This window comes from Amphiprion ocellaris, chromosome 18, assembly GCF_022539595.1.
Source record: "Amphiprion ocellaris isolate individual 3 ecotype Okinawa chromosome 18, ASM2253959v1, whole genome shotgun sequence".
Classification (NCBI taxonomy): Eukaryota; Metazoa; Chordata; class Actinopteri; family Pomacentridae; genus Amphiprion; species Amphiprion ocellaris.
In genome coordinates, this window is record NC_072783.1 from 13,415,367 (window position 1) to 13,487,455 (window position 72,089).

Here is a 72,089-nt window from a genome sequence, read left to right on the forward strand (position 1 = left end):
TCCACCTGCAGAGGGAGTCGGGCACGTTGAGCTGGGACAGCTTGTCCTGGAGCAGAGCAGGGCGGATGGTGTTGAAAGCAGAGCTGAAGTCCACAAACAGGATCCTGGCGTAGGTTCCTGGGGAGTCCAGATGCTGCAGGATGGAGTGGAGGGCCAGGTTGACTGCGTCGTCCACAGACCTGTTGGCTCTGTAGGCGAACTGCAGTGGGTCCAGGAGAGGGGTGGTGATGGTCTTGAGGTGGGACAGGACCAGGCGCTCAAAGGACTTCATGACTACAGAGGTGAGCGCCACAGGTCTGTAGTCGTTGAGTCCTGTGATCCGTGGCTTCTTGGGGACGGGGACAATGGTAGAAGATTTGAAGCAGGCCGGCACGTGGCATGACGCCAGAGAGGTGTTAAAAATGTCCGTGAAGACAGGAGCCAGCTCCTCCGCGCAGTGTCTCAGAGTGGAGGGAGAAACACCATCAGGACCTGGGGCCTTGCGCGGGTTCAGTCTGCTGAATTGTCTGTGCACATCCTGCTTACAGAGGGAAAAGGCATGGGGGGATGTGGGGGGGACTGCCTTTGATGAAGTGACAGTGGCAGCAGTGGAGGTGCTGGGGGGAGGGGAGGTGCTGGGCACAGCTGACGAGGTGTCAAAGCGGGCGTAGTGCTGGGACAGTTTCTGACAAAGGGCTTTGTCGTCCTGTCCTTTAGGAGCCTGAGGCCGGTAGTTGGTGATCTGCCTCAGTCCTCTCCACACAGAAGCAGAGTCATTAGCAGTGAACTGCTGCTGGAGTCTCTCTGAATACACAGTCTTAGCTCTCCTCAGCTCCCTGCTAAAACGGTATTTAGCCTCCTTGTAGCAGTCTCTGTCTCCGCTCCTGAACGCTGCTTCTTTCTCCTTCCTAATCTGTCTGAGTCTGGGTGTGAACCACGGCTTGTCATTGGCATAACTCACCCTGGTGCGCGTTGGCAGAATGCGCTCCTCACAAAAGTGGATGTATGAGGTCACAGTGTCCGTGTACTCGTCCAGATTGACTGTGGCTCCTTTAAACACGTCCCAGTCCGCATGTATCGCACTGAAAGTGTCATCTCAGTGCCACTCCAAAAGTCAGAACCACCCAAATTTGACAGCAACCAGATTAACTTTGGCGATTCACCGGTACCCCAGAATCAGAATCAGAATCAGAATGAGTTTTATTGCCATTGTTCATGAGGTTCACAAACGAGGAATTTGACTCGGTGCAATGCTGCTACATTAAACATTTAACAAATAGTAGAGATAAAAATAAAGATAAAAATAAAGATAAAGATAAAGTAAATACTATAATAAAAGCTAACAGCTACTATAATAAAAACTAACAACTAAGTACACTGTACAACAAAAAAGTGACTAAGTGAATAAAGTGACCAGTAGCAGCAGGTGGTGGGGGCCACCACGTAGTGCAAATATTGTAGTGCAAAAAACAGTGGTAATTGTTGATGAGTCGGTGCTGAGCTGCTGAACATAGGCACGTGTGTGTGAGGTAGAGTCATCTAGTGTTCATCAGTTTGATGGCAGAGGGGAAGAAGCTGTTCATGTAGCGGGAGGTTCTGGTCCGGATGGACCTTAGTCTCCTGCCTGAGGGGAGGGGGGTGAACAGTCTGTGTCCAGGGTGAGAGGGGTCGGCAATGATCCGACCTGCACGCCTCCGGGTCCTCGAGACGTACAGATCCTGCATAGATGGAAGTCTGCAGCCGATCACCTTCTCAGCAGTGCGCACAATGCGCTGCAGTCTGAATCTGTCCCTGATGGTGGCTCCAGCGTACCACACAGTGATGGAGGAGGTGAGGATGGACTCGATGATGGCCGTGTAGAACTGCACCAACATCTTGGTGGGCAGCTTGAGTTTCCTCAGCTGCCGCAGGAAGAACATCCTCTGCTGGGCCTTCTTGAGGAGGGAACTGATGGTCAGCTCCCACTTGAGGTTCCGGGTGATGGTGGTGCCCAGGAAGCGGAAGGAGTCCACGGTGGAGATGGGAGAGTCAGTGAGGGTGAGGGGGGGGTGGTGGGGCTGTGACTTTCCTAAAGTCCACGATCATCTCCACTGTCTTCTGGGCGTTCAGGTCCAGGTTGTTGTGGCTGCACCAGGACACCAGCCGGGCCACCTCCCTCCTGTAGAAGGACTCATCACCGTCTGAGATGAGCCCGATGAGGGTGGTGTCATCTGCGAACTTCAGCAGCTTCACAGACTGGTGGCTGGAGGTGCAGCAGTTGGTGTACAGGGAGAAGAGCAGGGGGGAAAGTACACAGCCCTGGGGGGAACCGATGCTGATGCTCACCGAGTCCGAGACAGTCTTCCCCAGCCGCACGTGTTGCCTACGGTCCGTCAGGAAGTCGATGATCCACCTGCAGAGGGAGTCGGGCACGTTGAGCTGGGACAGCTTGTCCTGGAGCAGAGCAGGGCGGATGGTGTTGAAAGCAGAGCTGAAGTCCACAAACAGGATCCTGGCGTAGGTTCCTGGGGAGTCCAGATGCTGCAGGATGGAGTGGAGGGCCAGGTTGACTGCGTCGTCCACAGACCTGTTGGCTCTGTAGGCGAACTGCAGTGGGTCCAGGAGAGGGGTGGTGATGGTCTTGAGGTGGGACAGGACCAGGCGCTCAAAGGACTTCATGACTACAGAGGTGAGCGCCACAGGTCTGTAGTCGTTGAGTCCTGTGATCCGTGGCTTCTTGGGGACGGGGACAATGGTAGAAGATTTGAAGCAGGCCGGCACGTGGCATGACGCCAGAGAGGTGTTAAAAATGTCCGTGAAGACAGGAGCCAGCTCCTCCGCGCAGTGTCTCAGAGTGGAGGGAGAAACACCATCAGGACCTGGGGCCTTGCGCGGGTTCAGTCTGCTGAATTGTCTGTGCACATCCTGCTTACAGAGGGAAAAGGCATGGGGGGATGTGGGGGGGACTGCCTTTGATGAAGTGACAGTGGCAGCAGTGGAGGTGCTGGGGGGAGGGGAGGTGCTGGGCACAGCTGACGAGGTGTCAAAGCGGGCGTAGTGCTGGGACAGTTTCTGACAAAGGGCTTTGTCGTCCTGTCCTTTAGGAGCCTGAGGCCGGTAGTTGGTGATCTGCCTCAGTCCTCTCCACACAGAAGCAGAGTCATTAGCAGTGAACTGCTGCTGGAGTCTCTCTGAATACACAGTCTTAGCTCTCCTCAGCTCCCTGCTAAAACGGTATTTAGCCTCCTTGTAGCAGTCTCTGTCTCCGCTCCTGAACGCTGCTTCTTTCTCCTTCCTAATCTGTCTGAGTCTGGGTGTGAACCACGGCTTGTCATTGGCATAACTCACCCTGGTGCGCGTTGGCAGAATGCGCTCCTCACAAAAGTGGATGTATGAGGTCACAGTGTCCGTGTACTCGTCCAGATTGACTGTGGCTCCTTTAAACACGTCCCAGTCAGTTGTCTCCAAGCATGTGCGCAGCTCCTCCACAGCCTCACCAGTCCACTTCTTTGCTTTGCTCACAACAGGCTTTGTGAGCTTCAGTCTCTGTGTGTAACCCAAAGAATGGAAGCAACGGCTCAAGCAAAAACTGGCTGAACGCTCCCACGTATTCTCAGTCAATGAATGGGACGTTGGTCTTGCGAAAGATGTTGAGCATACCATCCGTCTCAATGACACAAGACCCTTTCGCCAAAGATCACGCAGACTCGCACCTGCAGATATCGAGGATGTGAGAAAACATCTGCAAGAGTTGCTCTGTGCCGGCATCATTAAAGAGTCCCGCAGTCCCTATGCTTCCCCGATTGTAATAGTTCGAAAGAAAAACGGAACAATACGGATGTGCATCGACTACAGGCTCCTCAACAGCCGGACAGTGCCTGATCAGTACACAACTCCCTGCATTGACGAAGCACTCGATTCATTATCTGGCAGCCAATGGTTCACAGTGCTTGACCTGCGCAGCGGGTACTACCAGATTCCCATGGCAGAGGAAGATAAGGAGAAAACGGCATTCATCTGCCCACTTGGCTTCTTCCAGTTTGAAAGAATACCTCAGGGAATAACTGGAGCACCAGCGACTTTCCAACATTTAATGGAAAAGACCGTTGGAGATATGAACCTCCTCCAAGTCCTGGTCTATTTAGACGATCTAATCGTCTTCGGGAAGTCGCTGGAGGAACACGAAGAGAGGCTCCTAAAGGTCCTGGATCGCCTTGGAGAAGCAGGACTAAAGATCTCTCTGGACAAATGCCAATTCTGTCAGCCGCAGGTGAAGTACCTCGGACATATTGTGTCGGCTCAAGGTGTCTCCCCTGATCCCCAGAAGATTGAGGCAGTTACAACCTGGCCTCAGCCTCATGACCTAAAGTCTCTGAGATCGTTTTTAGGCTTCTGCGGATACTATCGGAGATTCATTGCCAACTACGCCGCAATCGTGAGACCCCTCACTGAACTGACCAAAGGTTATGCTCCAACACAAAAGAGCAGAAAGAAAAGTACAGATCCAAACAAGACATATCTGAAAGATTCAGAGCCCTTTGGAGAGAGATGGGATGATTCATGCACTAAAGCCTTCCAACAGATCATCCACTGTCTAACCCATGCACCAGTGCTAGCTTTCGCAGATCCTACCAAGCCCTACGAACTCCATGTTGATGCTAGCTTCAAAGGACTTGGGGCCGTCCTCTACCAGCCACAAGATGGGGACTTAAGGCCTGTCGCGTTTGCTAGCAGAAAGCTAAGCCAGTCCGAGAAAAGGTATCCCATACATCAACTCGAGTTCCTGTCATTGAAATGGGCAGTGGTAGATCGTTTCCATGACTACCTCTATGGTGCTCGTTTTACAGAACGTACCGACAACAACCCATTGACGTATGTGCTGTCAACTGCAAAGCTCAACGCAGTAGGGCACAGATGGTTAGCTGCTTTGTCGTTGTACGACTTCGATGTTCACTACAGACCAGGCAAGCACAATATTGATGCAGACATCCTCTCCAGAAACTTTGAAGACACTGAATGGGACACTATCCCTGAAGCTGCAGTAAAGTCAATCTGCAAAAGAGTACAAGTCTATGAAACATCAAAGTGTCCTACCAGATGCGTAGACCAAACCGGAGCTTCCCCAGAATGCGTTCCAGACATCTATGCATTTCCACTAAAAATGGAATTACACTCTCTAGAACATGTCTCAAAAGCTGATCTGGTTCAGGCACAGAGAGAGGATCCCGTCATTGGTCCGGCTATCAAAGCTGTCCAACAAAATCGATGGTCAGATACAAGCTCTGAATTATCCCTGATAAAGAGAGAGAAAGACAAACTGACTCTGCGAGGAGATGGCCTGCTCTATCGCATCACCAAACGCCAATCAGGTGATGAACTCACTCAGTTAGTCCTGCCAAAGAAATACCATGGCGTTGTGTTAAAGTCTGTACACAACGACTCAGGGCACCTCGGCATAGAAAGAACACTAGATCTACTCCGAAAAAGGTTCTACTGGCCGAAAATGTCACAAGACACTGAGCAACATATCAAAAACTGTGGTGAGTGCATAACTCGCAAGACTCCTGCCCATAGAGCAGCGCCACTTCACCAGATCTCCAGCAGTGGTCCTATGGATCTCGTATGCATAGATTTTCTCTCGATGGAGACGGATTCCAGAGGCCTGAGCAATGTCTTAGTGGTCACCGATCATTTTACACGCTATGCTCAAGCGTTCCCGACCAAGAACCAGACATCTCAAACAGTGGCCAAGACATTGGTCGACAAGTTCTTCGTTCATTATGGCTTACCTGCTCGTATTCATTCCGACCAGGGACGAGACTGAGAAAGTCGCTTGATCAAAGACTTGCTGAAAATAATGGGGATAAGAAAGTCGCGGACTACCCCTTATCATCCGCAAGGAGACCCACAACCGGAGAGATTCAATCGAACTTTACTTTCCATGTTGGGTACTCTGAGCACAGAAAAGAAACATCATTGGAGTCAACAAGTTCCTTATTTGGTCCACGCCTATAACAGTACAAAATGTGATGCGACAGGCTATTCGCCATATTTTCTGATGTTCGGTCGCGAGGCCAGACTACCCGTGGACCTATGCTTTGAGACTACACCTGACAAAGCTGTGGAGAGTCACTCTCGCTACGTATCTAAGCTCAAAGAAGATCTCCACCAAGCATACAAACTTGCATCTGAGACAGCAGACAAAGTCCATCAAAAGAACAAAATTGCTTATGACAGAAGAGTTGGTTTCCAGTCCTTAGAAGTTGGAGACAGAGTCTTGCTAAAGAACTGGGGCCTCAAAGGAAAGCATAAACTACAAACAAGATGGAGTCCAATACCTTACCAAGTCGTTGGAAAAATGCCAAATCTTCCAGTTTACCAACTGAGAAAAGAAAGTGGGAGTGGTGGTCTTAAAACCATCCACAGAGATCACATTCTTCCTATTGGCCAACATGTAAGATTGCCAATTCCTGAAGAAGACATGAACTGTTCAGTCAGGCAGAAAACAAAAGCTAAGACACCAAAGCAGTCCATTGTTGTTACTGAACCTGAACTGTCACAAGATTCTGATTCATCCTCAGAGTACGAGTGTTATGAGCCCCAAAAACGCTATTACACTCGTGAAACTGTCAGAGAAGAATTGAGAAAGGCTCTTAAATCTCAAGAAGCTCCACAAGAGACTCTTGTCCATTATCAAGAAAATGACAGTGATGAACATGATTCAAACAATGAAAGTGACAATGAGGAATCCCAAATGGAGGATGAAGAGTCTGTTCAAGAAAGTGAAAATGAGACAAACCCAGTTGTGATTACACCAGAAGGGTCAGACCGTGATGAAGAAGATAATGAAGATTCTGCCCCAGAACGAGAGCTGAATCCCAGAGCTTCGCGGTCTGCCACAACCCCAAAACTAAGACAAGCACCTCGTAACAAACTGGCTGACACTCCAAAGCTAAGGTCAAAGAGACAAGTTAAACCAGTAGTTAGGTTAACTTATGATGAGCCGGGAAAAGCTAAAGATCAGCCAATTACTATAATTCATAGAGGTGTTGTAATTACTATTGGCAAAGACTAAAAAATGTGTGTTTAAGGGTCATACTACTTCCCAAGTTCATTTAGTTTTATGGTAGTCTGTTGGGGACACCAGACGTTTAGTGGGAGGAGGGTGTAACCCGGGTAAAAATGTGATAAAACACTTTTAAGTGAAATATTATAAATGGCAAGAAAATCATTTATTTCATAGGTTTAACGTTATTAAAAGTCACAGTTCTTGGTAAAGTGGTTAATAAATATATTTGTAAGGTTTAAAAAACATTATTACAAAGTATTATTTTGTTTATGGTACAGTATCTGTGAAACGTGCATTTTTACGTGATGGTCAGTGAAGGTAACACGAGGCATATGCGCAACAGGAAAAACCCGGACAAATTGAACTCGGCATGCATCAGGGACGGCTGCAGTGTAACGAGCTAACTTTTGCTTTTGGACATTTTCCTTGGAATAAGCGAGCTGTCGTGATTAATGGACGAAGCTGCTTCTGAGACTGATGGAGTAAAGTGGAAGGACATCGTGTAGCTCCAACTCGAAGCTCGAGAACGGTGTCGTGCTGCTTTATTACATGCTAGTTAGCACGGAGAGCGCGGGCTAACACAGCTATGCGCTAAAGAGACTGTGAGCTGCTGTTTCCACCGACTTGGCGGGACCAGGGAGACTTCGCAGAGGATCGTTGCCGACCAGACAGCGAGAAGGAGGACTGATGAAGCCATCGCCATGGTTGATGTGTTGTTCTTGGACCCGGATTTGCCCTTGTTAAGCTAAGTGTGCCTTTTCCTGGACAAAATCGTCGGACACGTTTTCACAAGGTACTGTAATTTTGTTTAGCTCGCTGAGTGAAGCGACCTTTGTGTTTTTGGTCTCCACGCTCCCGAGCATCGACACAGGCCTGCATCGTAGGTAGTGTGCCGGCTTAGGACTAGTTTATAGGACTGGACAGTAATTTCTCTCAGCAATTGTTTGGATTGCCTGGAGTGGGGAATTCATTTTGTGGGGGGATTAATTTACTGTGCCTGTGGTGACATCAAAACTATAAGGTGTTTTTTAATTTATTTTTTCGTCTTTTAATTAAATTTGTTGTTTTTATTATCACTTTACCTTGTGTTTGACATTAATTCTTGCCAATTTGATAGCTGGGGTCAATATTTGTATTATTTTAGTGCCAACTTTAGCCAATCCTAGATCCAATTAATTACAACTAAAATATTAAAGAGTAAATACTACATGTAAAAGAACCCAAAGCCCACTCATTTAATTCAGTGAGTAAATAAGGGCTACATCTATATCCCCCTCTGTGTCCTCCCCTGCCTCTATATCCTCCATGGTGTCCTTTGTAGTACATTTCACAGTTTTGAACATTATCATCTAGCTGTCTTCTTTTTCTGTTCCTTTTTGTTTGTAATGACTGTCTCAGCATGTTTTACCCAATTCATGGCTTGTGTTAGGTTTTGGGTGAGTAAATCTACATTATGTTTAGTCACCCAATCCTTCAGGCCTGGCTGCAAGTTGTTTATAAAAACAGTTCTAAAATGTTAGTGGTAGGGACCATTTTCAACACCATCATCTCAGAGGCCACTATGTCTAAGAAATACGGCTTCAAGGCGTACTCTAAAATCTTCTGCAGGTTCAGCAGTTGCTGTGTTGCCTCCAGCCTCATGCGCACCAGGTTGTTGTGTATTTCGTTTATACACTATTTCGTTATCTTCTGCTCTAGCTGCACAGGCTTCAGCTTTGTTTTTGGTTGCTGCTTTTCTTTTTTGTGCTTCTTCCAGCCATATTTTGGCATATTGAAGCTGTTTTTCATTTTTTTCTTTTTTCTTTTTATGTGTTTGTTGTTTTACAGTTAGTTTTTTAACTAGCTCCATACAGCCCCCCACTATTAATTTGCCATTAAACCCATATTTCTTTTCCCATTCTGACACGTATTGTGTTGAGTCTGGATGTCCATATATTTTGCATCGCCCTCTAAAGGTATTTTCCCTTGATTATTTCCCATTTTGGTTTGGTTTTGTTCAAAAGTATTTTTATTGAGAATTTGTGAAAGACAATGCTTCATTAGTCAGAATTCAGCCCTTGGAAAACAAGCTTCTAGGCCAGCTCTATTAGCTAGTCCGGTTTTCCACTTGGGGTCCTATCCCAGGACTGAAAGTCGTTTTAGAGTTATCACAAAATCCTCCTAAACCTTAATGACTGTTCACACTCAGTGATTTACTTCAACTGTCGATAGCCATACATTTACACCGGTTGGTTTCAGGCTGTCCGCTGCTTCAATCGCTGACCAGTCCTTTCACACTCACAGTTTAACACATTCACACTTTTGTAAGTTTTTAGCATTTCTAGCTTAGGGCTTCACTCCCCTATTTAAGTTTCAGCTTCTCTTAGCTCAGGACTTCACTTTCCTAATCAGCGCTTTTTACACTCACTCTTTGAGTGTCAATGTTTTGTGCAGTACCTGTTGTTCGTTCCTGGTGCTGTTCTCTTTTGTTCGGATGCCGTCAACCTGGAACCCCGCAGAGCCTGAACAGGGTTTAACCGGCCGTCGTGGAATTCAACCACGGAGGTCTTTCGTCCTCGAACCTAGTTCCAGGGGGCTGTGCACAGACTTCGGTCTCCCTCGAACTGCTCCTTAGGGTCCCAGGTGTTCTTGGCATCCAGCTCGAAGGACCAAGTTTCTGTTGGGTTTAAACACGAAAAATACACACGCACAGCACAGGCAGGAAAGACAGTACTCAGAGCTCAGATCTTTTACTTGCGGCAAGGGGAGATAGAGACTGCATGCACCGCTGCTACAGCCTTCCTTCTCCGAAGAGTCTGTATCTCCTCTGCGTCTTATTTAGTTTCAACCACTCATGTAACATAGGGGCGGCATCATGCGTCAGCATAAGATATGTTAACAGAGAAAGTGTCAGAGAACGTGTCACTTGCATTATCTTATCATATTGAACACATTAACCATGTTCTCATGTTTCTACTGATTACAGTTAAAATGTACATGTACTTCTCAACAAGAAGTGCTTACATATGCATAGAGATACCTTTACAGTCATTCAATGATAACCACAATGAACGTAAGTATAATTCTTCTAACACTTACACTGTGGAAAAGGACACGACTTGTAGGGAGCAAAGTGGATGTACTCTGTATTTTTATAGTAACAGAATATTAGCTTAAATATTAATCAGTGCTTTGGAACATTTTAGTCTTCAAAGAAATTTTACAAAAATCAGTAACTTTGATGTTGCCATGGACACAACATGATCACATTATTTGTTTTGTAAAGTAAAGTACGTGTAACACTGGATCCAGTGACAGAGAGGCCGGAGCACAGACTGTAAAAGACTAATGGAGGGAGCTATCATGACATCACATGTCGGTTTCTGGAGGAAGTGAAGTTGCCTCAACATGTTGTTCATCTTAAGCAGCAGATAGAAAGGAGTTCATTACACTAAGCTGACAATCCTCCACAGAACACCGTTACTAAAGGGATGTGTGTTCTCTTAATATATGTCATGGTAGTGTGTGTTAATATTATTGATCTTCGGTTCACGATCAGTGTCAGACTGCTGTTGTTTCTTGAACATTATCATTTATTTTTCTGGTCATGCTTTATTTTTTTTCTGATAAAAACTGAAAATTAATTTGCCATTAATACACTACCAGTCCAAAGTTTGGACACACCTTCCTATTCAATGATTTTTGTTTATTTGTATTATTTTCTACATTATAGATTTATACTGAAGATTAACATTTTTTTTTGTTTACAACATAACTCCATATGTATTCTTTTATAGTTTTGATGTCTTCAGTATCAATCTACAATGTAAAAAATGATGAAATAAAAATCATTGAATGAGAAGGTGTGTCCAAATTTTTGACTGGCAGTGGACTTTCATCATGTGTTTTTCTGACAAAATTATTACCAAAATTGAATATTGCTGTAGACTACGCAGCAGTTTGTCATACATTTTTAGATGAGATAGATCCAATGTGATTTAATGATTCAGTAAAACCAGATTTTAGCTCTTTAGCCATTTCCCTCTGGTTGCTAATTCTATCTACATGTTGTGTTTACCCTTTAACAAACAGTTTGTCCAGATTGTAGAGTGTATAGGAATTATAATTTTATGTAGAAGGTTGTATTCCTCAGGTTTTAGACATTGCTCTTGTTCATGAAGAAAGAGTTTCATATTATAGCATAGAGCTATCAACTGCTTAGTTGACAGGAAAATATCTTTTTCTCTTTAGTCCCTAAAGTAAGATGGAGTATTAGTATCATCGTAGGTTTAAAAAACAACAACAGATAAGGTCATGGGGATAATATTCAGAGAAAAAAATTAAGTGGAATTAAAATTTATGAGAAAAGAAACATGAACATTGCCTAAAATTAGACATCTATAAATTCTAGGGTTAAAGTGACACATTTAAAAAATGAAATAAAACAACAAAAATGATAACAATAAGAATATTTTTTAAAAAAAACCTGGAAATATTGCAATTTTTTTCTTTTGTTTTTTAAAACTCAAAGATTCATATCACTTCTCTTGGCAAAGCTGCTTAAAGCTCATCACAATACACAGCGCCATATTTTGTCTGCAGTGGAATCAAATTATACTTTGCAATCACATTCACCCATAAGTAAAGAATTCTGATTGTAATCACCACGTTACCATAAACATTTGTACTTTGAAGAGATGTTGATGTGAGTTGGATCTTTACAGGAGAGAACAACATGCTGATTTGGATGAGACTCATCTTCTGTTTACTGGTTTCATCTCTACTGTGATGATATAACCTTGCAAACTGGAGAAATGTGGTTGAAAAAACACACAAAGGCTGCACTGTGGCTTGGTGGTTAGCACTGTCGCCTTGCAGCTAAAAGATCCCCGGTTTGCCTCCCGGCCTTCCTGGAATCTTTTTGCATGGAGTTTGCATGTTCTCCCTCTTCCCAAAGTCCATAAACATGCTGAAGCTAATTACTGATTCCAAACTGTCCGTAGGTGTGAATCTGAGTGTGATTATTAGTCTATAGCCCTGCAATAGATTGGCGACCTGTCCAGGGTGTCCCATGTCACCTTAAGTCAGCTGGGATGGACTCCAGATGTAGGAAGCAAATTGCCATCACTGACAGGACCTAGGAACACAAGTTAAAACCTAATCCTTACATGCCTGTTCAGTAGCCTGACCTTCACAAGCTCACTTCTCACTGCATTACATAGACATCACTGTACATAAATTACTAATACAGAGTAGCTGCATGTGAATGTAACGTGAATCTTTTATGCAGGTGGTTATTCATTCACAGCAGCACTGTTTAAGTAGGAAGGTTAAATGTTTTCTCTGGGCTACAGCAACAGTTTTTCTTAGTGGACAGGTAAGCACGTGTAAGTCTGAGCAGACCTTGTTAAAATGGAAACCGACCTCAAGGTAATGTGTTAACATGTTGAACTGCAATAATTCATACGTTTGTTAACAGAATGTTGTTAATTATTGTGGGCGGGGAACACGAGGCTCATGCTGAGAGGAAAGGTGCACTTTCAGAGCAGTAATGTGTGTGTTTTTGAAATGGAATGAATGGGTTAAATTTTTAAATTCCTGTAATTCCATTTTAATCTTCTTATTAAACTGTGGAGTTGAACTGAAACTGTGTTCAAGGATGACCTCCATTCATTCCTTTTCTTCATGTTAATACCTCAAATGAACAATGGGAGAAACTAGTAGCAAGGTCTTGGTGCTTTACAAAGCTTTTGCAGTATATCTGTGAGAGAGTACTATAAACCACCTTTCGTCAAATTTTGACAGGTCCCAATCAGAAGCTGCCACATCACAACCGGAAGTCCCGCATTACCACGCTCCCAACAGATGTTTGTACTGGAAGTTCCCGCCTTCCCCTACTCTAATCTGCCTGGCAACCCAAAATCTGCCTAGCAACCCCCTAAACAGAACCAACCGGAAGTCCCTCCCTCTTTAACTGACAGAAGTTTATCTAAGCAGAACCAGATGTATCCCCCTACCCCTCCCTTTCGTCCTATGACAGAGCTTTTTTTTTTTTTTTTAACAGTCTTTTAGAGAGACGCGGGTAGGTTAAAAAGAGGCCGGGGTCAGTGTGTGCATGCGTGTGTAAACGGCAAGTCAAAGAAAAATAGCAAACCACAAGAAAATGGCGCAGAGAAGCACGGATTGCAGACGGGAGCATGAATCGGACAATGTAGACACCCCAAGGAGGGATAAGGAACCTGTCTTGGTCAGCGAGGTACCGGTGACAATTTTCTATGAAGGATGGGGAGCTCCCAAGAAGCGTGTTCAGTACATGTCTCGGTTTCAGGACCCCCCGAACGCCTCTCTTCATAAGAAATGGAAGTTGAAGAATGGAGGTACCTGGGGATACGATTTCAACTACAGCGGTCATGAGTTATGCTTTTACCAGCTGCAGAAAGGAGAAAGTTACAGTCGTCGGACTCCAAAACCCGCGTTGACGTCGACAGATTGGACTATGCTGAAATTGCTAGGGCGCGGTCATCTGGAGCTAAGACCTATGTCCATCGAAGATGGAACGCCATTGAAGCCCAGAGCGGGACAAATTCTGGTCAGCCTGGTGTGGGAGACAAAAATTCCCCCTCAGGACGATGGTTTTACCGAGCCAGTCGTCAACATACTTTGGTGGAGGAGTTGGATGAATTCGTGCTGCAATATTTCAACACAGAGTGCGGTGTATTTCAGACAATTTTCCGTCTGCCAGTTGAAACCTGGTTTGAAATGGTGAAGGAATATGGAGAAAATATTTCAAGCCTCTTTGAAACTAGCCGGTCCTCTACCGCTATTATGGTGGTGAAAAAAAGACTGGAGTTCTAGACTCCTCCTCCTCCTCCCCCAAAAGAACTCTGTCATCTCACCCGCCTACCTTTGTACTTTAAAGAGAGATGGTTTTTCATGAAGTTGTGTCAGACTTTGAAAAAACCTTAAAACGAAGCATGTCTCTTCCATTGGAAACACCTCCATCCTCACCCTTGTTGTTCATCGAGGAAGAGGAGAATGGCCCTTTTACACCACCCTCCTCGCCTGTAGCCAGACCTACTTTGCCACTACCACCTTTTTCAGCGGAGACATCCCTGGATGAGGCCGGACCTACTTCGCCACTACCACCTTCTTCAGCGGAGACATCCCTGGGTGAGGTCGGACCTACTTCACCCGAGACAGCACCTTCCACGCCTTCTTCCTCAACTACTTTAACCTGTTCCTCCTCGTCTTTGTCTTTCTTTTCTTCGACACCCGATGAGACGGACAGCCAGCTAACAGACCTTCTGATGAATACGGTGAAATCTGTGGAGAGTCATCTGTTGAGCACCGTTCTGAATAAGTGTCGTGAAGAAATCTGTTACAGTTGTCAGGTGAATCATCCGAGTCAGATCAAGCACTAGTGTCTGATGGATATTCCAGACTATTTCTACCTGACTCACTTTGTAGAGTTGAACAAGAGACTTTGGACTGATCGTTGTATTCCCTCTATCCAGAGAGCTTTGGAAAAACGCTCTCTTCCTGTGTCTGACCACAGGGTCTTTGGTCTTTGTGAGACCTTTCTTCATGAACTGAAATTCTCCAAACGCATTGATGATAAAATCACCAAGCTATTCTTCGGACTGACCAGGTTGGTTGGATAAAGACTCTGTGTGATGCTGTGGACTTTTTTGAAAAATAAAGTGTGATGCCTTGTTTTTTTGGGGGTGCAAAAAAAAAAAAACTTATATATAATATTGGTTCTTTCTATTTTTAACAGAAAACAAGAGAAAGACATTTTTTAAAAAATAATAATGGGCAACTACTGTCTAAAGTTTGTAACCTATGTACAAGAACACCTTGTCATATGTCACTTCATTGATGTTTTGGATTGAGTGATTAAAAACAGAACGAGTGGGGAAGCCGCCGTCCACAGAGACTTTGAAACAGTTCAGTTGGAAAAGATTTTGAACCTGGTACAACGTCATGCCGTCCTCACACCTTGGGAACAGATTGTACACGATGCCCTGCAACTTGTCGATAAACACTCAATGTCTTATACATTTGACAAAATTGTTCAAAACATGATTTTTTTTCATGCGAGCCATCTGTTTACACTGTACGCTTTGTTTGTAGATGTTGTAAGCTATCGTGTACAAAACAACTTACCGGTAAACACCTTATTTGAATTGAGAAAGTTGCATTATGTCATCTGCAGTACTCTGTGTGGGGGTTCTGTGTTGAAATCTGCCTTATCTACCATAACTTTTTAACTTTTTATACTATGTAAAATAGTTTTTAGCATGTTTTGTTTGCATAGTTTGTAGTACTTGTTTTCTAAAAATAATAAAGTTTTTGTTTGAATAGTTTTAGCATGTTTTTTAAAATGTTTTACTATTTTGTTGATGATGATTTGTCTGTCAATAAAATTCTAGAGTGAGAAAATAATGAATCTTTATTCTTTTTTTTAAAAAAAGTGTGCATTTCCTGATTCTTTTCCATAAACTTTTAGAGAAACCTGCGAGCAACATGTCTGATAGACGCGTCATGACAAAGCTGTATTATAACCCCTCTCACCCTGCGAGCTTTGGCGGAGTAGAAAGACTCCGCAGAGGTGTTCAGGATGAAACGGGGAAAAAAGTAAACGTAAAAAGACTTAAAGATTTCTTGGCTGAGCAGGACGCCTATACTTTGTATAAACCGGCTAGAATACATTTTCTCAGAAACAGAGTGTTTCCTCTGAATCAATTTCAAGCTGACCTGTGCGACATGCAGGCCCTGGCAAAACAAAATGATGGTTATAATTATCTCTTGATCGTCATAGATGTATTTTCAAAAAAAGCGTACGTTCAAGCTTCAAAGAAAAAAACAGCAGTCGAGGTCGTAGGGGCCTTTGAATCCATTTTGAAAGACACTCAGACCCCTGAAAAGTTACAAACGGATGCCGGTGAAGAATTTTCTAACTATAGTTTTGAGGCCTTAAGACACGGCATAGTACATTTTGCCACCTGTAGTGATCTAAAAGCTTCTGTGGTGGAGAGATTTAATTGTACTCTGAAAACTAGAATGTAGAGGTATTTTATGGATAAAAACACCTGCAGATACTTGGAGGTTTTGCAGGATTTGGTGAAAAGTTACAACAACAGTTATCACAGTAGTATAAAAATGACCCCTATGCAAGTGACTGGTGAAAATACCTCTCAAGTTTTTCAAAACCTGTATGGTTCTTTTCCTCTGTGTTACACAGATGAGTTAAAGATGAATTTTAAACAGGGGGATCTGGTGAGAAAATCCAAACTGCGAGGAGTGTTTGATAAAAAATATGAGCAGAGTTATACCGATGAGGTGTTTATGGTGTCTGAATGCATATCTCATCTGCTGCCTGTGTACAAACTCGAAGATTAGGAGGTACTTTTTATGAAGCAGAGCTGCAAAAAGTAAAGGTGGGCCGAGATAAGCGCTATCAAGTGAAGGAGGTTTTAGACGAGTGAATTCTCAGAGGTGAGAAACAGGTTTTGGTACGCTGGAAAAATTGGCCCGAGAAATTCAACAGCTGGGTGAAGGCCGCCGAGTTAAAAAAATATATAAAAAGCCAGACTCCAAACCATTCATTACTACTACTACTACAAGCATCATCATCATCATAATCATCATGGATCAACTCAGCAATGAAGGCTTTTACATCACCCTACCTTCCAACGCCAGCGCCAACGTGTTTAAAAATAACATGAGTTCCCGTTACCACGTGGACTTGGCTCACCCCCTTGATTTAGAAGGCTCTTGGCAGGTGGCTTTAACGGAGATTTCATACCCCCACATCTGGTTTAACGTTCCTATAGAAACGGGCTACTTTAAGTGGAAACGTAAAGGAGCCGTGAGCGAGATCAGCCGCCAAAAGATAAGGGGAGGCTACTACTCAAGTGTGAATCAATTTATGGCTGAAATGAACGCTTTTCTTAAAAAAATAGGAGCCGATGTTCAGATGGTTTTAGCGCTATTCACAAAAGATTTGAATTTCAAGTGGGAGGACAGTACCATCTGCTTTTTTTTCCTCCTTTGGTTTACATGATGGGAATGAAACCGGGGAATGGTTTCAATTCGACGAGAGGGTGGCGCCTTTTCCGGTGGATATAAAAGCTGGGTTTTATCATCTTTACTGCTATAGTGATGTGGTACGTCATCAGTTGGTAGGTGACGCTTACACTCCTCTCTTGAGAATAGTGGATGTAAAAGGAACTTTCGGCGACGTCGTCACCCAGTATTTTAACCTGGCTACTATCCCGGCCTCCTGTGGTCAAGAACCACATTGAAAACATTCACATAGAAATTAAAACGGATCAAAACACACCCATCAATTTCACCTTTGGCAAGACTGTCGTCACATTGCATTTTAAACCAGCTAAAAAGAGCTTCATCTCGTCTGTGAAAAAATGATGCAAAATAGGTACGATCCTCACCGTTTTGTGAGTTATGAAAATCAAGTAGGAGGTGCTCTCCCCGGTTTCTACGGGTCTCCCGTGATGTGCGGGAGAGACATAGGTTCTATATTTTCAAAATTATTTAGTTTTGTATCGCCTTTGGTGAAAAATGGTTTTGCCTTAGCTAAACCTCACCTGGCTTCAGCCGCCAAAAACACAGCCTCTGATGTGCTAAGCCACGCCATTAATACAGTACGAGGTCGTCATTGAGAGGACGTGCAAGAAGGCTCAGGAGGTATCATGGTTCTGGCCAGAAGAGCGAGGAAGAGGCTCCCGTCACACATTGACCTCCGGGTCAATGTGTGGAAATGAGGTTCAGATTGCCCTTGCCTCACACCACCACCCTGATTGTTTACGCTTGTTACGAATCCATTCTGGAAATCAATTCTAAACAACAAGTGTTGGTTGATTATTACTAAGAAGAAAAGAAAAGAAAAAAAAAGAACAACCATCAACTGGAAAGTCTTACGCCATTTACTGGGAGACTCATTCTGTGGAGTGTGGGCCTCCGATCAACTGCCTTTACTCGGTCGATCCTTTAGACTTCTCGCCTACATGATTGTCAACACACACCCGGGACACAAGCCCGGAGAACACTGGCTAGCCCTCACTCTGATGGGAGGATGACGTTTTTTGATTCATTTGGTTTCCCTCCAGATTTTGTATACTATCCCAAAAACATTTTACAATTTTTAGAGACCCGCGGGGAAACCGTTTTGTACCACAACAGACAGCTACAGCACGTCCTTGTCTATAACCTGCGGTCAACATTGTGTTTATTATTTATGTCATAGGGCCCTCGGATTATCTTTTGAAAATGTTTTATCTTTGTATCAAGAGGATGATCCATTAAAAAATTATGAGACTGTGACTCCTTTTGTGCAGAAATATCATGCACCACGAGGTCCCTCATTTTTCAGTCTGCGATATTGTTCTCAAGCTTGAAGATTACTCACAGAAGATAAAGGCACGTTGAGTTCTCTATTTAAAAAGTCCATCCAGCCCCTGGGTGTTAGGCTCTGCGTCTTTTTGTAAGAGACTGACAAATGTTTGACCAAGTCTATTATGTGAGAGCCTTTCACAGTCTTTCCCTTATAAACAAATTCACCCGTAGGACTCCATCCACCGCGGCTGCTCTTGGCAAATTTCTTCATGATGTAAGCCGCATTTTTACGGTCGCGGGGAGGAAGGCTTTGTAGCACATCACGAGTGGTTTCATCCTCTTTTTCTTTTCCTACATCCTCAGAGTCTTTAGGTAAAGTCAGAGTAATAGAAGGAGCTATCTTGTTCTCCCCTTGTTTGATGAGACTCAGGTACCTTTGCAGCAGAGCGTTGTATTTTTTTATTTTTTCATAGGGGTTTAAACCCGGTTCATTTAAAATATCCCCCATTTTTACATCCAAATCATTTTCTGCAACTCGTTTCATATTGGGTAAGTTGGGGTACGAGGCCGTCTGATTCAGACGGTTCATCTGCTGAGGGGTAAACAAAAACATCTTTTGACTCGTCTTCTGAGTCATCTCTAAATCTTTTTATTTATTAACATTTAATCAGACCTCCTAAAATTTCTCCAAAGACGGGCACGACGGTCGACAATAGAGGTAAAAGGAAACCTCCCGACTGTTTCATCAGAGCCCCTCGTTTGCGTTTCAGACTGGTCTTTTTATCAGCCAACAGTCTAATAATTTTTTTCTGCCGTTTGAGCTTTTTATATTGACTGCTAGACAGAGGTATGTTGCCCTTTAACAAGTTTAAAGAGACCTCACAAAGACTCTGAATAAAATCTGAGGAGCTGTGCTTGAGAATATCCTGTCTTTTGCGCGGCGGTGCGTAACACAATGCCCTCAGTAAAGAAGCGTTTCTTTTTATACGGGCCGACATATTATTTTTCTTTTGAGGCAGATAAACCACAGGCCACTGTTGAGGTAGTACACCCGATCTTAGTCTGTAAGGCTCTGGACAGTTTGGTGTGAGGTCCACAATTAAGTACCCGTGTGGGTCTTTGATAGCGTCGTCAAAACTTTCTAGAAAAAAACTTTTTTGTCCGGGAAATATTTGCTGAGACAATATGTTTATCTGTAATATGTCTCAAGGGTTTTTAAACAACACCAGGTAATTACTGTTCAAACTGATGGTACGACTGTGTTTACCCTGGTGAAAGACATTTTGAGTCAGCAGAATAACACTCATGTTTCTGTGGTGTCTGTATTGTGTAAAAATTCTGACCACCTCAGGATGGTCAGAGGCCCGAAAAATTTCATCGTCCAAAATGATTTTGATCTGGAGGAAACAAATGTTCATCATCAAAAGAATCGGGCAGACCTTCAACAAATTTAATCTTTTTATTTGTTCTCTGCAGTTCAGCGTACATGGAGGAAACAAATGTTCATCATCAAAAGAATCGGGCAGACCTTCAACAAATTTAATCTTTTTATTTGTTCTCTGCAGTTCAGAGTACATGGGTTGAAAAGAAGTATATATCCACACCACATTGTCAGGCACTTTATTCAAAGCATATTCATAATTTTCAAGTAATTTCGTCACAAAGAACGTTTTTCCTGACCCAGATGGGCCACAAATGATACAGGAGAAAGGCATACATAATCTATGATCAAAATGTATTTCCTCTACAAGGTGTGACATTTTTTTCTTTTTTTTAATTTACAAAAATAAATTAAAAAATTCAGTGACCAAAAGGTTCAGTGTGACTGTCAGGCAGCAACTGTGTCTTGTCATACACAACCTGAAACTTTTGTGAAATGAATAGTTTTTTAAGACAAAGCCTTTTTTTATGTCTTGCAATTCCGTGATGCGGTGTGTCAATGACCCCCTCCTCAGAATGCTGCACAAAGCCCTTGACCAAGTCTTTGACACTGTCAAAACTGACTCTTTCAGTGCATTCTTGAATTTGGGTGATACCTTTCACCTTCAACACTACTTTTTTTGGTTTCTGGTTTGATAAGCATAAGTTTTAGAACCCGCAGCTGCAAATTCCTGTATGCAGTCACCCTCTAACTCGTCCGTCAAGTCACCCAGATAGTTACCCAGTTTGAGTCGGCTCTCCCCCTCTCTGGTAACGTAGATCAGGCTGTCTGTGTCATAGTACAAAACCTTGTCCTGCATCTGCTCCAAATACTCGTAGAGTTTTAATCTACCGTACGCTGTGGTAAAAGCGGCGATAAACACGTTGTCTACCTTGTTTGGAGGGGCAATGTATCGACCGCCGTGAGTCCACTGAACCAGAGCCATCCTGTCATTGAGGAAAGAGAAGTAGTTTACATTGTATTTTTCAGAGAACATGTAGCCGAAGAATTCTTCACGCTCTGTGACAAGGGCCGTCTGACACAGATTGTTTCTCTGAGCAAACTTTCCCCAAAAGCTGTTGAGACACAATTTGGAGATTTGTCTTTTAGCGGGATTATGCTGAATTTTGCTCTCGTCCTGCAGAATGCCCTGGTGAGAGTGATACTCCCTGATGTGTCTGTCTCTGCTCTCCTGATCCTTTGCTTCTGGGGGGTACCCTGAAGCCTCCTGTTTTCCCTTCAGAAAAGTGTGCATGTACAGAGTCGTCGCGGTTCTCAAAATGCCACACCTCAGTTACCTTGACCACCCGATAGCCCATCTCCAAAGCAGATTCAGATTCAGATTCACTTTATTGTCATTGCAACAAGTGCAATGAAAGGTAAGGTGCAGGCCATACAGTGCAAAATACAAAATATATATAAAAGCTTTGTAATAATGAAAACAAAAACACAAAATGACAAGATGGATTTAAAATTAAAAAGGCACCGTTAAAACACGGGTTGAGGTATTTACATAAGAGCAGAGAAAAACTGTAGTTCGTATATACAGGATGAATATTGAATATGTTAAATTCAGGGGTGACCCAAACCCCCGTCAAGGCACGGCTCTCGTCGTCGTGGTTACAAGGACTCTGCTGAAAGTTAAGCTCAGTGCAGGTGCGACAGAGTGTGAACACCAGCTTACCAGAGGTTGTTCTGTAGGGCAGAATGGGGAAGAATAATCCTCTGGGAGGGTAGACGACAGCCCTGATTAACCCAAAGTAACTCTGAGGCTCGTTAAAAGCTGTGTGAATTATTTTAGGGTGGCCTAGAGGGTGCGGAAAGCTACAGTTAATATAGGGGTACAAGGATGTCACATCTACATACTGCACAATTTCGTTTGGAGCTGCCGAGTACCTCAACCTCACGGCGCATGTCCTGCGAGAGCCTCTCAGGGGCACCAGAGGTTGAGGAGCTTGGTACTCTTGGAGGAAAGCCCTCACAGCGGGATTTGATTTTTTCATCTCATCCCAATTGTGCTCTCTCATGATCACCACTTTAACCCCTTCGACAGACTCTAAGGCGCGTAATTTCACCATGGTGTCAGTGTGTAACTCTTCAAACAGACGTCCTGTCAGAGAACAGGTCTCGTGAGGTTGAAAACAGGAGGGACAACCATGATAAAAACAACCCAAAAATTCCCACACATACTTGACACCTCGGACCTCGGCATAGCCGTCTACAAAGTAGCGACCCATCTGCTTTTCACCCGTGTTCAAAGCGTGTTGAATAAAGACGTCTTTGTCACGAGATACCCACTCCAATCACTGGGTGCTGGCATGTGAGTAGCTTTTGAACTGCCTTTTGTAATGGTCGGGTGCAGGTATGGCTAGGGTTTTAGGCTGCAGAAAATTGGTGGTAAACACTTTCATGCACGTGTAGCCGGTCTGGCCCAACTCTCTGACTTTCTCTCTCTCTCTCTCTCTCTCTCTCTCTCTCTCTCTCTCTCTCTCTCTCTGCGTTGTGTGTGCTGGTGCGGGGAATGATGACAGCAGAGGACCACGTTGATGTAGCCGACGAATTTATTTTCTAGTGCAAATAAAATGCGGGTTAGATGCAGCAATGATGCGGTCTCTCGCTAGCCGCTCTACTCCCAACGGGATCACAGGCCGTCTCGTATAACATAGCACACAAGCACAATATACATAAACATTAAAACAGAACTATGAAAAAGATTGAACAATATATACAAAGGACAAAACAAAGGAGAGGGAGCTCACGTACCTAGTGCAAAGAAAATGTGTGTTAGATACAGCAATGATGCGGTCTCTCGCTAGCCGCTCTGAAAAGGAGATACAAAAAGTTCTCACTACACCGCTGTACCTTACCAAAAACAACTGTATAAAACTCAAATAATACACAAAAAACATGTAGAAATGACCAAACAGATTTTAAACCACATTCTAATTTTTTTCCTCTGTATCTGAACCTACAACTGAGAGCGCTCTCTGTTCACTCACCTACTCCCAACGGGATCACAGGCCATCTGAGGAGATGAGCGCGAACAGAGAGGAAGTGACACGCAAAGGAAAAAGGTCAAGTAAAAATCGCAAAAATAAAAGTCACAATGTCAAAATAAAATAAAGCTCCCAAAAAAAAGAATTAATACACAATAATACTGACAAAAATGACAAAAGAAAATTGAATAACAACTTAAAGAAAACAAGAAGGGATTTTGAGTGAAATTAAGTAGGAGAAGTCAGGCCGTCTGAACCATCAGGAGTTCAAGTCATGTCTGCGCTCACTGGGCTACGACCTGCCCATGGTGGAAGAGGGAGAACCTGATCCTGAGTTCGAGTCCATACTGGACACTGTGGATCCCAACAGGGATGGAAACGTGTCGTTGCAGGAGTACATGGCATTCATGATCAGCCGTGAGACGGAGAACGTTAAGTCCAGTGAGGAGATCGAGAGCGCCTTCCGAGCGTCTAGCTTGGGCTTGGTCAAAATATAAGTCAGCGGGTTGTTGTCTGTCCATACAGTAAAAGGGTGTCCCCTCAACCAGTGGCTAAATTTTTCACAAACACTCCATTTCAAAGCCTGTGAGCTGGATACTTTTTCTGAGAGCTGCTCAGTGTTTTACTGGCAAATGCAATGGGACAGGCTTTCTCTTGTCCGGCTGGTATTTGTGACAAAACAGCACCAAGCCCATCTAAAGAAGCATCAATGGCCAGGATAAGAGGCTGAGAAAAGTCTGGGTGAGTGAGAATGACACAGTTCAAAAGGCTGTCTTTGAGGTTAGACTGAGCTGCATCACATTCATCTGACCAATCAGAAGGGCTGAGTTTTCTATATGAACCAGGATTAGTGTTTGATTTGACTCTACTCCTCCTCTTTTGACCAGCAGTGAGAGCAAACAGTGGTTTGGCTATGGAAGAGCAACTGGGGATGAAGTGCTGGTAATAAAATACCATTCCTAGGAAGGATTTTATCCTCTTTACTGATGGTGTACAGCCATCATCCTCCATCAGGTCAGTCTTTGACATTTTTGCTATGACCTCAACCTTTGCTGGATCTACAGCTACTCCGCTGCCATCTATGACATGACCCAGAAACTTCACAGAGGAGGGCATTAGATGACATTTCTTGGGACTCAATTTGAGGTTATGGAGACGCAGCCTCTGGAACACTACTTCGAGCCTCTCCAAAGCCTCCTGTTCAGTTGAAGCAAACACAAGCAAGTCATCAAGATAGCACAGAAGACTGCTAAAGTTTAAGTCCCCAAAAATGCTGAGCATTATTCTCATGAATGAGGCTGGGCTGTTACACAGGCCTTGTGACATTCGGTTATATTCGTACAACCCCATAGGTGTAGTGAATGCCGTGTATTTTTTGTCTTCTTCCGCCATCGGGATGTTATAGAACCCTGAAGTCAGGTCCATCGTGCTGAAGTAGGTGTTTCCACCCAGAGCAGCCAGGCAGTCTGATTGGTGTGGTAATGGGTGCGCGTCCTTCAGGGTCCTGGCATTCAACCACCTGAAATCAGTGCAGATTCTCGAACTTCCATCCTTTTTCCACACTAACACAAGCGGGGAGGCATATTCACTCACTGACTTCCTTATTATCTCCTGTTCTTCCATCTCAGAGAGAACTTGCCGCAGTCTCTGATAATGGGCTGGTGGTACTTGGCGATAAGGGAGGCGAAATGGTCTTTCGTCAGTGAGGTGGATGCGATGCTTGAAGCCTTTCGCCTCGCCACAGTCCAGTGTGTGCTTGGAGAAAATGTCATTGTATCTTTCAAGCAGCTCAGCCAATTTCATTTTGCCTGCTTGTCCAGTCTGACATGAATCAATGTCGATGTCGCTTAGGCCAACCTGCTGTAACCGATGTCTGAGGTCTGTGCAGTGGGTATCACTACACTTTTCCTCCTGTTCAGCTTTTTCAGGTTTGCTGGTGCCTTGGAAGACCTCAAACTCCTCCACAGCCAAACAAGGGGACACATCTGCCAGCTTACAATTCCTCTTCAAGGTAACAGTCTTATCTGACAGGTTAGTTATTTTAATGGGAATCCACCTATCCCCCCATAACGGTGTGATAATTCGCCCAACCATAATGTTACGTGGCATGGACTTGGATGAAGTGGGCTCAATGATCACTGTACTTCCTGGTGACATAGGGAGGTTTTTGGTAGCTTACCCCACACAAGATGCTCTTGCCTTGCTAGCAGTGTGACCGACTGCTGGAGTTTGACTGTGCCAATCTTGTCTGGAAGCTCATCGCCTCTCCACCGGGATGAATTAGCCATGAGGTCGAGAAACTGCTCACATTCTGGAAGAAGACTGCCACTAGAAACGAGGCGCCAATAGTCACTGGTGATTTTCAGTTGGTGCATGAGGAACCTGATGACATTTGTGCCTATGATTAAATCATCACGTTGGCCTGGCACTACAAGGATGGGAACAACATGGGTTTCACCAAACAATTTCATTTCCACTTCATACATGCATTTGGGCTTGCTAAGTGTTCCACCGCAGCCTACTAGCACAATTTCTTGAGTCAAGGGAATGGGCTTCAAAAGTACACCCTCACTTAGCATCTTCTGCTCTGCTTTCTCACTAAGTCTGCATGCCATAGAGCCTGAATCTAGCATCCCCTGAACTTGCAGTTTGTTGTTAATGCTAACGGGTATAAAACAGTTCATCATAAGGGCCAATTCTTTGTGTGTTTTGAACTACCACTTTAGCACCAACTGGTGCAGCTGCACATGCTTTTATGTAGTGCTGCTCAATGTCATCATTACTGAGGGTTTCTTTATTGGTGCCCACACATCCCCCCACCTTATGCGGGCCAGCTAGTTTAAAGACTGGTAACTTTGTGACTGGGGAGCGTGCTGACTCCGTGAAGGTAGCCGGTTAGGGCGGTTGATGTGGTTCGGTTCAAAACATGCCAAGCATAGATGTTTCTGCCTGCAGTGTGCAATAGTCGAGTGCTCCAGAGACTGGCAGACCCTGCAGGATCGTTGGTGGGCACGGTCAGGGCTAATCTGTCTGTCTGCAGCCTGGATGTTCTGAGAAAGTGCACGATCGAAAAGACTGATTAGCATTTTCAGACAGCCATCATCACAAGAAGATTTACCTGCTCCACAATTTTCCAGCTGCACAGAGGTTTCACCTGGATGGCATGCTGCTATTGAATCATCAGGTGCAGGAGTCTGTACGTGAACTGTGACTGGCTTTGGATGTTTTGACCTGGAGAGCATCTGTTCTTTTGTTTCAATTTGGTAACGATCAATGAGCTCTTGAATTTCACTGGCTGTCCATTTATCTGGTGCTTTGAACTTGAGAACAGCAGCAAGACTTGGATCTGGGCAGTATTTAACAAACATCATAGCTGCCTCTTGACAAGGATCTTCTACATGTTTTCCTACCCTTTTCAGGCACTCCTCTGCTGCATCAACTGCCTTGTTCAGCCGAACCCAGTACTCCACAGGAGTTTCTCCCTCCACAGGAACTGTACTGTAAAAATCAGCCATGAGCATGCATGAATAGGTCACCTCACTAAAATGTTGCCTGAGGATATCAAAGATGATGTCTGGCCTCTCCAGGGGTTTCAGTGAAGGGCTGCTCCTTAAAGTTATCCTCACAATGTCCTTAGCCTTGTCCATTAGCTTACACATGATCTCGGCATGCTGTTCTTTCACAGGTATGGCTCGTTTTGTGAGATATCTGCTCATTAGCTCCTCCCACTCGCAGACTGTATTCCTGTCTGACCCATCGCCTCTGAAAACTGGAGGTTCTTTCACATCTGACTGTAGGACTAATTTTGCTCCAGTCGAGGTAAGTGGAGTCACTGGGTAACTGGTCTACACTACTCTGAGCTTGTGTGCATCTAACATCCCTTACTCCACATTCCTCCTTTAGTCTCTTATAGTCTTTCTCACCTCATGGGCAATATGTGTTATCAGATTACTTAATGGAGGGTCGGTTGTAGCTGAGGTATCTGAAAGCATTTTCACCTGACCTAGAACTGGGAGCTATACGGTCGAGTATACGAGTGGAACAGAAAGCTGGTGAGCCTGTATTATTTTTGCCTCGGACTGGTGTAAAAGGTAAACCACTAAGTAATCTCCCTCTACCGACTGAAGGATTGAAAGTATCAGTTGGAACTCTGTCCTCATTCATATTTCCAGTATCATACATCATTGTAAGCAGGGGTGGACTGGCCATCTGGCGTACCGGGCGATGCCCGGTGGGCCGACGCACATTTTTGGGCCGGCCCAGGGGGTGTCATAATTTAACCAAGAAAGTGTATTATAAATCCTTTTTGTCGATCGCGACGGCCCATTGGTTGATTTTCTTGAAGGACATTGGGCTAATCCAATGAAATCTCTCAGCCCTCCTCGGCCTGCCCCTCCCCGGCCTCTTGACCAAAGTTATCAAATTTTGCCGTTTGAGTTGGCCGGAAGTGGAGAGGAGCAAAGATGGAGAAATGGCCTAAACGAAAGGGGGGCGCTGAAAAATTGCGCGAAAAAAGGCTTAAAAGCCTGCAAGTCGATGCAGCAAAATGCAGCAAAATAAGTGACATGTTTGCCGTTGCTTCCACTAGTTCACCTGCGGCAGCGAGTGCTGCTGCCAGGATAGAAAAAGAAGCCGAAGTTCAGGGGGAGTCGGAGGAAAAGGAGCAGGAGGAGGAGGACGGAGGGAGAGACGTGACACAGCAGGGACAGATCGAGGAGGTCAGATTAGCTCCTGTTAGCCCGGTAACAAGTATCATATAAGGAGAGAGCTTGTGTGTGTGAGAGAGAGAGACTGTAGCTGTGTCCCAAAATTTACTATACTGTATACTGTTATGTGTTCTTGCTGACATCCACCTGGATGGTCATTAAGCCTACTACTTTTAGAGAGTGATTGTAATGAATGCAACCATCTATTATTGCATTATTTTAAAGACAACAATACTGTCAGTGTAAATTTTTTGGTCTCATCCTCACTATTCTCTTGACCCATCTGGCCTCTCTTTCTCTCCACTTAGGGCATATTTGGAGTGAAGGTCTACCTTTCCCTGATGTGGAGTTTACATGTTTTCCTTTTCTATCATTGTGAGTTTACTAAACAGTTCTTATTTTAATAATATTTAATTCCAGTTTTAATTAGAAGAGACAGTATCAGATGAATCTAGCATATCTGACGTCACCTCTGCTTTCTGTCTTTATCAGAGCAGCAAGGTCCATGCAGCCTTTTGTCTCAGCATATGTAAGTACAAAATATTATCTCTCTGTTCACCTAAACATTATTAAAACTATGCCTTAACTGATTCCAGCTCTTTCTTTTCTTTATCATCTATGCATCTCTCTCTCTATCTTTCTCTCTCTCAATCTCTCTCTTCATACTTTAAGGTTCCATTTTGGTGAAGAGCTCCACTTTTAATTCAAGTTGGTAATTTTGACACTTTGAAATAAAATTTTAAATAAAGTCTCTGTGAGAAGTGATAGAGTGTATCTTTTTTTTAACATGGTTACTCTCTTCCACGTAGGCTGCTGTGTTTTATTTTAATTTTTGAAACAATACAATGTGCACATATATCCTCTGGTATGTCGTATGCCTTGGCATATTGTATAAATAATCATGGTGGGCCGCCATGACCAAAAATGCCAGGGCCGTATTTTGGTCCCAGTCCAGCCCTGATTGTAAGACTTTTGTTCAATAACAAACCGTGCAGCAAGAAAAGAAAAATCTACCGAGACAACCAATTAGCTTAAAATGGTAAACAAAAAACAGTGTTAATCTCCTTTTACAACTTATTCAGTACCAGCATGTAACTGAGGGCAATCTCCGGTGACCAATCTGGTGTTGATCCACTGCTCCAGGAATCATGACGAACCAGTCTGAACCAGTCTGAACCAGTCTGAAGCAGCGTGGATCTGGGTCACGGCACCACTGTAGCCGGTCAGGCCCAACTCTCTGACCCTCTCTCTCTCTCTCTCTCTCTCTCTCTCTCTCTCTCTCTCTCTCTCTCTCTCTCTGCATTGTGTGTGCGGGTGCGGGGAATGATGACAGCAGATGGAAGCAAATCAGACTCATCAGATTCTGAATTTTAAAAGCTGCTGAATTTCTTACTTTGAATTTTTTTGCATCAAAATTACGTATGTGAATTTTTTTTATGCCTGAATTTAGCTCATCAAAATTCTAAAAGCCAGTTAAAAATTCAATGTCTTCAAAATACGCCATCAAAAAATTCAGTGTTCAAAATTCGCCGTCAAAAAATTCAATGTTCAAAATTCGCCGTCAAAAAATTCAATGTTCAAAATTCGCCTGTCAAAAAATTCACTGTTCACATCCAGGGGACTCAGGCGTAAACAATCGATCTTGGCCAAACTCGAACCAACGCCCAGCCAATCACGTGACGCTCCTCCGGTCATGTGACGCGGGCGGTTGACCTCACAATACCGGGGTCAACCACGGCTACCAGCGCTTCAGTGAGTGTATTAATCCTTTTTGTCCTGTATGTGGTTTGTTTTTGTGAGTCAATAACCTGTAATGCATGCTGTTAGCCGCGCTAGCACAGCGTTAGCCGCGCTAATACAGCGCTAGCACAGCGTTAGCCGCGCTAATACAGCGCTAGCCACGCTATTACAGCGTTAGCCGTGCTAGCCGCGCTAATACAGCGCTAGCACAGCGCTAGCCACGCTAATACAGGGTTAGCCGCGCTAGCCAATACAGCGCTAGCCGCGCTATTACAGCGTTAGCCGTGCTAGCCACGCTATTACAGCGTTATCCGTGCTAGCCGCGCTAATACAGCGCTAGCCGCGCTAGCACAGTAATAAGGTCACACTGACAGCACGTTCTGCAGCTGGGTAGTTGAGTAACAATTTTATAAACGCACAAATGGGTGGAAGTGTGATTTATGCGCCCGAAAATCCAGTTAAATCACAGAGCAGTGTAAAGAAACTGGTCACCTAGCAACCTGAATTAGTCTAGGTAACATTTTATTATGTGTTTTCTGCTCAAGTTAATGTTCTGGTTTGTTTCATTTTGAATTACTCCTGATCTTGAAAGGTTTTAAACTGTGCAGTCAAAGTAGTTACAACTGTAAGCGAATAGCTTGAAATGAACTGCACTAGACTGCCCTGTTCATAACCGACCATTCTTTCACAGAATGCTATATCAAGAGTTATTGTGCAATGATAGTGATAAATGCGGCCCATTTTTTTCAACTGTTTCCTGTTTGGGATATGTACCCTAGATTGTTTTGATAATTTAATTTGTTGTAGCCACTTATTTAATCCATTTTAGTCCACTCCATAGCAACACCATCTGAACTGACCAGTCTGGTGAAATTCTGGACTGGATGGGAGACTCTACCAAGAACTCTCTCCTCAGAAGTAGTGAATGGCAGATACCTGACAGCCTCCACCTGCTATGAGACCTTACATTCCCAGGACATTACAAGGACTACGCATCATTTAAGACTGACATCCTGGCCTGTATTTGCACTTGTCAGACAAGATATGTTATGTGTTGTTCTCTAGTTAGTTTTACTTGACTGACAAAACTAAGTGCACTGTTGGATTCCCTCCCCTACCTGTTCTTCCAACTCACCTGACAGGTCATCTGGCTCAAGTATGTGTGTTTCTGCCATACATTTAATGTATCTGAAGTTAAGATATTTCTGGTGAACAATATATGCAATCGTGGCATTAAAGCAGGAGTTAAAAATGAACTGGACTGTACTGACTTTATTGTCACTGGTGAATGGGATGAAAATCCATTGCAATATTACAAAACAGCAGCCTATATATATATATATATATATATATATATATATATATATATATATATATATATATATATATATATATATATATAGTATGCCAAATACTGTCAGAGCAAAAAATATTTTGAAATTGCTATCAACCTACTTCGACGGGCATTTTTTTTGCACATTGAAATTTGAGATTGTTTGAATGACACTATCTCAGAACAATGATGAAGAATCTATAATACTGAACAAGTAGATGAATAATCTCAGATTATGGGTGACTTGAAATATGAAAAAAAATGAAGTGGCTATGAAAAGTCCAATCTTTCAAACATGACATGTTGTTTTGTGTAATTAGCCCTGCATCCAGTCATTACCATGACATTGGCATAATGGAACCATGACCACATATATCGTTCTGAATATAGTGGCATTTTTCTAATGGCAAATTGTCATGCTTTGACAGATACAGCGGGGGAAAAAAGTTTTCAGGCACCCTTGAAATTTTACACAATCTCAAATATTATCGTGAAATATTTGTTGGAAAGTCTTTTGTGTTTCAAAAGGTTTGACTGCATTAGACAGACACAAATTATGCTTTTTTTGTTTATTGTTTACATGAATAACAAAACTAAATTCTACCAAAATGACCCAATAGTCAAAATTTATTATTTTTAAGGAACCAATAAATTTTAAGTTTTTATTGGCTTTTTTAGGATTTGTTTAGTATTATGGCTGTGACTGAACTAATAGAAATTGCAGACCTCAGAGGGATTCTTAAAGCAATATTTCACAAATGTATGAGGTGTCCAAAAACTTTTTTTCCACCGCTGTATTTAATAGCAATCTGATATGCTTATGTTAACAAGACAAATAAGTAAAAATTTCAGGCTTTTATCTTGAATTACTCTTGAGATATTATATATATAATATATATAGCATCAAATTTCAATGTGAGAAAAAAAAATACTGAAACTAGGTCTACTGTCCACTTCAAAAAAAATCTAAAAGTATTTGACATACTCAGCTAATATTTCACAGATACCATTATCTATACATCAGACAGACATATTAAGTTCCAGTAAGTTGTACAGGTGCTCTGGGGATGTGACCATTCTTTGTTGCCCAGCTGCTCCTCTCTCTGAGTGCACAGTTGCAATGTACTGATTCCTGTTTTCTTTTTCTGAGCTGATGAGATGGCGTAGCTGTGTCAGTGCATTTAAAATAGCTTGGCAAATTTCTACTTGGTTGGATAAAGCATTTAAAAACACAAGTTCTTGTGTGCAAGTGAACTCTAAGAAGTCCAGTTCCAGAGGCATGCGTCTGAGAATATGCTCCAAACGAGAACCAAGTCTCACATAAAGATGATTTAACAATAGTTCCTAGAATAGAGAAAAACAAAGTTATATAATGCAAACCACCAATGGGATAAATGACTTAACCTGAGTGAAAGTCTAGACTGCCCCATTAGACACTTCTTTTAGAAAAAAATTAAAGGAGGATACACATAGTAAACAGGAAACAGTTGAAAAAATGGGCCGCATTTATCACTATCATTGCACAACAACTCTTGATATAGCATTCTGTGAAAGAATGGTCGGTTATGAACAGAGGAGTCTAGGGCAGTTCATTTCAAGCTATTCGCTTACAGTTGTAACTACTTTGACTGCACAGTTTAAAACCTTTCAAGATCAGGAGTAATTTAAAATGAAACAAACCAGATCATTAACTTGAGCAGAAAACACATAATAAAATGTTACCTAGACTAATTCAGGTTGCTAGGTGACCAGTTTCTTTACACTGCTCTGTGATTTAACTGGATTTTTGGGCGCATAAATCACGCTTCCACCCATTTGTGCGTTTATAAAATTGTTACTCAACTACTCAGCTGCAGAACGTACTGTCAGTGTGACCTTATTACTGTGCACGGCTAACGCTGTAATAGCGCGGCTAGCGCTGTATTGGCTAGCGCGGCTAACCCTGTATTAGCGTGGCTAGCGCTGTGCTAGCGCTGTATTAGCGCGGCTAACGCAGTATTAGCGTGGCTAACGCTGTATTAGCGCGGCTAGCACTGTATTAGCGTGGCTAGCGCTGTATTAGCGCGGCTAACGCTGTGCTAGCGCGGCTAACAGCATGCATTACAGGTTATTGACTCACAAAAACAAACCACATACAGGACAAAAAGGATTAATACACTCACTGAAGCGCCTTCGTTCATGCTGGTAGCCGTGGTTGACCCCGGTATCGTGAGGTCAACCGACCGCGTCACATGACCGGAGGAGCGTCACGTGATTGGCTGGGCGTTGCTGCGATTTTGGTCAAGATCGATTGCTTACGCCTGAGTCCCCTGGATGTGAACAGTGAATTTTTTGACGGCGAATTTTGAACATTGAATTTTTTGACGGCGAATTTTGAACATTGAATTTTTTGATGGCGAATTTTGAACATCGAATTTTTTGACGGTGAATTTTGAAGACCTTTTTTTTTTTGATGGGGAATTTTGAAGACATTGAATTTTTAACTGGTTTTTAGAATTTTGATGAGCTAAATTCAGGCATTAAAAATTCACATACGTAATTTTGATGCAAAAAAAATTCAAAGTAAGAAATTCAGCAGCTTTTAAAATTCAGAATCTGATGAGTCTGATTTGCTTCCATACAGAGGACCACGTTGATGTAGCCGACGAATTTATTTTCTAGTCCAAATAAAATGCGTGTTAGATACAGCAATGATGTGGTCTCTCGCTAGCCACTCTACTCCCAACGGGATCACAGGCCGTCTCGTATAACATAGCACACAAGCACAATATACATAAACATTAAAACAGAACTATGAAAAAGATTGAACAATATATACAAAGGACAAAACAAAGGAGAGGGAGCTCACGTACCTAGTGCAAATAAAATGTGTGTTAGATACAGCAATGATGCGGTCTCTCGCTAGCCGCTCTGAAAAGGAGATACAAAAAGTCTTCACTACACCGCTGTACCTTACTAAAAACAACTGTATAAAACTCAAATAATACACAAAAAACATGTAGAAATGACCAGATTTTAAACCACATTGTGACGACCCTTCGTCTCGACACCAGATGTGCCTGATCAGGAGCCGAGGGTCGTCACCTGACTGAGCCACACCTGCAATCAGTGGCTCAGCTGCATTTAACTGCTCTCCTCTCCAGCCTAGACTGGGCTCGCTGACAGGAGCTGGTGTCTGTGGAGCTCCGGCCTCACTTTTGGGGTTTTGTGTCGTTTGGGCCTTGACGGCATTGTGGGCTGCTTGTAGTTAGCAATAAATCTTTGTTTTCTCACCGTACAGTGGTTGTCTCCGAGTTTTTGTTGCAACTGTGGAGCCGAGTTGTAACAAATGGGGGCTCGTCCAAACAGTCCAACCAGTGTAAACAGCGGCAGCTGGTCTGTGTGAGTGCCGTTGTGGGCGGAGACTGAGATTTTTGTGAATGACTCAGGTGCTTTGTAGTGTCGGGAGTGACGCTGTGTGGCCTGTTCATTCATTCAGTTTAGGAGGATCGGCGCGTTCTGGGTGTTCGGAGACACGTGTATGGTGAGTAGACAGCTCTTGGAGTTAAGTGCTCGCTGTGATGCTGTGTTCATTTCTGAGTTCGTGTGTTTCTGCAGCGGCACAGCGGTGGTAAGTCGCTGTGGTTCTGTCCCTGTTAGGCTTCAGAGCGAACTCCCTTGGAGTCCGTTGGGGGGTCGGTAGTGTGGTGAGAACGTGGTTGGAGCGGTTGTCTCGGGAGCACGTCCGAGGCTGCAGGTGGAGTCGCCGATCTTCGGTTGCTTCACTGGGCCTGCGGGAGATCAGTGCGTAAATACCCGCCACAAGTACCGCCTGAAGACTAGGGGGCAGATTAGCTACATTCTGATGGAGGCAGTTAGAGGGACGGAGCCATAGTGACCAGTCAGCTGTTTCTGCTGCAGAGAGCTTCGAGACAGAGCAGCTGATTAAACCTGTCGGTATCATTGTGGTTATTCGGTCTGTGCTGAGTCATGGCTTCGGTGGAGGATTTTTTGAAAGCTCCATCAGAGGAGCTGTTAGACCGCTGTTCACGGGAGCAGTTAGTGAAAATAGCAGAGTACTTTAAAATGGATGTAGGTGATAAACGATCTAAAGACAATATGAAACACATCCTGAAAATGAACCTACTTGATGCAGGGGTTCTCAAGCCTAAAGTTCAGGCTGTGGAAGCTGAGTTAGACTCTGGTGAAGCTACTGCTTCTGGTGAAGCTGCTCCGAGCAGCTCGACTTTAACGTTTGAGCAGCATGAGAGGTTGCTGATGTTACAAGTGGAACTGAAAAAGCTTGAGCTGGAGGAGCGCTTATTAAGCCTGAGATCTGCTGGGGTCGTGGGTCAGACTCCTGGAGATTCATTTGGTCCTCCACCTTCATTTGATGTCTTCACGAATCTGCGGTTGGTTCCTCCGTTTAATGAACGTGATCCTGATACGTTCTTTTCTTTGTTTGAGAGAGTGTCTGAGACCAGAGGCTGGTCTGACACTGAGAGGACGTTACTCCTGCAGTGTGTTCTCACAGGTAAGGCTCAGGAGGCATATTGTGCACTCAGTATTGCAGACAGCAGGGTCTATACTTCGGTCAAAGCCGCTGTTCTCAAGGCCTATGAATTGGTACCTGAGCCCTACAGACAGAGGTTCAGGTCATGGGAGAAGTCTGGTTGCCAGACTCACATGGAGTTTGCCAGGGAGCTAAGTATACATTTTCATCGGTGGTGTTCTTCACTAAATGTTCATACATTTGATGCTCTGTGTGAGTTAGTTATTCTGGAGCAGTTTAAGGATTCAGTTCCTCCACATATTGCCGTCTATATTAGTGAACATAAGGTGAAGACAGTAGAGAAAGCGGCAGCCCTCGCCGATGATTATGTATTAACTCATCGGGGGCCTTATGATTATCGAGCTCCGGAATCTGGTAAAAGTAGAACAGATAGGTCTGTGTGTAGTCAGGCAGAGGGGGACCAGAAGAACATCTGCCACTACTGTAGAGGTAGGGGACACTGGAAGGCTGAGTGTCCGTTAAAGAGTAATCCTGAAGGTGGGCAGGTGGAGCCTGTGGCGCTCACTGCTCCTGGCAGGAGGTTAACTGGTGTTCTCTCTCCTGGGGTCTGTTCTCGCAGAGTTAAAGGGGAATCTGCAGTGGTCCATGGGAGGTTGCAGTCTGACTTCTCAGCTTTTGTGTCTGATGGCTACGTGTCACTGGTAGGTACTGATGGTAAAGTACCAGTTAAAATCCTGAGAGATACTGGAGCGAGCCACTCATGTATTGTGAGTTCTGTGCTGCCGTTCTCTCAGTTCACTGCTACTGGTGATAACGTTCTGATGAAGGGAATGGATTTGGATGTGCTGCCTGTTCCAGCCCATAAACTGAGGTTGGACTGTGGGTTGGTTCAGGGTGAGGTGACCATGGGGGTGCGACCGTCTCTACCAGTCCAGGGGGTGCAGGTTATTCTGGGGAATGACCTGGCTGGTAGCCGTGTGTGGGCTGATGGTCCACCTCAGCCTGTGGTAACAGCTTCTCCTGGTGTTGCAGAATGTTTTCCTGGTGGCGGTACAGCTGCCCGGACCGTGTGGGCTAGAGAAGCAGAATCAGACCTTGAGCTGAGTGGTACTGAGGATAGTGGGTTACCTGATGTTTTTCCTTCTGTTTCTCACAGTGACCTGGCAGCAGAACAACGAGCTGATCCCTCCCTCAGTGCAATGTTTAATTCTGGGCTCTTACATGGGGAGAGCTCTGCACCAGGTTATCTGGTAAACAACAACCTGTTGCTAAGAAAATGGGTGCCAAAGGGGAAAGGTTTCACTTGTGATCCTATTTTTCAGATTGTTGTGCCTTCAGTGTTCCAGGGGGAGGTACTGAGGACATCATACGGTCAGTGTGGACATCTGGGGGTACGCAAGATGTACTGGTACATCCGTAAGCACTTCTTTTGGCCTCACATGAAACGGGATATGTCTCTCTATATTAAAGCGAGGAAGAGCCAGCTTTCCCCTCCTCTGAGTAAAGAGTGCTGGTATGACCGTGAGGCTGAGGTTAACCAGGTCGTCAGTCGGTTTAAGCCTATGCCCTGCAGCATCAGTCCTGTGAAGGGGTGCATGAACTGGTAACCGAATGTTGGTCATAGTTGTGTTTTTACCGTCCCACTGTTTGGATGCATGCCACATTAGCTTTGAAGATGTGGTGGCTGTTTGTCCAGAGTCCCTGGTTTGTAAAACTGTGCTCATTGGATTCATGCGTGGTCCTCCTGGTCCCTGTTTGTTTCTCCTCCTACACTCTTAAAAATGCTCCTCCTGCCACCAGAGGTTGCTGGGTGCAGCATGGAGATAAGGGGTTTCCTGGAGTGGTCTACGTAGGACTGGTGAGTATGATATCTTGGACATTGTGTCCAGTCGACTGAAATTTGTCAGTATAAGAGTTTGTACAGTTTCCGGGGTGTGGGAAATTGTTGACCAATTCAACTTAAAGCAGTGAGTTTGTGTTGGTATTTTTGATGCGGCTGTTCCAGATTTTTCAGGAGGAGCATCGTCTTAAGAGGGGGTGTGTGTGACGACCCTTCGTCTCGACACCAGATGTGCCTGATCAGGAGCCGAGGGTCGTCACCTGACTGAGCCACACCTGCAATCAGTGGCTCAGCTGCATTTAACTGCTCTCCTCTCCAGCCTAGACGGGGCTCGCTGACAGGAGCTGGTGTCTGTGGAGCTCCAGCCTCACGTTTGGGGTTTTGTGTCGTTTGGGCCTTGACGGCATTGTGGGCTGCTTGTAGTTAGCAATAAATCTTTGTTTTCTCACCGTACAGTGGTTGTCTCCGAGTTTTTGTTGCAACTGTGGAGCCGAGTTGTAACAAAATTCTAATTTTTTTCCTCTGTATCTGAACCTACAACTGAGAGCGCTCTCTGTTCACTCACCTACTCCCAACGGGATCACAGGCTGTCTGAGGAGATGAGCGCGAACAGAGAGGAAGTGAGCGCAAAGGAAAAAGGTCAAGTAAAAATCGCAAAAATAAAAGTCACAATGTCAAAATAAAATAAAGCTCCAAAAAAAAGAATTAATACGCAATAATACTGACAAAAATGACAAAAGAAAACTGAATAACAACGTAAAGAAAACAAGAAGGGATTTTGAGTGAAATTAATAGTTATACTGACACACCTGTTACGCGGATGCTATGGTTGCAAAGCTAAAGGGATCAATGCCGGTTTCCTCAATGTAACTGTTTCTGAAAATGATGTAGGCCTCGGATAGCACAGCTACATCATTTTGACAGTAATAGAGGGCCTCCTTTTTAAAGTTAAAAGTACCTCCGCGCACCGTCTGATGCCACGCCAAGAATTTCCAGGCAGTAAGCCTGCAGAGGAGGGTAGGGGCCTATGTAACTCAAATGATCCAACAAGCTAAAAGCGTGAGGAAAACAACCTTTGCTTTTGTTGGTGAAACCTTAAGCTTTAGGCATGGCTGCTAGAGGCATTGCGAGAAAACTCAGAGAATCAATGTATCTGTGTCCGTAGTCTGGGTCTGTGAGACAGAGTACTTTTCTTCCTTGCATGATAAGAGAGGGGTTTAAACCCAGCTCAATCATGGCATCGAGTACGATGTAGCCGTCAAAACCTTTAGCGTTGTGAGCTACAAAGATGACTTTCCGATACAGAGGCCTCCTAAAGCGCAACACAAACTTTTTAGCACAATTCACCCCTTCAGAGTGCCACCTCAGACCATCCAGCGTTTTTGTACAGACCAAAAAAGGAACGTTTATGCCTTTTTCATCCGTAAACGTTTTGAAATCGTAAAAGATTATTTTTTTTTTCTGAATGATCTGTCGCAGGTTTGACAGGCTGTATGTAACACAGGTGTGTGTTTCTATCTTGAGGGGTTGAGGGGTCCCCTGTGGATTCGCCGCAGATTTTACATTTTGATGCCTGACACGCGTGGGGATTAATTTGAACAGACATGGAAACGTAGTACAATCTGAGGCATTTGTCACACCGTTTATACAGCTGACACTGACTGACTGATTTTTGAACCTGTGGCCTCTTGACAGGCTCCTTGTGTTTAGCTAAACACGTGAGGGAGCGACAGAATCTATTACAGTCTGTGCAGAGGATGGGTCTGAACTCTGCCTGATTGCAGGCGGGGTGTAAGTACACAGAGCAATGACCCGGACAGTGATGACTCAGTGCGTTGTTGTAACCCGTGTAACAGTAGTCACGTGTACTTGCTGCCTAGAAAGGCCTTCAGATCTTTAATACCGTAGTGATGATTCTGGTGGAGAAACAAAAAGAGAGTTTTACTTTATCGGGGGTTGTTTGTTTGGAATTTGGAGAGAGTGCACCGGCCTTCGGTTCTGTAAAATACAACAATTTTACAATCCAGCAATCTTTTAAATTTTGACAGATCGCTAAAGGTCACTTCGGTCTGATCGTCTAAACCGACACTAGTTTGATTCTCTCTACCCCGCCTAACTGCCTCTCTATCGCTGAGAGTGGGAAATAGCAGATGAGTTAAATTGATGGCAAGCAGATGTTGTTACCAGAGTTTTGTACTACGTACAGAAACCTTTTTTTCTTTTTTACAATTTCACAGTCTAGGATTTTTTCCAGCGCTCTTTTAACCCGGCCTCGCTGGTTAGGGACCACTTGGACCACTAATTCCAGAGTAGCGTCGGTCATAATAGACATGAGGGCCTGAAATGCAGAAAGGTTCTCGTCACCGTCGGCTGTTAACACGGTCCAGACATTTCTGGTCAGACTTTCCCCTCTCAATTCCAATTGAATTCTGTCCCGAGGTCTAGCGTGTGAAGAGACCACTTGAAACAATACATGAGCAGTCCCCATAACTCCCCCGTAAAATGAGACGTAATCTGGTACACCCGTAGGGGTGGGAAACTGTAATAACTGTCTTATTTCTACGTTGTTGAATCTATTTCTACGCACAACACTAAGTTGAGGTGAGGGAGGGTTAGAGTCTGGTTGAGCCGTATTTACAATTTTGACCCCCCTCCTGATTTTGAAAGGGATCTGGACGCGGAGAAGCTGGTGATGAAGGTGAGGCTTTTGTCTGATTTAATAACTCATGATAATCACCGGGTGTGCTGGATTGAGGGTTTACATTATTTACATTATTTACATCATTTAATAACTCGTGATAATCACCGGGTGCACTGGGTTCGGGGTTTCCATTTAGTAAATCGTGAAAATGCGAGGCATTGCGCTCTACATAATAAATCATGAAAATCACCAGATGTGATGGATTGAGGGTTTACATTATTTGTGATTGAAGCGACAGTTTTACTCATTCCGGGGATCCAATAGCCATTAGATCTGATTTCATTTATAGTAAATCCTTTCCCTTGGTGTTTTACTTTGTTGTGACAGTGAGATATTATGAGCTTGGCCACGTAATGATCCTTTGGGATCACGATTGGGTGTTTGAAAGAGTCTCTTGTTGGTAAATGTTGAAGTCTCCCTCCCACCTTGAGGAGACCATCTGTGTCCATGAACATGTCCAGTTTAAACAGTTTGTTGTGATGTGGGAGCTGTTTTCCTTTGCTCAACAGTTTTTTTTTTTTCTTGTCCATATGTTTGACTATGCACATCACGAATGATCACATGTTCAGCATTTGCTTGTTCACTTACTGAATCTGGTGCATTTGACTTGATTTGGTTAGCCCTTCTTATGAGATGTGCTACAGCTTTGACAGCTTTGGACCATGACAAGAACTTACTTAAACGTTCAGCAAGACTCGTAGTGTCTGTGACTTCAGTTAACATTGTCTGTACTTTTCTGACTTCTGGATATCCTATGGCCAGATCCAGCTCAACAGTTTGTGGTGTGGGCAGTTCATTTTTCCACAGAAAGGTGGGGCCAGTGAACCAGCTAGATTTGGTTAACTCATTGACAGTTATACCTCTTGACACACTGTCGGCTGGGTTCACTTCTGATGGCACGTAAAACCTGAGGGCTGAGGGCTTGTACTGTCTGATCCTTTGAACCCTGTTTGCTACAAAAGTGTGGAAATGATGTGCATCGTTGTTTATGTCGCCCAATACCACCTTTGAGTCAGTCCAGAAATATTCTTTCACATCATGATACAGTTCTTCCTTTAACATGTTACTGACTGAGACTGAAACTACAGCTGCTGTTAATTCAAGTCTGGGGATCGTGGTCAGTTTAGTTGGAGCAACTCGAGCTTTTGCTATTACCAGAGAGCAGTGAATCTCATCTTTAGTGTTCTTGGCTCTCAGATAGCTGCATTGTCCATAACCACTTGAGCTCGCATCTGAAAAGTGGTGCAATTCGATTTACTTTGGTTCACCAAAGCTAACAGGTAAATAACAGCGAGGTATGTCTAGCTTTTCTAGGTTTACAAATTCACTTTGCCAATTCTCCCACCTTGGCCTGAGTGTGTTTGGTAGGGGATCGTCCCATCCAATACCATGTTGGCACATTTCTTGCAGGATTCTCTTTCCGTTTAGTACCTATGGTGCTAAGAATCCAAGCGGGTCATAGATTGATGCAACAGTGGATAGAATGCCTCTGTGTGTAACTGGCTGGACTTTTAGTGTGTTGTCAAATTTGAAACAGTCCTTTTCAATGTTCCATTGAATGCCTAATGCTCTTTCTTGTGGCATATCTTTAAATGTTAAGTCCTACATGTTTGTGCTTACAGCATGTTCTGACGTGCTGATGCTTTGCAAAACTGTGATTGTCACGAGGTTCAGTGGGAGCTCAGGTGCAGGAAATGAACAGACGGGGTTAGAATGCAACTCTGATTTATTGACAACGTCCTCTGGGACAACAAACAGAAATCAGGATTAACACAGGGAACTGAAATAGAGAGCACTAGGCTCTGAATCCTATAGCGGCACCTAAGGGCCGGGCGGAACTGTAACGCGACAAAATTATAACAAACTCGCGGTAGGTATCACCTAGGCGAGAAATATCTATCCTAAGAGCAACTCAACTTGAGGCTATCTTTATGAGGGTAACGAAAAAGGGTGACAATGACAGAAGTCGTCACAACTATGGAGCTTCTGTAACAAGAGCAATAACTATGACTAAACTACACACGAGTAATACTTGGAATACTCTGGACTGGTTAACGGCGGTGGCAGCCTGGGTTTAGAGCTGCAACAGGTGAGCGGGGAAGGACGCCAGCAGGAGGGAGTCGGCTCAGGTGTGTGTTTCCTTTGCTCGGAGGAGAAAACCAGGGTCCCGTGCTGCTAGCACAACGGCAGGAACAGGAGGGTCCAGAACTGAAACAAAGGAGGACACCGAAGGTTAGTAGGTCTGCAGGGCAGCTAACAGAATGGCTGATAAGTCAGGCTGTGAACCTCTCCGAGCTGTGTCACGATCTGGCGCTGAGAGCTGGGTGGCATGACACTCGATTGGTTGCACTCCACCTGTTCATGAGCTGGCTAATTGTGACAGATAGGGAACACCTGTTGCTCCTGTTGCTCCTTCTGCGCTGCTGGGCTGTCCTAAAAGGGAAGAATGGAGAGAGGAGGGAGAGAGCACTAACTAGGCCTGGCAGCCGCCAGCCTGACAGTGATGGTTAGAAATGAACTTGTGTAGACGGAGGTTACCTTTGCTGCAGATCTCTCTGGCCTCCTGTGCCAACTGTATTGCTCCTTCTACTGTGCTTGTACTTGTAACTCCATCATCGACATAAAAGTCTTTCTCCATGAACTGTTGGAACACCCCTGCTGGGTGTGAGTGGCTGTGCTCTTTGGCTAAGTATTTCAGTCCGTGATTTGCACAGCCTGGAGACAATGCTGCACCAAAAAGGTGTACTTTCATTCTGTAGATTTGAGGTTTTGTGCTCGTATCACCGTTTTTCCACCAGAGGAAACGTAGATAGTCCCTGTCTCTTTCATCAATGTGGAACTGATGGAACATCTTCTCTATATAGCACATTAAAGCAATAGGATGTTGCCTGAACCTTAAGAGAACGCCAGACAGATTGTTCATCAAGTCTTGCCCTTGGAGGAGATGATCATTGAGAATTGTTCCATTGTGTTTGGCTGAACAGTCAAACACAACACACAGTTTTGTGGGCTTTTTGGGGTGGTAAATCCCATGGTGTACCATTGTTCACCTTGTATTCCTTCGTTGTGTACTTCTTCAATGTCTCCTCTTTCAATTATGTCATTCATGCAAAGTAGTCCTTTTTGTATTTCTCATCCTTGCTGAACTTTCGCTTTAAATGTTCAAGTCTGATTTCTGAAACCCTTTTGTTGTCAGGTAAGTGTGGCCTTTGTTTGAATGGGAGAGGCATCTCACAGTGTCCTTGTTCATTTTTCTTTAGTCCTTCCTTGAGTTTATCCAGAAAAATGAGATCCTCTTGTGAGACTGTCTTATCGCTTGCCTTTGTGTCCTTAAAATCTGTCTCAAGAACATTGATCACATCTATTGGTGTTACAGGAGGTAGTTCTTTTACTATAACTCTGTGGCATAGACTTTCAGTTTCATAAGGCACTGATGTGGAGCCACCAACGATGCTCCATCCTAGATCTGTCTGGATTGCAAATGGCTCATTATTATTTCCAAGCAGAACCTGTTTTGGAGCTAGAGTTCTGGGACAGTTAAATCCAATGAGTAGTCCAACATCACAGCTCAGGAGAGGTGGTATTTTATCAACAATCTCTGACAGATGGGGCCATTGCTTTGCCGTTTCATTTTTGGGTATGTTGTCATAGTTAAATGGGATATAGTCCTTTGTATAAGAGAGCAGAAGGTCAATGTGAGCATCTGAATTGTAACCTCACACGCAGTCCTGATACTCTCTGACATTTGACCGTCATGTGAACTCCCAGCATTGTGGTCAACTTTAGCTTAACTGGATAGGAGTCTGCTTGTAACTGATTGGTTACCTCTTCACTGACAAATGTGTTGTCACTTTGCGTGTCTAATAAAGCATACACTAACTGCTCTTTAGATGGACTCTGGGCAGTAGAAGCCCACACAGGAACGATCATGTAAGTGCTACCTAACTGACCCACCTTTGTGATGTTCAGAGCCGTGGCTGTCGTAGTATCATCTTCTATGGCTGAAGTAACATTTGTGGGGCTCTGGGTTCTTTCATTTGACTTGTGATTCTCATTGTGCAAACAAGTAGGGTGCCGTCCTTTGCAGGTGTCACGTGTTGCAATGCAGACAGTCCTTAGCATTGTGGCCCACCTTTAAGCACCCGTAGCACAGTTTATTATCCTTTACAGATGTCCGTTTGTCGTCCACTGACTTTTCTGAGAAGCTTGGGCACTTTGACAACTCATGTCTTTCATCTTTGCAGAACATGCATGGTACCTTCAGCTTTGTGTTATTTGAATTTGCATGTATAGTAGCTTGTGTTGTAAAGACCTGAGTTGCAGACCTGTTCAGTTTAATCTCTTTTGCATGTCTTTTTCCAGTGATGAGCTGCATGAATGGAGTGCGTATGAAGAAGTCACAGGGTTACATGCAATTTCCACCTCAAATGCTACAAACTCTGCAAAATCATTGACCTGGCGATTCCACCGTGCTGTGAGCCATTCTGGAATTTTTTGCAGTAACTTTTGGTTCTCCTCACAGTCACTTAATATCTCCAAGCCCTTTACATGAGGTGTTGCTTGAAGACAGGTTGTGAGAATATCAGAGAATGCCCTTAAACCTTGTGCATCCTTTGAGTGAACTTTAGGCCACTTTGACAGTTTGTCTCTGAATGCCTTTTGAACAACAAAAGGCTGTCTGAAACGCTGGTCAAGCCTTTTCCATGCATCTTTGTATGCCTCTTCGTCACTGCGATAAAATGCGCCCTCAAGACATTTAAGTGCAGGACCAGTGATATACCTTTTACACAAGTGCAATTTATCAGCAGGAGATACACCTTTGCAGTCCACCAGTGAGCTAAAGGAAGCCTTCCATTTGATGTAGGTGATTGGATCTCCGCTGAACACGATAGGCATGGGCACGGGGATTCTGTTTACAGCTATGCTGTCTTCAATGGCTTTAGCCAGCTGGGAAATGTCTGTAGGCGGTGATGGAGTGTTAACTTGGAGGTGTAATTGTTGTACAGGATTGTTAACTGGAATAGAGGCATATTGTTGCATGAGCAGGTGATATGAATCCATAGAGAGTGCTGGGGCTGGTTGTGCAAAGCTTTGGTTGATACTAGGAGTCTCACTAAGAGCTAGAGAAAACACAAAATAATGTGTAAGCTAAACGCTATACTCTTACAACCATCAACAACTTAGACAAACCTTAGCTTTAGCTATAAAATTCAACACGTACATATTCGGTTCCATGAATCATTCAAAATTGCTATTCTTTACACACAAACATACTTTGTGCCTCTTTCAAAGGGGCTGCTAAGTCCAAAAATACATATTTATGTGCAGATTTCTCTCCGTGTCCTTATCCTTCTACGTCTTTATATTGCCGATAGGCTAATTCGCGCTCAGTTACAACAGGAAGTAATCTTTTCAAAATAAAAGCATCAACCGGACGTTACATTTGACTCATTGTAAATAAAGGTAAAATTCCAAAATAAAATACAGCAGTTTCTTTAGCAAATAAAGAAATGTACTAGGTTATTTACACATGTATAATGTGAACAGTATTGGTCCTAAGACAGAACCCTGAGGAACTGCATGATTAACCCCAGTATGCTCAGAAGAGTCATTGTTGACATGCACATACTGGAACCTGTCTGATAAGTAGGATTTAAACCAGTCCAGTGCTGTCCCTTTAATGCCAATACAATGTTCTAGTCGCTGTAATAAAAGTTTGTGGTCGATTGTATCGAATGCTGCACTAAGGTCCAACAGCATAAGTATAGAGAAGAAAACATATTCAATATACCTTAGCATAGGCGCACATTGCAATCTTAAAGTAATAATAATGCAAAAACATTTAAAACAACAGAATCAATATAACTTAGCATAGGAACACATTGCAATCTTAAAGTAATAATAATAAAAATTTAAAACAACAGAATCGCTATGAAACAGAACCTTTGACCCCTGCCTGTTGCACTGAAAACCCATTAACACAACGATTCAGACATGCTTACCGTTTCGGTCGGATGATTGGCTGTTCCGGGTTCTGGTTCTGGTCCTGCTTCTCCCGCTGCTGCTGCTGCTTGTGCTGGCGTCTCTGGAGGAACCGCTGGAGAACTGGTGGCTCTTTTTCCCGATCGGGGGGTGAGGACGTGCCGCTGGACCAGCGTAGGCCTCGACAGGCGATGGAGCTGAGGGACCGGCAGGGACCGGAGGAGCCGGCGGGGCTGATGGACCGGTGGAGGCCGGAGGAGACGGTGAAGGTGATGGATCGGCAGAGGCATCAGGAGGTGGAGAGATACACGGAGCCCGGTGCACCTGGAAATCAGCCGGAGCGTGCAGGACCCGGACTCTGGAGGGACCCGGCACTGTTTGCGGATCTCCCGCCGTGAAGCTTTCTAAATGTTCAACGACCTGCGTCACCGTCGCTTGATTCTGCACGCCGATGACGATGCTGAGGTCCCTCAAACTCTCCTGGTTCCTCGGCCTGCACTTTGTATACAGAGTTCATTCTCTTCCAGTTCTTGCGATATAACTACAAAAAACAGAGAATGATTAAGTGAAATTGTTTGATTCTTGGAATAATTATTGAAATAATTATTGGAATAACAACAAAAAAAAGACTCACAGATGTCAGGAAAGTGGTATTTTGAATCAACAGCTGTAAAACATGACTTTTTTTTTTTTAGAAACAACAGGTCATCAGAAAAAGTGTGTAGAATAATGCTAAAAATTGCAAAGAAGACGAATAAAGCACGTACTGTTTTCCATTTTGGAGGTCTTTAAAAGTCTTGAAAGTCTGGAGCTTTGAGTAAAATTTAGCGCTGCAGAAGGGTTGGTTGTTTTTATTCACCTGTTCAAACAACAGCCATGATGTCACTTTCACCCCTGCTGGCTTTCACCCCCCTGCTGGCTTTCATTTGCATACATTTCTATTTAACTATTTAAGAACTATCACTGTTGTTCAAACTATATGTTTTTTTAATTTTCTGATTGATTTATTTCAAACAGTCACTGGTTTAAAGACTGTCAGTTTTTTATTTTTCTGAATGATATATTTCATACAGTTAAATTACTAAAGTTTTATTTTCTGATTGGTATATTTCAAACAGTCACTGGTTTAAAGACTGTCAGTTTTTATTTTTCTGAATTATATATTTCAAACTGTTAAATTACTAAAGTTTTTTTTTCTTTTATGATTGGTATATTTCAAACAGTCACTGGTTAAAAGAGTGTCAGTTTTTATTTTTCTGAATGATATATTTCAAACAGTGAAATTGTTAAATTTTTATTTTCTGATTGGTATATTTCAAACAGTTTAATTGCTATTTTTTTTTATTTTCTGATTGATATATTTCAAACACTCAAATTGCCAAAGTTTTATTTTCTGTTAGTTCTTATTGACTGTCTTGTGTTTAAATTAGAGTTGTGACGTTCGCGAACGAGCCGATTCTTTTGAACGGCTCATGAACATGAACGATCGGAGCCGAGTCGCGGCTGGGGGAGAGCCGTTCTTTCCGTCGTTCTTTTTCCCCTATGCGTGTTTAAAGCAGACGCACACAAATTAACTCCTCCTTCGGTCTATGCATAGGGTCTATGCTCCCTGCCCCTCCGCTAGAGACAGAACACTTGAGGGGAGGGGCGCACGCGCAGGAGTGTTGTGCACGCATTCTTCACGTGAGTGCTCCAGTGCAGTGGGGAAAAAAAACCCTGCGTGCCTCTGTCATTGGTTAGGAGCGGAGCCATGACTCGTGCACGCTGCTGTCACAGTTAAAAAAACAAACACACGTGCACGAGTGCTTCTCTGTCTCAGTGCCAACGTAGTAGCCGGTTGTTCGAACGAAGAAGACACACACACGTCTGAAAATGAGTCAGAGGAGAAGGAGCAGCATTTGGGGGCACTTTTCTCGCGAAGAAAACAGTAAGGCTAAATGCAGCATTTGTCAGAAAGTCATTTCATTCAAGTCTGGGTCAACAAATAATTTACACAGGCATTTGAAGACTCAACACCCAACAGTGCAGGTCACAGGTTTGAGAGCAGAGCCAGACTCAGACAACAGCAGTGACACTGATGTGTCCATTGCCTCCTCTGCCTCCACATCTGCATCTACAGCAGCCTCTGACCCCACTGGGCCCACCACATTAGAGATGTGACGTTGGTGAACGAGTCAGTTGTTTGAACGGCTCTTTTAAGTGAACGATGAGAACCGGTTCACAGCTGCGAGTCGTTCGCATGTGGAAATTGCCAACACTTTCTTTGCGTTTCACCTCAATGAGTCTGAGTTGTCCATGCTGCCTTCATGTGAACGACTCATGACATTTCCGAATTTGAGTTGTCCACAGCTGCTCCATTCACATGAACGCAGCTCTATATGCAGCTAACTTAGAGGAGGAGTGTGAGCACCGCCCGAGTCCGAATGACTGGAGACTGGAGCGGAGCCACATTTACCGCTTTATCAGGGAGAAGGAGATATTAGTGATGGAAAAAAAAGAAAAAAATATATCTTTTTCTGTATTGTTAAAATGTTCTTGTGTGGAACATTTTACAGTAAAGCTGTTTTGCATGGAAGTTATCCGGTAGTCTGCGTAGTTTTATTGTGCCACAAAATTTTTTAGGTGACTGAAAATTCAAAACTGATCTCACCGTCAAAGCATGGGGATATAGGCCAAATGAAATTCTAATCAGTATTTTAGAATAATTCCCACCAATAGAGTATATATTGGTGGGATGTGTAAGTTTGAAATATTGAGATCCATATTGTATCTTGTAACTGCTACCAGTGATTGTTTCCTGGATAAAAACGAGTTACCCCTGGTTGATTTCTAAAATAAATGAAGATAAGAACGAGCCAGTCTTTCGAACAGCTCTTTGAAAGGAACGGCTCCTCAAGATCCGGCTCCCTTCAAAGAGCCATAAATCCCATCTCTAGTTTAAATTAACTCTAACTTAAGATTCTTCTTTGTTCTCAGCTCAGGATGTGGTGCCTGGAGAGGGAGGAAAGCTGATCCAGAATATTTGTTCTACGTTCCCCCTTCTCCCACCTAGACTGATACACCTCTGTCTGTGGACACGTCTGGGTCTGTTTAGATAAACCTCTGTCAGTTGGACTTCTGGCTGGTAAACCTCTGACAGCTGGACTTCTGGCTGGTTCGGTTTAGATAAACCTCTGACAGTTGGACTTCTGGCTGGTAAACCTCTGACAGTTGGACTTCTGGCTGGTAAACCTCTGGCAGTTGGACTTCTGGCTGGTTCTGCTTAGATAAACTTCTGTCAGTTAAGGAGGGACTTCCGGTGGGAGGGAGAGGTAGGGAGGAAGAGGGTTCTTGTCTTCACACGGACACCTCTGGTCCTGGCTAGAGGTGTGGGGAGAAATACTGGACAGTAGCATTTTGGTTCAGAGGATGCAGGAAGGGGAGAGAGGAGAAAAGCTAGAGAAAAGCTGGAGGTAATGCCAGACAGAACTTTTTTGTTCAAATTTTCCCGGGTTTCTCTCAAAGGCTGTTAAAAGGACACCTCTGGTCCCAGTGAGAGGTGTGGGGAGAAATACTGGACAGTAGCATTTTGGTTCAGAGGATGCAGGAAGGGGAGAGAGGAGAAAAGCTGGAGATAATGCTAGACAGAACTTTGTTCAAATTTCCCAGGTTTCTCTCAAAGACTGTTAAAAAGCTCTGTCATAGGACGAAAGGGAGGGGTAGGGGGATATGTCTGGTTCTGCTTAGATAAACTTCTGTCAGTTAAAGAGGGAGGGAGTAGAGGAAGTCGGGACTTCCAGTACAAACATCTGTTGGGGGCGTGGTAAGGCGGGACTTCCGGTTGTGACGTGGCAACTTCTGATTGGGATCTGTCAAAATTTGATGAAAGGTGTTTTATAGTACTTTCTTCTGAGTCTTGAACTTGCACGCTTGGCGTCCTAACACCCAGAATGCCACACTCTCTTCAGCCAAAACAGGCCATGAGACAGGAGGCTTATTTCATTTCACTAATTTCAGCTTCCTCGACTCTTCGATCCTGTGTCCTCCAACCTGTGACCTGGGAAGAGATCTTATAACGAAGGACGTCTCAATTCCTAAAACGCATCTTGAGGATGAAGTAGACTGCTGGAGGTGCTCTGAACGGTGGTGTACAGGTGTATCCTCGCATCATGTCCTCGATGAAGTCTTTCTCTCACCTGTGACGTAAAAGAGGCGGCACACAGCTGGAATATATAAACAATATCAGCATCAGGACTGACAAACGTGTGATATATTCAAAATATCATATACACACTGAAATAAATCCTTATTTGTTTGGGATTATTTTGGGTGTTATACTTCACACTGCACACGTTTTAAATGAAAAATAAAAATGTATGAAATCTGTACATTCTCATCACATTCTGCCACATTGTGACTTGAATTCTAAGTAAAAACATATATTCCTTAACTTATCATGTTCTTCTTCTCTGACAGAGATCACAAAACACAGCTGGAGGTTATAATATAATGGGTGGACAGGAGACGTAGCTGTGACACATGGAATATTTGAATGACATCGCTTTAACCTGATACTCAGATGCTTATTTTGTTAAACACCTGTTGCCTCAACTCCTCTGTTCCTCCCATCTTCTCCTTTCAAACCTATGACTGGAGGGACAAAGACATGAGGAGAGGAGTCAAGGAAAGGAGTCAAGGATGTGCAGTAAGTGAAATGACATGAGGGATCAGTTCTTTCTTTGTATTTCTCAGTTTGTACATCTTCAATGTCCTCGCCTCCTCACGTCCTGAGATGTGAATGGAGGAGGTGAGGAAAGACATGAGGAGAGAGGAGTTGAGTCAACAGGCATTTAACTAAAAGAGACATCCTTGTTTTGAAGCTGTTGTTTTGAAGCACTTAAATAGGAATGGTGCACAGTCACATCATGTGTCCATTATGTCACAGATGCTGAAAAGGATCCTCACTCACAGCTCCTCTGTGTGTGGTGTGCCTCATCTCTCCTTGAGATGCATTTTATCAACTAAGACATCCTAAAAGACAGTGGTCAAAGATCGATTTCTGAATCACAAGTAGTGGACGAGGGAGGCGAGGAAGCTCATAATGAAGAAATGAGAAGAGCGCTTTGTCACTCCTGTGCCCGCTACTACTAACTTGCACTGGGTGATTAAAATTTTTACAGTGTCATTGATTCAAGCCACTCCAGGTACAAACTTTTTGTTCTCATTCCCTGAACTTCTTCCCTTGTAGCTCCAGAATATTAACATGTCATTTTTGAGCTATAATCTAAAGTAATACTGGTTGAAGGTCATGCACATAAACAACTATAAATCAACACAATCCCTGTAATACAAATTCCAATAAACAAAGCAGGACTAAAAAGTACACACAATATCTCTAACAAGGCAGTAAACACAGCTATCATAACAGGAGAAGAACAAACTGCTGCTGCCTAAGAAGACAGTTTTTTTGCCCTCCTTCTCCCATCTCAAACACAATCCCACAGGATTGTGTTTGTTATTTGTTTTGATTTAGAGGAACTCTCACACTGTAACAGACAGCAGCAGGACTACACTTTAAATTTGACAGAAAGTTTTCGACTTGAGGATTGTTTGACTCTGAGTACGCAGCAGGTTTAATTGTAAGAGTGGCTGGCAAAATCTGTGTAACACCAGTGAGGAGAGGATCTACAGTGAGTGTCTTCCCTCTGTGTGTCTGTACATTTATAAATTGTTGGGGAAAATCTGTATTTTGCTACGTGTATTTAAGTTGACTTCAGTGGAAGAATTCAGAATTTGACTCCAGTGAGTACAACTTCACTTGATTCTTTATATATATATACATATATATATATATATATAATCAAGTGAAGTTGTACTCACTGGAGTCAAATTCTACAGCTTTAAAGCCATCAAGGCCCCGTGGGCATGTGGAGAATGACTGGTGCCGGTTCAAACACCAAGCTCAGTTCAGCAGCCTCAGAAAGAGCATTCAAATTCCCAACACAAAAGAAATTGTGTCCTTGTGCTTCTACTGTAATGAACACCATGCCTCACACAACTCTGAGCTGCTGGAGATTCTTCAAGTTAGAAATTCTCTTTCATCTTAACTTTCCCACAGACTTTCTGATCCAGAAAGGTGGACAACCCCAGGGCTGTGGTACAATGATTTGAGTTTAGCGCCAACTTTAAGTGTTAGTAAACATTAACTTAATTTTTAGGAGGTCTAGATAATGATGGAGGGCATCAGCATCATGAGCAGCATGATCAAACTAACTTTGCTACTAACTAACTTTAGCATTACAGATTTAATGAAGTGAGTAGAGGTGGTTATTTTTTGTATTTTCAATAGCAGGAAAACAGGGAATCTATCAGAAGTCACAACAAAAAGGCCAACAAAGAACAAAAGAAAAAAAGTTAAGCTGCTAGAGCTACAGAAAAGTCAGCACTTCATGTTCTGAATCAGATTTAGATGAAACACTGAAACTAGGTGTGAAGAATGGTGCAACAGCTAGTGGACAATAAGCTTATCTTAGCATAAAATCCGGTGGTAAGAACAACATCTTGCATGGCTTCTCCCAGCTTCAAAAATCCGACTAAAAACACCTCTCAAACTTAATTTGTTTAGTTTAACCCTGTGTGGTAGAGATTGTAATTACCACCAAATTTAGGTTTAGTTAAAGGAGATTGGTACATTGGTACTGCGACGATTGTGAACTGACAGATCAGGCATATCCTAGAACATCCCACAGATGCTCAATAAGATTTGAATCTGGGGAGTGTAGAACCCAGGTGAACAGCTTAGCTCCGTTGTGTTCCCTGGGCTCCTCCTGAGCAGTTTTTGTGGTTTGTCGGGGTGCATTGTTCTTCGGAGGGTGGCAACTGGCATCAAGGACTGCTGTTGCCATGGGGTAGGTGGTTGCTTGACCTGCAATGTTTAGGTGGGTGGTACATATCAAACATTTACATGAATGTCAAGCATATGGTGTGGCTGGTCAGTGTAAATGAAAGGTGAATATAACATTGCTTCTGTTGGAATTCCAGTAGTTTTTTACTGAGTGTACCTGCAATTTGCTTTTTTTTTTTTGGCCTTTTCGGCTTTATTTGATAGGCGCAGTGAGAGACAGACAGGAAATGGGGAAGAAGAGTGGGGGGAAGACATGCAGCAAAGGGCCACGAGTGGGAATCGAACCTGGGCCGCTGCATCGGGGACCAGCCCCTGTACATGGGTCGCCCGCTTAACCCTGCAACTTCCTTGTATGAGACCTTCCTATACCACATTACACTAAACCAATTCACAGCAGAAAGGAGATGCTGCCGCTAAATAACTAAAATGTTAACATCTCAGTAATGAAACAAAGATGGAAGAGTATTATTCTTAAATATAGACAATAAACACATCTTTTGTAGATTTTTGGGCTTTCAGGGATTTAAAAAGAAATACATTCCTGATTTAATCTGACATTATGCAAGACATCATTCCAAAGTTAAGAGCCATGGAACCTAATTAGGACTACAGAGAGGAAAAGGCTCCAAGCAGCTGAACTGAAATGTTTGTGTGTGATGTAAGGTATGGGGGATTTATCATCTGAGGAAAACAGTAGCTCTGAATGCCTCAGCTGCTTAAGCTATCCCTGAGGTCTGCTTGTTCTTTGGCACTACAGAGCATGGTTATAATCCACTTACATATGGAGTCATGAAAACAATCAATCATTACAGCACAAACTGATTCACTCCAACACTGAGGATTTGCCAAAGCTCTGAGCAGCAGATCACTAAGGCTTCACTAATGTGTCTAAATACAAGAAAACAGGATTTAGTTTATCTTTCTCAGATTCAGATTCAGATTCACTTTATTGTCATTGCAACAAGTGCAACGAAAGGTAAGGTGCAGGCCATACAGTGCAAAGTACAAAATATATATATATATGATATATTCTCTCAGATTTTTTTAAAAGGCACACATGAAGAGGTCAGCTTCAACACGTTTTTCAGAATGAGACAACTGTCGGTCAAATTTTAAACCTTTCTACCTGCTTCTTGTTTCTCTTCTCTGTCTATGGGACTTTGTAGCTCCTCTGTCCATCTTCATTTTATTTTAAATACTGCATCTACAATTTGCATACTATTGGCAGATTAGCATCAGCTAATGCTCCCTCTACCAAGAACTAGTGATTGTGATGTTACAACAGAAAAAACTGGGTTTGAATTTTTTCGTGCACCACTACTTTTTCAGTAATAAATAAAACATACACACATAATAACAACTGATGAGGTATGATCAGGATAAACACAGGATTTATATACCATCAAGTCTGTAGAATATACTCTATACAGTCTTTCTAAAACAATGAAAGCCAATGAAGCCAAAAAACACGGGAATTGCCTTGAACTCATCAGAGACTTGGTAATGTTGTAGACAGATCTGCAGTTCTTTCTAGTCCTAAATTCCTCCAACAGCTGCTCAGTGTGTAGCTCTGAGACATGCACAGAGGTTTTGACCACAACATCTGTATCCACAGTGCTCAGGGTAATCTTGTCAAATCATTTTCTTGCAGGAGCTGCTGTATGTATAGCATCCTTGTGTTTACCTTTTCATGTATTTGGACAACAACAAAGGTACACTCCTTAATAATTAAAAGGCTAACTGAAGCTGGATAACAACTAACCTAAGATCTTTCATTTGCTGGACAGGAAGCTTGTGGAAATGTCAATGTTGGGATCAAACATGTTATTGGAACTCTAGCAATTGTAGAGCATTGTGGTCAGCTTCCACAGGCAAGACAGTCCATCCTTATATTCTTGACATGATATATATCACACAAAAAGCACTATATATATATATATATATATATATATATATATATGTATGTATGTATGTATGTATGTATGTATGTATGTATGTATGTATGTATGTATGTATGTATGTATGTATGTATATATATATATATATATATATATATATATATATATATATATATATATATATATATATATATATATATACATATGCAGTAGGATCTGGCTGGATGGCAAATGGCATGATTCTCTAAGCTGTTGTCCTGACAGTCAGTCTTGCAGAGACTCCAGCGCAACTTCTTTCCGAACATGTCTCTGTTCAAGTGTTCTACCATTTTGCTGTTTCCTTTTAAAGTTTTGATGAATAATTTAATAATTATTACTGCAACATGATGCTTTAATGCTTCAATCGATCACTTGCACCTTTTGTGGAAGGCACTGATGCTTTAGAATACATTAATTGTAAACTACAGGATTGGGCATCACTGTACATGAAGGGTGATCATAAAGCTGTGATTCTGTTTCTGTTGCACAACACAGTCATGCACATACTACGGGTGTAAGAAGTAACTCTTGTAAGTAGGGATGTCAATGTCTAGTCGTGTTTATTTTCCTCGATCCAATCCCAATCCAATACCATTTTCCTAGATAATACATACTTCAAGCACATTTAAATTTATTAAAATCAACCCAATGTATATGCTTAACAATCGTAGTATCTCATCTGTTCTACAGCATCCAAGCTGTTCCCACTTTTACGCATGTGTTCATGAATGTTTTTGTAAAGCTCCAGTAGGGTACTGTCTGAAACATATTTGTGAAAAGGGTTAAAAAGACAACATTAACCCACATGTATGTCAGAAATGTGTCATAGATTAGCTGTAGGTGCTTAATGTCCTCTAGCCAGAGCTTATATATTTTATGTAATGTGTCCTTGTCATGGCCCCTATCTGCCCCCCCTTTCTGCAATCTTCTCCTGCCTGTTCTATGCTGCTCTCCACGCTGCAGGTGATCAGCGTGGAGGGGACCAGATAGGGGCTGTGACAGTCCTGCTACAACTTCTACTCTCCCTTTCAGAAACCTGCGATGGTGAATGCAAACCACAGATCAGGCTTACATTGGTGCTGATGCTGATGACAGAAAAACTGCCTTGATCAGCCCTAATTGTGACTTGTGACATTGGCAAAGGATGTCCCAATTTGCAAGTCTTGTTTCCTTGTGATGTTGTGCTGTCAACATCACTACTCTTTATATGCTTTTTGTGTGATCACATGTATGTCCATGTTTGCAATTTCACTATTGTCCAGTCAAAGTGACACTGTGTTGAAGTCTGTAAGGCTCTCCTACCGTGACTAAACAGGGCTGTTTGCTTTATACCAACACTACCTCAATACAGCATAACTGATGGTTTCAAATTAATTTGAAAGACATCCATCCATCCATTATCTGTTCACCTCTTAATCCTCATTATGGTCCTAGGGGGGCTGGAGTCTATCTCATCTTCACTTAGGGTGAAGGCAGGGGACATCCTGGACAGGTCACCAGTCCCCACCACACATGAGCGAAATAAGCAGTCATCACCATGGCTGAGTATTTCCACCCTGAAACTGTAATATTCTGATGAAAATCTCAAAAACACAGATTCAGACATCCAGAGTTTCATAACAAACCTAACCAAGCAATCCAGTCAGCTTGCAGAGTAGGACTTTCTGTATCTTTTTCAGAATTGGTTTCTGGTTCAAACATGTATGGCTGATTTACTCACATTTACTCACTCATATTACAATTTGCAACTAATTGAAGGTAAGCAGGTGTTCTTAAGCTGCACAGGTTCAGAAAGGTGTGTGGAGTGAGAAGCACGAACTACGCAGATCTGCACATTCTAGAGGAAGCTGTTTTGTTGAGCTCCATCTAAGACATTTTAAAGCAGGAACAGATTCAATGTTTCCTCTAGGATTTTTTTCAGCAGCGGTGGCAGGCTCCCCAGAAGCCATGGCAATGTAAACAAATGACACTTGACTGCAGATTTTCCTTGTACAACTTATTTATTGAATGGCCAGTTGAAAATGTTTTTTAAAGGCTGAATGTTAAAATTAAAAAAACATATTTGAGCAAGCTCATCTGAAAATGCAGTCAGCAGTTATTAATACATGGTGTGTAGATATTAGCTTAATGCTATCAATAGTTTACTCACGTTAGACACTGAGTTGGCACCGGGCCCAATTAACTGAAGCTACCGATATGTTACGTAACGTTAGCTGGACATCAATATGTAGAGTATGTCTGTTTAACTTGTAGAATCTATTATGAGTTATCTTAAGCTAATAATTTTTCTCCGGTAAGTTGCTGCCCTATTTTCCAAGACGACACTCCTCTGACTGACCTGATACCTGGGTGCTTGATGTGACATCACTTTCAAGGGCGTGCTCTAGTGGCTAATTAACCTTGTATTAACCCGATGTATCAAAGAATAGACACTGAGACAGATAGTTAACTGTAGTTTACCTCAGTACTCGTAAGTACCCGAAACAGTGCAGGACTCTGCTGTGAAGGTGGTGTGTTTGCGACAACAAGAAAAAAAAAGAAATTTGAAGGAGTGGCGGCTGGGATTCAGCAGCGGCGGCCCGCCACTGCTGAATAAATGTAGAGGAAACCCTGAGATTATTTTCATAGAAGATAACTTAAATACACAAAGATGAGATTTCCGCATGCCCACACCCAGCATGTCTGGAAGTATATGCAGGATGATTAGGTGGACCAAGCAAGTGTACTCACGAGGAAACTCATATAGCAGTTAACTAAATTTCTGTGTTTACATTAGTGGTACTCAAAAACGAATGTTTAAAACTACTCAAGGTCACAGGTTTTTTGGGAAAGCTACAGGTAGCTTGCACATTCTGTCCAAATATGCACTGCTTTTTGCAACAGACCTGGAATGTGCATATTTAGAAAGACCCACAGAGCCACAATAGCACTAGTAAAAGGAAATACCAAAAAAAAAAAAAAACAGAATTTTCCTTTACTTTAATTCAAAGACCTGTGCCTCTACTACAGTATACAAGCACTGCTGTTCGTGAATATTTCAGCATTTCTCTAAGTTTTAAGCACAAAGTAGCAGACTCTTTATCAGAATTTAGCTCATAATGGTAGTTTGAGTCACCAGTGAGTCATCAGAGGAAAAGAGCTACTGATTCAGTGAGTGACATTTATGACTCACTGTAGTCAGTTCAGCTGGAGTTCACTAAGTACTGTATGTGCCATGAAACAATAAAATTTGACAGAACAACAAGCAGAGGCAGGATTAAACTCACCAACGATTCGTCATTTCAGGAAGGAATATTATTATGATACACATCTTCACTTTCTTTCTCACACAACTACATGCAGCTATACATACAGTGAGTTCAGACACATTACATTCTTACTCACATTTTAACACAGCCAAAAATAAAACAGAACAAACAAAAATTACAAAAATGAGAAAAAAAAATCTTATGCATCATCAAAGCAAACTGGAAAGAACAGTTGCAAATCAATTATATGAACATTTACAAAGGAATAGCCTGTTTGAAGAGTTTCAATCAGGCTTCAGAGTGCATCATAGCACAGAAACAGCTCTGGTGAAAGTTACTAATGACCTTCTCATAGCGTCAGATAATGGACTGGTCTCTATACTTATTTTATTGGACCTTAGTGCAGCATTCGATACAATCGACCACAAACTTTTATTACAGCGACTAGAACATTCTATTGGCATTAAAGGGACAGCACTGGACTGGTTTAAATCCTACTTATCAGACAGGTTCCAGTTTGTGCATGTCAACAATGACTCTTCTGAGCATACTAGGGTTAATCATGGAGTTCCTCAGGGTTCTGTCTTAGGACCAATACTGTTCACATTATACATGCTTCCCTTAGGCAACATTATTAGGAAGCACTGTATTAATTTCCATTGTTATGCTGACGACACTCAATTGTATTTATCTATGAAGCCAAATGAAACTAATCAGCTAGCTAGACTGCAAGATTGTCTTAAGGACATAAAGACCTGGATGACCTATAATTTCTTACTACTAAATTCAGACAAGACTGAAGTCATTGTATTTGGCCCCAAACATCTTAGAGAATTGCTTTCAAAGCATATAGTTACTCTGGATGGCATTACATTGGCCTCCAGTACTACTGTGAGGAACCTCGGTGTTATCTTTGACCAGGACATGTCCTTTAACTCGCACATAAAACAAATCTGTAGGACTTCCTTTTTCCACCTGAGAAATATTGTGAAAATCAGGAACATCCTGTCTCAGAGTGATGCAGAAAAACTAGTCCATGCATTTGTTACTTCTAGGCTTGACTACTGTAATTCCTTATTATCAGGTTGTCCCAATAGCTCTCTGAAACATCTACAGCTGATCCAAAACGCTGCAGCCAGAGTACTGACGGGAGTTAGCAAGAGAGATCATATTTCTCCTATATTGGTTTCTCTTCATTGGCTCCCTGTTAAATCTAGAATAGAATTCAAAATCCTTCTTCTGACATATAAAGCTCTTAACAACCAATCTCCATCATATCTTAAAGATCTGATAGTACCATATTACCCTAGCAGAACTCTTCGCTCTCAGACTGCAGGCTTACTTGTTGTTCCTAGAATCTCTAAAAGTAGAATGGGAGGCAGAGCCTTCAGTTATCAGGCACCTCTCCTGTGGAACCAGCTCCCAGTTTGGGTTCGGGAGGCGGACACCCTCTCTACTTTTAAGACCAGGCTTAAAACCTTCCTTTTCGACAAAGCTTATAGTTAGGGCTGACTGGGTGACCCTGACGGGGTGAGCTGGTGTTTTCATTTGCACAACTGACTTCCCCTCTTGACGTCCCTTTAGTTTGCCCCTAGTTATGCTGCTATAGGCCTAGGCTGCTGGGGAACCTCTCTGGATGCACTGAGCCCTTCTCTAACTACCTATGTATTTACTATATATACCATTATTGCATTACATTCACTCTGTTTCTTTCTGTGTCCTTTCTCCGAGTGTCCCTGGTCCCAGAGCTGGATGCTGGATGCTTCAGATGTGTGGCTGTGTTTTATGGTCCTTGTGTCCCACCCCCCACCTCTCTATCTCTACCCCTCTATCTGTATCCCTCTGTCTCTACCTCTACCCCTCTATCTCTACCTCTCTACTTCTTCTGTCCCTCTCAACCCGCCCGGCCAGCAGGCAGATGGGTCCCCCCACATTAGAGCCGGGTTCTGCTCGAGGTTTTTTTCCCTGTTAAAAGGGTGTTTTCCTTGCCACTGTCGCCTTTTGGCTTGCTCTGGGGGTCAGGCATATGGGTTCTGTAAAGCGTCTCGAGACAATTTGACTGTAATTGGCGCTATATAAATAAAATTGAATTGAATTGAATTGAATAAAAAACACCAATGAGGGCTAAACAAAGGGAAAGCGGTTGCTGACTCGTCATTGTTCAGGCTTGAGGCCATTCAATAAGGTTGAAACAAAGGAAAATAAAGGGAGAAGAAGTTGTGATTGTTGTTTACAATTTTTTCAAAGAGTCTGACCGAAGCTTTGGGGGCATATTAGGCCTTACTTTGCTCTTAGGGCCAGTTCCACTCAATCAGAGAAGATGAAAGAATATACCATCATCAGGGCTCTCTGAGAGGAGCACAGGTACCCGTCAATGATCACTCCATTATTTGCTGCAGTCCTCACTCACTATCAATATCTGACTAGCTGACTGAAGGCCAGAGAGTCTGTGGTGTCTTTACTGCTTAACTTTTCATGTCCTGAAACATAGTGCTTCTATTGTGTTTGTTGTGACTTAAATAAAGAATGAGAACTCATCTTATAACAATTTGCTGTATGTTTACAATGGCCATATGTTAATAAAAAAAAACATTTTGGAAGCTAGTTGTCTCGACTACAAACGCACCAGTTTTTAATGTCATGAACTATTATTTGCACATAGACTGTAGGGTGACTGGCTTTTCTAGCACTTTCAGATCAAATGGGGAAGAAACTCCTCTGATTCTGATTCTGAAAGCACAAAAGATGATCATAAAGTTCTTAGGGAAAAAATATCAGGTACATGCCTATGTTTATAAAAGCAAAAGAAGAAAAGTCAATTACAGCGTATACATTTCAATAAGAAATGTCATTTTAAAGCAAATAATTTTGGGGAAAAATGTTGCATAACAAGGAAGTGGACCCACAGAACTATACAGTTAATACATTTACTACATAACTATACACAACTACAAGCAGACTACAGTTCTCCTCAACTCAGCGAGCCTTTAAACATCTTACAGTTTACAGTTTCAGAGTCCCTGAAACTTTCATGTTTTGGTTCAGTCTTTTAACTTTCATCAATCTATTTTCAATAACTGGTTTCAACATACATTTCTCAGCTGTCCACTACCTGTCCAGCATGAAACAACAAAGTCTGCAAGCTGGTAAACAGGTAAGAACATCTGACAGATGTTTTTTTTTCACCAGGAGCTGGTGGAGAACAAAACAGAACCAAAAGTTGAGTGATAAATGTACATTCAAGGCTTTACCCAAACCAAAAACTCTAATTGCAAATATGGCTTAGTCATTGTAAATGCCATTGCTTGCTAATGCATTCAATATTTTATGAAGATATTTGTTAGTGTACAGCTCTGTGAACTGCCATAAAGTGTACAAAAGTACACATAACTAAATAAGTAAAAATGTAGGCTTTAAGTGACGTGTGTACTGTTAACATCAAGCAAACGCTGAAGTCTATCTTTTTCTCCAAAGCATAGAACATTCCACCACAGGTCAAGTTCTGCTAAACTTGGCCTGCTGCTGCGACACCAACTGAGAATTATGAGTCATTATGTATTTTGAAAGAAATTAAGGCCATAACATAGATTTGTAGTTTTATTCAAAACAAAAAAATACCTTCATAACCAAGGTATCCTCACACTTTGCAGTATTTTTGCAGAAATTACATTGTCGGTGTTGTGGAAAATTCTTTATCAGTTGTTTAAAGTTAAAGAAATAAGTCTATTGAGAATCACAAGTTGTCTTTGTGTTTTATTTGAAGCTTCAAATAGTACAAAATCACACAGAGTGCAGAGCAGTCTATGGGAAGGTACAAAAAGAGTGAGAGAGGCAGCTAATTGTATACTTGTTCTTTAGCAGATCTTCCTGGTGTGCATCCGTGCAGCTGCACATGAGGGAAAAACCCAACAGTTAAAGCAAAGGCTTCTTCAAAATGCTGATATATACATTGTTTCTTAGAAATGCTACATCTCAGTTTTAACGCCTCAGACAGCAGTCAATTTAAAATATATGGTAAGACAGGTTCAATCAATGGTAACATCTCTACCTTGTACAAACGGTACTTTCCTGTAGTGCATTCTCTACCTTATGGGGTTTCTCAAAAGGTCATTAGAGACACAGAGCAGCTTAACAAGGTCATCAAAAGGCTACAAGTAAGTTTTATAAGTATCACAAGGTTATGATCGCATGTACTAAGTAGCACATATTGTAATGTTGCACACAATCTGTAATGCTTTCAGATAATTAGTAAGCATTAATGCTTGTAGATAATACATTTTCCATTACATCAGTATTCCGACAGTTTGTGAGGGCACGAGAGGTGACTTACTGAGCAAGATTCCACTGAACCAAAGAATCGATCGATGATCATCACGCTCACCATTAACATGCTTTTCACAACCATGGTAGGAGATTACTAGAGCCATTTATTGTTAAAATAATTTTATTTGAAATTCTTTTTTTTAATTCATTTTTTAAAGTTTTTTGGGCCTTTTTTAGGCTTTATTATATAGGACAGTGGAGAGAGAGATAGGAAACATAGTTGAGAAAAGTGGGGGAACGACATGCAGGCAATAGCCATGGGTTGGACTCGAATCCATGACCAGTGCATCAGGGACTGTAGCTGGGGGGTTGCCCACTCAACCAGTCTAGCTACCAGGGAGCCCGATGACGTTTGAATGAAATTAAAACCAAGACAGTAACACAGACAGCAAAGAGCCAAAACACTCGACAAAATGTTGCAGCCAGATGACTTGGCTGGAGCATCTCAAAATCTGCAAGGCATGTGGTGATGCCGGCAGTGGTTAGTATCCATAGTGCTCCAAGGAGGGACAACCCATTGACTGGCAACAGGATGTTTTCCAACCAGCAGTGGACTTTAAGAACCTTCCTGCTAACATATTGCCGGATACCAGAGAACTTCCTCACAGGTCCTGTATAGTGTTGTACTACACACTGTTGTACTAAAGTGTGTGTTTTGTACATTCTTCACCAGTAACTCAACAGTATTTAGTAAATACAGGGACATATGCCTTGATCACCCATGTTTTAGCAGCCTGTCCAGGTGTACTGTAAACCCTTTCTCCGAAAGCAGTTTTCCACCCAGCAGATTTCCAACACTAACCAAATAACAATTGCAGTTACAGTGTCCAGTAGTTTCCTGAAGACATTGTTATACTTTTCTACCCTTGGAAACCGGCATTTTCAGAACAGCAATTTGCCCAGGGTGCTTTCAGTGGAAAATAGACAAAAATCTATTAATCTTTTCCTTGCCACAGGTATAAACAGAATACAGAGAATACTTTGTGTTGGATGATGTTTGATAAAAGGCCTGCAGCCACTCTGTAGGGAGAACCACATGACATATTTCAGCGTACACAGTTTGTGTAGTGTCCTTGATGTTGGGGAATAATCACAAATCAATATTTAACTCATCTCATTTCGGGGGAAAATGGACCTGACCTGACAACATCTATCAGAAAGCAGAGTACAGTACAGCAGAGATACTGCGGCTGCAGGGAAATAATAGAGGTGCTGGGCTGTAAATCTTTACTTTCCGTATAGCCGCCATAGGTTCTGTACATTTTGTTGAGATGATTTCAATAGAAAATTGGAACATGTTACACAAAAGGTAATCGATTTGTTCATCTCATGCAAGAAAATGATGAGCATTTAAATTCTCCTTGATTCTAAAAAAAAGAGAGCACAGGCTTGATGCAATTCAAGCAGAAAATGTTGCAAGACAGAATCTTTAAATTCATACTTCAAGATTAGAGACATGCCCGTGTTATTCATTTCCACAACACCAAAATAGCTGCCATATAATGAGGCGATGAAAATTCATATGCTGCGTGATTTCATCAGGAGAAGAAGGAGGCACAATTTTGTTGTGAGAAGACAAGGTTAAATAATCGCTGGCCCACGTTGTGTTTTAGATGTCTCAGATGGCTTCTTGCAGCATCTCTGCACCTCCGTGGCTTCGGCCAGGGAGTTTGATATGTAAACTACCTCTGCTAATGCACCTTGACACTGTGTGGGTGTACAGATCATTCTCTGTCTCCCTGCTCCCAAAACAGACTCCCATCTTTATGCTAATCCTTTGACCAGACACTCACAAGATCCCCAGGGAGGATAACACACCTCCAGAAGGCATGCATGGGAGAAGACCAACACACACAAACAAGTACGCACCACCTGCACTGGCTATCATTCTTGTGACTGATTCAGAAATGAAAACAGCATTTGGGAAACTTTCCACAGATTGAAAATGCTTCTCTCATATGTGCTTTTAGCGTTACTTTTATTCCTTTTCTGTGTCCTATAAATTAGGGTTGGCCTGGCATTTGTGTGCACAAATATGTTGCCATGCATGCCAATCTGTGCATGGTCCTTTATGGTGAAAAAAATTCAAAGTTGGTGTTATTTCTACTTGCAAAAAGGAAGATTTATACTGAGACCTATGTCTCAGTATAAATCTTCCTTGTTCCTGAAGAACAGCATGACAGCAAGGTGTGGGTTTGAATCAGAGGTGAAACTAAGTTAGTATTTTTTGAAAACAAAATCCCAAGTCATAACCAACATGTCAGTCAGGTCCACAATGGAGACCAGCAAAGTTCAACATAAAATGCAACAAGTGTCATATCTGGCCCCAAATCAAGACAAACAAGTTCACTTTCAAATCTCTAGTCGAGACCAATACCATTTGATGTCAAAATCCAGAGTCAATACCAAGAATTCTCAATTGGCGTTCCATGCCAACAAAGTGCCAAATTTCTTCCTAAGTCAGGACAAACAAAGTGGGAAGTCAAGTCCAACAAATCCAAAATCTAGTCCAGAGCCAAGATCTACAATGCCCCAAGTGAAATCACACATCATGACAATCAAGTTCCAAATCAAGCCCTAAGTCAGGACCAACAAGTCCCAAGCAAATTCCATGTCTTGAGTGAAGTCCTAAGTCATAACCAACAACTACAAACACATGTCCAGAGTCAAGACTAATAAGACCCAGGTCAGGACAAGCATGTACAAAGTCAAGTCCTCAGTCATGACAAACAAAATCTGAAAGTCTTAAGTCCACCCCAAAGTGAAGACCAACAAGTTTCAAGTCAAGTCTTGAATTAAGATAAACACTTCCAGTTTCAACTGTCCAGACAAGACCAATATCATTCGAAGTCAAGCCCACAGCCAGCAAACTTCTAAGTCATGTCTAAAGTCAGGACCAACAAAGTCCAAAGTAAAGACCAACAAATACAAAGTGCACAATCTCAATTGAAACCATATGCCATGACCAGCAAGTCCCAAATTAGGTCTCAAAACAAGACTAGGTCCTGAATGAAGTCCCAATTCAAGTCCAACAAATTCCTGAACCCCCAATTCAAAACTTACAAGTTTCAAATCAGTTCCATGTTAGGACCAACAAGTGTCAAGATAAGTCTGGTTCTAAACAATAGATTATGGAAAGGAACTACAGCAATAGCAGTCAAGTTTTGCTGATGCCACACACAAACACAGAAAGCTGATATCAGGCATTACCTATAGTTTGCTGTATGTTGCTTTGACTTAGTTGAGGGCTTACTGAATGACCATTGCTGTACTGTGGAGTGATGCTTGACTCTTGGATCTCTATAGAAAGATGGAATGGATAAGTATGCTTTCCAAGTATGTTGCTCATTGTCAATACGGTGATCATTTTGATACTTGAAATGTTGGGTCATGTCTTGGTGATCTTGATTGTTGCAAAAAAATGCTTACTCATGTTTCACGCAGGGCTTGCTAGGCTGTGTTAAATGAAGTACTTGAAAATTATAATACAGATTAATATTTATACAGCTGCATCTGCATGTTTTGCATCAGTCAGAGTTTGTTTGTAGATACTAAAATTGTTTGTGAGATAAACTTTTCACCTCAGCGATTCTCAGCCCTACAGATAACTGCTCAGAGCCACAGCATGTTGAAGCAGTTCCCAGCTGTTTCTGTTTATGCTTATCTCTGAGGCTACACTTGGTTTCATCTCAAGCCTGCAAAACTTGGTCCAAAGCCTCATAAAGGAGCTCTTATACCAGAAGGGGATATCTGCTGAATGATAAATGATGCTGACGAAGAAGGTTATATTCTTATATAATGACTTAGTATTTCAAGTTGCCTTTTTTCTACTTTTCACTGCTGTCCTATTCTTGTCTCATTTTCTTTTTTATCATATTCTCTTTTCCTCTGTCCCCTTTTCTTTCCTCTTCTCTGTTCTCTTCCCCCTTTTCATAAAATGAGCTGCATGAAATTGTGATGAAATGAATGGTAAGGCATACTATATATACTTGAAAATAATTTAAAGTTTTGGAGGAGATTTGAATGCCTAAGCCATATTTTTCTTGAATGCCTAAGCTGTATTTTTCTTGCTTTTTCTGTCAGTTTAATTCAGCATAAATTTTACTTTCAAAAGTGACACCACAAAGTTTATCTGCTCTTCCTCACAAAACAGGCAGTTCCAGAGGATTACTAACATAGCAATTTATCTACAGGGATAGTGTGACAGTATTTTATGCAAAATTACATTCTTTGACTTTGATTTTGTATCAAGATAGCAACAATAAAATATCTAAGTGACTTACCACCAGCTATATATGTAGTATATTTATTGCCAGAACCGTACACCATAACAGTAAACTATAATCAGTTTCCATGTCAGTTGTACTTTGCATGTATCATCTGTCTTATCATGCATGTATCAAATTGTGTGTTTTATGTAGAGGTAGACCGATATATCGGCCGGCCGATATTTTGGGCCGATATATGAACTTTTTTCAATATCGGCCATTGGCCGATATTTACAAATAAAAAGCCGATTTGTGATCAGGGACCCGTACGGGCAGCTGCCGCGACCACTTTTCCCTTAGAAGGACCCCCGGCACTCAGAGAGCGGAGCATGAGCGGAGCAAGTGAGCCAGGCAAGAACAAGTCTCGCTCCACACCTGCTTATTTGGTAAAAAAAAAAAACAGGTAAGAGATTTGTTTCTTGGTAAGAGAGAAAATGCAATGTTGATTTAGCCTTTAAAAGTCTTTACTGTGTGATCATCAAACTGTAAAAGTTAGATGTTTAAGTTTTAGCGTCAGCCTCAGGCATACAAGCAAGAAAGTGAAAGTAAATCTGTGGATGCACTGTGTGTGTGGTGCGCGCCTATGCCCAGAGCGAGGCTGCTGCACGTCCCTCATCTGCACACCCAGCGTCTGTATGTTTATATTATCTAATTATACTAGCAGCCCCCCCCCCCTTAAAAATCAGCTTCTACAATCAGCTTTAGATATCGGCCATCAGCTGAAAATGTTTTTAAAAATCGGCCTTTGAAAATCCCATATCGGTTGACCTCTAGTTTTATGGTCCTTATTCCCCCAACCCCACCCCACCCTACCTCTCTACCTCTTCCCCTCTACCTCTCTACCGCTTCCCCTCTACCTCTCTACCTCTGCCCCTCTACCTCTCTACCCAGAATGTTGAAGAAAGCAGAGAGGTAGAGGGGAACCTCTACCTCTAACCCTCTACCTCTTCTGTCCCTCTCAACCCACCTGGCCAGCAGGCAGATGGGTCCCCCCACATAAGAGCCAGGTTCTGCTCAAGGTTTTTTCCTTGTTAAAAGGGTGTTTTCCTTGCCACTGTCGCCTTTGGGCTTGCTCTGGGGGTAAGGCATATGGGTTCTATAAAGCGTCTTGAGACAATTTGACTGTAATTGGCGCTATATAAATAAAATTGAATTGAATTGAATTGAATTGAATTGAATTGAATTGAATTGAATTGAATTGAATTGAATTGAACTGAATTGAATGAGGGTTCATTGTTGGGGCACAGATAAGATGAAAACTGTTCAACTGGCAAGTACTTCATTGAGACCAAGAGACATCTATGACTAAAGTGACATCTATGGGAAAGATATTGGCACATAGAGTTGGAAATTGTGATTTCAGTGCACATTTGATGACTGTGACGTTTGTGCGTTAGTGTGATATGTCAGGAAGAAGAGAACAGCAGCCTTTCTTCAGGTAGCATAATTTCCCAAGGTACCCGGAAGCAGTATGTGTGTCTTTCACTTTCAGTCAACAGGTATCTGCCTCTCAATAGTAAAAATTAATGGAGGGGCTAGAATGCCGGCTAAATCCCTCAACTCAACTGGTACACATTCCAGTGTATGTTTTCTCTTATTCCCTACATTTTTTCAAGTTTAAAAAGATCCCCTTTATCACAATGCAAGCTCAGAGGTCTTTTCCACACGCACACACACATACACATACTTGACCCATGCGTAAGTTGTGCATATTTTGTAAAAATCACTGTGCATCTTCCATCCATTCATTATCTATACACTGCTTAATCCTCATTAGGGTCGCGGGGGGCTGGAGTCTATCCCAGCTGACTGAAGGTGAAGGCAGGGGACACCCTGCACAGGTCACCAGTCTATCGCAGGGCTACACATAAAGACAAACAATCTCACACTCACATTCACATCACATCAAAAAACACTGTTTTTGGACTGTGGGAGGAAGCTGGAGCACCCAGAGAAAACCCACGAGTGCACAGGGAGAACATGCAAACTCCATGCAGAAAGATTCCAGGTCCAGGCTAGGATTCACACATCTAGCTGCAAGGCAACAGTGCAAACCACTGAGCAGCCCACTGTACATCTTATGCGATTATTTGCTCTTTTGCTCTTCTGTTGTTCTTCTGTTTGCAGGAAGATGACACCAATGTATGTATGTGCAAGTGCTAAAACCAAATGTCAAGTGTTTTATATGTGTATACTGTACATTCTTCAAATTGTGTGAAACCACACACATTGCCACAGTTCCATTAGCAGTTATATTATCAGCTACTTTTTCATGCATTTTCTCTTTCAGAAGAGTTCTGTAGATTTACAAGTGTCATATGCTTATGTAAAGGGTTAAAAATATTTATTTTAGAGATGAATGAGAATGCAGTTAAAAGGTTAAATATGTCATAAGAAAAGATTAAAAAGTAATTGAGACTGATACAGCTAATTGCTAAAAATAAGTTATGTTAAAAATGTGTTTAAAAACAGATACCCCTATATAGAATTTTTTTTAAAAACGACTTCATTGTGTTCAAGTATGTTAAAAAAAAAACTAATTTCATGGTATATTACTGATTTCTGTGTCAAAGCAATTTTCAAACAGGTCACTAGATGGCGCATAGTGCCAGAGAGGAACATAAAACCGCCTTGAGGCACTTGCTGCAGAATAAATCCTGCAGCTGAGCTGAATGGAAGCTGAAACATGTGTCTCTTTGTTTACACATACAGATGGGTTTATATTCCTCAAAACCATATGCATGTACCCCAGAATAAGGGCATATTGTGTTGTGAATTCTTGGATATAATGTGCAATGTTTCTAGTCGAGTTTTGTTGACGTTATTTGTAGAGATATAGCTGTTTTGTAGCACGCGACCATGCTAGGCTAGCGGACCTGTTGCTAGTAAGCTAAGTAAGTTGCTAACAGAATTAGTAAAGTTTGACACTGTTAGTTTAAATGTTGTTTCATGTGTAATTTGGAGTGAAATCAAAGACTATAAGTGACAGTGGCAATTTTGCATGGAGAAATGTTTTGCATTTGTTTTCTGAAGCCCACAATTGTTTATGTCGGATTCAAGATACTGTCGATATATCTGGTATTATTGAGTAATTTCCAAATTAATAGAATATTTTGTGTCATTATTTCTTTGTTGAAGAAAGCAGAATAAATCCTGCAGCTGAGCTGAATGGAAGCTAAAACGTGTGTCTCTTTGTTTACACATACAGGATTTATAAACACACCTCACCTGACACCTGCCGGGCCAGGGGGGGTTACACTTACCATGAAGAAGTTGGAGATACAGTGTAATGTTCTGGTTTGCCAGAAATAAGACAACTTGTTGAAGATTTTATCGGAGCTTTATTTGCTGATCTGCCGCTCACATTGACATCCATTATTAACTGATGTAAACAACATATCCCAGCATGCATTGCTGCTCCCGCTTGGAATACGGTGAGTGATAAGGGATAAAGTACTAGTTCGCATTGGTAATACAACATCTCCCCTTTTTTTTTAACGTTATAACTTGCAGTGCAATTTTAGTGAACCATATGAACTATAGGATTATATAACAAATCGTAACGTGACAATGTCACAGAGGGCAGTGATCCGCCTACACCCTTTACAAATCACAAGTCAAGAATATTTCTTGGTTTTATGACACAACCTGATGGAGTGATTGGCAAAATATTCTCATCCATGTGTGGCGTGCTAGTCTCTTTCACATTTGGCTCCGACTGAAACTGCTGTGGAGTTGTAGGTCGGTCACATGCTGGTTCAGCTGCTGGTGGTTGAGACGGTGTTTTGATGATGTATCGTCGATTTCGCCGGAGTGTCTGTCCTCACCAGTGCGGATGATGTAGGAGCGTTCCGTTTCGGCTGGTTGGACAATGACAGCTGGTTTCCACATACCAGTCTCCTGTTGGTATCGGATGTTGTCTCCTTGTTGTAGTGTTGATAGTGGCTTGGCACTGCGGTCATAGTACAGTTTTTGTGTAACTTCTTTCTTTTTCCTTGTTGCTTGTACTGTTCTCCATCCAGTAACACGGGGTTTTAAGTGTTGGTTTGTGACTGGGAGTACAGAGCGTAGTCGTCGGCTCATGAGAAGTTGCGCTGGGGACTTGAATCCGTCGACAGGCGTGTTACGGTGCTCTAAGATGAACAAGTATGGGTTTGTTTTCTGAGCATGAGCTTTGTCCAGTATCGCTTTGGCGGTTCTACCAGTTCTCTCTGAAAGTCCATTACTCTGTGGGTAATGGGGGCTTGATGTAACATGCTCAAAATCCCATGAAGCGGTGAACACCTTGAATTCCTGTGAGCTGTACTGTGGGCCATTGTCAGAAATAAGTTTCTCGGGAACACCATGTCAGGAAAACACAGCTTTCATTTTCTTTATGACTGAGCCTGACGTGGTGGAAGTCTATCCAGCTCGAAGTAGCGGCTGTAATAGTCCACAACTATCAAGTACTCTTCTCCCTTCCATGTGAAAAGGTCTGAGGCGACGACTTCCCAAGGCCCTTCTGGAATCTGATGAGATATGAGAGGTTCTTTGGTGTTTGAGGAACGTCTCTCCTGACAAATGGAGCAGTTTTCAACAGTGGCAGTTATTGCTTTGCCCATTCCTGGCCAGAAGAGGGCGTCTCTGGCTCTCTGTTTGCTTCTCTCGATTCCCATGTGTCCAGTATGAATCTTCTCTAACATGTTATGTCTGAGGGCTGAAGGTACAATGATTTTGTCACTTTTGAACATTATTCCTTCATAGTGAGAGATTTCATCTCTGAAATTCCAGAAGTCAAGAAGTTTTGGTGGACATCTGTTGCGGTCCTCAGGCCATCCTGACAGTATAGTTTGTTTCAGCATTTTGAGCTGTGAGTCATTTTCTGTAGCTGTACGTATTTCTGAGAGCTTTTTGTCACTGACTGGCAAGCTTTTAATTACTGAGTGGACCTGTTTATCCATGCCTTCACTGAGTGTGTTGTCATAGTCTTTGAGTGGTTTACAGGACAGTGTGTCGGCCACAGGGATGCTTTTCCCGGGACGATGCAGGATTTCAAGGTCGTATCTTTGTAGCTATAGAAGCATGCGCTGAAGATGAGCAGGTGCACAAGAGATGGGTTTCTTCAGTATTGACTCAAGGGGCTTATGGTCAGACTCGACAATAACTTTTCTGCCATAAACATAGGTGTGAAATCTCTTGCACCCAAACAGCACTGCAAACAGTTCCTTTTCAATCTGTGCATAATTAACCTCTGTCGGTGTGAGTGACTTGGAGGCGTATGCAACTGGTTGACCTTCCTGCATTAACACTGCTCCCAATCCATGTTTTGATGCATCCACCTGCAAGCGCACTTCCTTCGTATTCCTTTGAGGTATTTGTATATAACTCAGTACAGGGCCTGGTTCTCTGGTGATGAGATCTATCATCTGTTGATATGCCCTGTCGTGGTTTTGATCCCAAACAAATTCAGTGTCCTGTTTGAGTAGTTGGAGCAGTGGGGCATTTACTTCAGACAGGCCTGGAGCAAATCTGGACAGGTAGTTTGCCATGCCTAGGACAGCTTCAAGCTTGTTTTTGTTTTCAGGCGGTGGCATTTCTTTGATTGCCTGTACTTTCTTTGGATCTGGTTGGATGCCATCACGTGTGAGTTTGTGACCAAAGTAGCTCACCTCAGTAGCACATGACACTTTTCTCCGGATTCAGTCGTACACCACGTTCTCTTGTGCGTTCCAACATGGCTCGGAGGTAGGCGTCATGTTCCTCTCTGGTCCTGCCAAACACCAATATGTCATCAACAATAGCTACAACACCATTTAGGCCACTGTATGTCTCGTCTATTTTCCTCTGGAAAAAGTCCCGCGCAGATATAATTCCAAA